The sequence below is a fragment of the Haliotis cracherodii genome, unplaced genomic scaffold, assembly GCF_022045235.1.
Source record: "Haliotis cracherodii isolate W230 unplaced genomic scaffold, xgHalCrac1.p SCAF_2, whole genome shotgun sequence".
NCBI classification, from domain to species: Eukaryota; Metazoa; Mollusca; class Gastropoda; order Lepetellida; family Haliotidae; genus Haliotis; species Haliotis cracherodii.
Window position 1 is genome coordinate 68,311,606 of NW_027266275.1, and position 72,089 is coordinate 68,383,694.

The following is a 72,089-nucleotide window of genomic DNA, read 5'->3' on the forward strand; positions in this document are numbered from 1 at the left end:
GCGTGTCGCTGAGTTCACATGGTGTGGCGTGTCCCTGAGTTCACATGGTGTGGCGTGTCGCTGAGTTCACATGGTGTGGCGTGTCGCTGAGTTCACATGGTGTGGCGTGTCGCTGAGTTCACATGGTGTGGCGTGTCGCTGAGTTCACATGGTGTGGCGTGTCCCTGAGTTCACATGGTGTGGCGTGTCGCTGAGTTCACATGGTGTGGCGTGTCCCTGAGTCCACATGGTGTGTCCTGGCGCTGAGTTCACATGGTGTTGTGTCGCTGAGTTCACATGGTGTGTTGTGTCGCTGAGTTCACATGGTGTGTTGTGTCGCTGAGTTCACATGGTGTGGCGTGTCCCTGATCTCACATGGTGTGTCCTGGCGCTGAGTTCACATGGTGTGGCGTGTCGCCGAGTTCACATGGTGTGGCGTGGCGCTCATTTCACATGGTGTGGCGTGGTGCTTTGTTCACATGGTGTGTCGTGGTGCTGAGTTCACATGGTGTGTCATGGCACTTTGTTCACATGGTGTGGCGTGTCGCTGAGTTCACATGGTGTGGCGTGTCGCTGAGTTCACATGGTGTGACGTGTAGCTGAGTTCACATGGTGTGGCGTGTAGCTGAGTTCACATGGTGTGGCGTGTCGCTGAGTTCACATGGTGTGGCGTGTCGCTGAGTTCACATGGTGTGGCGTGGTGCTTTGTTCACATGGTGTGGCGTGTCGCTGAGTTCACATGGTGTGGCGTGTCGCTGAGTTCACATGGTGTGGCGTGTCGCCGAGTTCACATGTTGTGGCGTGGCGCTCATTTCACATGGTGTGGCGTGGTGCTTTGTTCACATGGTGTGTCGTGGTGCTGAGTTCACTTGGTGTGTCATGGCACTTTGTTCACATGGTGTGGCGTGTCGCTGAGTTCACATGGTGTGTTGTGTTGCTCAGTTCACATGGTGTGTTGTGTCGCTGAGTTCACATGGTGTGTTGTGGCGCTGAGTTCACATGGTGTGGCGTGTCGCTGAGTTCACATGGTGTGGCGTGTCGCTGAGTTCACATGGTGTGGCGTGTCGCTGAGTTCACATGGTATGTCGTGGTGCTTTGTTCACATGGTGTGTCGTGACGCTTTGTTCACATGGTGTGTCGTGGCACTTTGTTCACATTGTGTGTCATGGCGCTGAGTTCACACGGTGTGTCGTGGCGATGATCTCACATGGCGTGTTGTAGAGATGAGTTCACATGGCGTGTTGTAGAGATAAGTTCACATGGTGTGTTGAGGCGCTTTGTTCACATGGTCTGTCATGGCGATGATCTCACATGGCGTATTTCTTCGTCCATTCTCTGACGGTCTGCTCATATTTGGCCCGGTCAGTTTTGAACAGGCAAGCTATGTGTGGGACCAAGGGGTCATCTGGGTTAATGTCATCCACCAGCATGCAGCGCACACACATTAAGACTGAAATAATCAAGTATTTAATTTATAACATCCCTGTCAATTCCTATCACAAAAGACGAGGACCACTAGACCAGCATTTTGTTACAATGTAAATCGCAACGGGCGTTGATATTACCTAATTGTTTTCCTGTTCGTTTTTTACTTTACTTGCCCAAAGCTTAAGGGCACAACGCCCATCCATAAAATTGTCATGTTGATTTAATTCCATACGATTCTATGTTGTAAAAAATATAGATAGAAGACCAACAGTTTTAATCACTGTCTCGAAAACGATTGCATCAGTTAAATACTTTTGGCTACAGTGAGTGCTGGGCTCCAGGCTTCTCTCAGAATGTCCAGGTTCAGAGATCCTGCACTGCTGATGTTCGGATGGTAGACACGAGTCTTGAAACACACCTAAAGAAAGATAAACAGTGAAACCTCGTTAAAACCGGACCTCCTCAATTGAGAAATTCCACTATCAACACTCACTCCAGCTGCTGGGGTCGGCACGACATATATGCTGTGAAAAAGGGCAGAGTGCGTGCACTGAAAATGTAAATTAACAGATAAATTATTGATACGAAAATCGATAATAGAATATTACAAATCCCGAGGGGGTCTCAATCGGTATCTTACCTTTGGGGGTTTAAATGGGTAGTCAATTGGGAATACCACTTCCAGCATGAATGTCCCACCTTCATACGATGTACCAGCCTGAAATTAGAGTACAACCTCGTTAACACGGACTCGGATTATTTCAATATATCTTAGCGTTGCTCGAACTATCAATCACTGGTTTGCCTGCTCCAGATTCGCTTATTCACAGTACGTCGTAATATAGCTGGAATGTTGCTTACTGCAGTGTAAAACAACATCGCTTCACTTCCTCCTCGATATATCGTTATTGACTATGTGAAATTATCCTCCCGCTAGAATCCTTATATGCTCCATGGCCTAATGTCTTTACACCGCTTATCTCGAACAACAGATTACTCGATATTGGCTTATTGAGTGTCCTATACTAGTGTGTCCAGAACACCTTCCCGCGGAGCGGAAGGTCGGAGGTTCAATCACCGGTCACGTCATACCAAAAGACGATAAAAGATGCAACTTGTTGTTACCATGCCTGGCACTCAGCATTAAGGGGATAGAGCCAGGATTGGTCTCGGAGTCAGCTTAATCTGTCATATTCATGTGGCACTGCGGCAAACACACACACACACACACACACACACACACAAACGAACGCACGCAAGTACACACACACGTGCATGCACGTCCCTATAAAAGTGAAATAAGCATAAACGCGATGCTAAATCCCTTTTACCCTCACCCTGCTTAAATCGGCTCGAAGTCAGTATAACGAGTCTGAGTGGGGTATCCATGCTAAACTACAGCACACACACACTCATGCATGCACGCACGCACGCACGCACGCACGCACGCACGCACGCACGCACGCACGCACGCATTACAGTGCACGTCTCTTAAAACGTGAAATAATCCTGAACGCGATACTAAACCCCATTTCACCTCCCCTACTTATATTGTTTGGGGGCATGTGGATTTGGCGTGTGGCAAGTGGATTTGTAAATATCGATATTTACTACAAAAGGATCTAAAGGACTTTAGCTTAAGAAATTGAGTTTGTTTTATGTATTAGATTCCATGTATAAACTTAAAGAAAAATTAATTTGGGGCATAAATACATACCGGGCCCAGTATAATCGCTTCCCAGTGAAAACCTGCAACAAACGAAATCCTACATGGTAACAGAAATTACAATACTATTGTTGCTTCTAATGAAATAAACTAACATATATATATACTCTTAAAAAACACAACGCAAAGCCAGATTTGTGTGAGGTAGGAAAATACATTTATACGAGAAACCGTACAAGGTATTGAGCCAAAATGTTGTGGAGAGAACACTTGGTGATTGTAGTCATCTCAGTTATCGGTACATAGGAAAAGTCCGAGGTGAAGGTCAACTACCATCAATAACGCGTATGTCCCCCGTTAGAATCGATAGCGGCCTGACATCTCAAGCCCATTGATGAGACGAGTATGCGAATCACATATTAGGGAATGGTAGCTCACTCGACCTGCAACGCAAAAGCCAACTGCTGCAATGTCTATCCAATTCATCCCACAGGTGCTCTATCGGGTTCAAATCCGGGGATCTGTAGGGCCAGGGGAGAACATCAACGTTGTTGTTATGTAGACAGTCTCTTGTGATCCGTGCTGTATGCGGTCGAGCGTTGTCCTGCTGGAATACACCGTTGCTGTTGGCTGCAATTGGGAGGACGTGTGGTAGGAGAATTTCGTTGATGTATCGTTGAGCTGTAAGAGTGCCCTGAATATGGATCAAACCTGTCCTGCCATGGTGAGAGATAGCCGCCCACATCATAACGCTACCCAAAACAAACCTGTCCACTTCCTGTACGCAGTTTCCGGCGTAACATTCTCCTCGACGTCTGTAGACCCGTGCTCTTCCATCCCCTCGACGGAGGAGAAATCTTCATTCGTCGATGAACCAGACATCTCTTCATCACAGTTGAGGCTATACCCTGTGTTGACGACACCAATGCAGTCGTTGTTGATGATGTGATGTTGTCCACTCAATATGACGCGTCGAACAGGACGTCTTGCTCGTAGACCTGCTGCTGGTCTGGTCGGAGATTATGCGCAGTCCGGGTTTTGGGGATGCGGTTGAGGTGGCTGTGGTCGTCCTTTCACGTAGGTGGCGCAATCAGATGTAGCGATCTTGGGCGGGGGTGGTTACTCTTGGTCATCCCGACCATGGCTGATCACGTGTTGACCAATGCTGTTGAAACCGATCCCATAGCCTTGTGATGGTGCTGGGCGCTACATAAAAAACCCTGGCTTCAGCTGATCGGGTTCCCCTGCCTGTCAAGCGGCCTATGACGTTGTTTCTTTGCACTTCTGTTAATCTTGGCATGTTGTTGAACTGTCACTGTTCGATTGACGCAGATGAGAGGCAATCAAAAACCCTGCACTTTAATACCGTTCATAGTGCTGCTGCAGACCTATTCTACCCCGGATTCTACCGGTGACACAGTACTGAACGGAGAGAAGTGTGAATTTGCCAGTGTATATTTTATTTTTCCCGGCAGTTCATTTATAAATATTATTAACTCGAAACAGGTAAGAAAGAACTAAATATCAACAAGCGGATGGGTGTCGTATTTTATGTGTTGGTCTCAATGGTCGCCACTTCTGGCTTTCCTTCTGCATATTGATATGACACGTGATATAACTGAAATAATGTTTAAAGCGACGTTAAACCCATCTCAATACCCCACTAGGGCGGTCGGGTAGCCTAGTGGTTAAAGCGTTCGCTCGTCACGCCGAAGACCCGGGTTCCATTCCCGACATGGGTACAATGTGTGAAGCCAATTTCTGGTGTCCCCCGCCGTGATATCGCTGGAATATTGCTAAAAGCAGCGTCAAACCACACTCACTCACTCACTCAATACCCCACTCGCTACATGATCGTGATTATGAAATGGGCGTTCGGTAAAACGAAGTTCCACAATAAGTGTTTGACAAATAGGGATAGATGTACAGTGTTTCATTTACCACCGAGAAAAAAACTCAAACCGGCGTCAGTAAATTATCTTCAGTGCAAATTTGTATTTAAAATGTTCTTTAGTAAATTATAAAATGGTTAAAAACTAAAGATGTCATCACCCACAGTTATCTCCGAAAGGCCCGACAGCGATTCCCTCCATAGGGTGTTCCAGAGAGTCTTGCCATTCCTGTATATGTGTAGTATTGATTAATACATGCTTCAATTACATCGATATTATTGTTAGATAGATAATATTATTGTTATTATTATTATAGATGACAAATTGTATAAGTGATAACGATCTTGTTAAACTCTAGAGTGATATATGCACATACACTATCCGATAGCGAGTGTATATAGTGAATATACCTACGATTTGATAACAGAAGTTCACAAGCTTTCGATGCGGAAGTGAATATCATTGTTCGGTGAAATCGCCAGCTGATTAAAACGACTAGTAATTGACCCAGTTCAGAAGCAATCAAAACAACGACTTTCTGTGAATCAGATGCTACTAATCCTACTCTCGGGGATAAGCGTACCTTGAATATTCGCTTCACAGCCATGTTTCCGTGGTGCAATTGTAGAAACTGCTTTGGTTCGTCATGTTCTATTTTTGTATCGAGGAATGTTTACCAAGTTACCTCCCCTACATCACAGAGCGTGAAAGGAAATGTATGTCGTTCTCAACGTTATACTCCGGAATGGAGAACTGTTCCAATTGAAAGCTTGTGAACTTGTGATATGACATCGTAGGTATATTCACTATATTCACTCGTTATCGGATAGTGTACGAGCATATGTCACGCCAGGTGTGAATTGAAATAAGATTATTTCTTATACAGTTTGTCATCAATGAACAGTATGGTCGATGTTAGAGAATCAGATATTATTAGACACAGAAAGTTTGTGTGTATGTGTGGCCAAAAGGCCAATAGTACATCATGCATACAATAACATTGTACAAGTTACAGCGCAAACTTGACATTGTAGTTTCAGAACATGTAGAACGGGTTCACAAACATGAATTTCATAATAGATTTATATTGGCTTCTTAGCCCTCATGAGAAATATGCGGTATGATAACACGGGAAACTTACATGACATTTTCATTTTCTAAAATACTGTTGTATGTAATCATTTCTTAAACTTGTATATTCTGGATATTAGTCCTCGTTTGGGTTGGTACAGTACGGACAAGGTGCATTTTCAATTGCCGGTTGTTGTTTTTTTTTAATCTAACTGATCTAGTCTGTTTGTTTATTGGTCGTTTAACGCCGCACTCAGCAATTTTCCAGCTATATGACGCCGGTGTGTAAATAATCGAATCTTGACCAGACAATCCCGGGATTGACATCATGAACATCGATCCACTCAACTGGGATACGATGGCATGCATCAACCAAGTCACGGGTTCTAACTGCTCTAATACTCAAAGAATGTCCATTGCATCTAAATTACGTTAAGACTCGACGGCGATGAACTGCTTTTATTGACGTAAGGTAGGTCTCAGATGCAATAGAACTTTTGAATTCAGAATAATAATGTACACAATTTGTTTCTCGCACACTCATGAACCATTCTTGGTGATGCATACCTTTAACCTTTGTTCAAAAATATTCAGAAACACTCTTTCTTATGTCGCCTACATCTTGCGCGAGCCAGACATGCCCGTATTTAAATAATAGTATTCTTACAGAAAAAAAAACCCAGTTTACGTTTCTCTGCATCATCTAGTCAGCATCAGAATATTTGTTAGATAGCACATAAAGTCACTATTCTAAAACCTATACCAGTAGGTCCCAGGGTAGCAGAGTTGTGTGTATCAGGCACATACACAGAACCATATATTGTAGGTGTTGTGACCAGGCGTTGTGTAATGACACTTATAAACAAGATACAGTCCGACCAATCATCATGTATACGGTTGAACCCTTAGGCGATGTGTTGTCGAAGGAAGATCTGAACGTCTTAAGAAATTTGTCTAGCTGCCGTCTGGTGTCTCTTACCGCCTGGGTGTAGTCGACGGAGACTCACACATCACCGGTTTTACTATTGTGTGTCTGTGGTCACTACTTCCACGAATTCTCTATCTTTGAAAGAAGAAAATGTAACAATTATCGCCGGTGGGTGCCGTTTAGTGGCAGCCTGTGTGCTCGTTCTTTCGGAATGCGATCAGCTCGGCTTTCCTCGATGTCGAGGTTATGTTTTAGGAATTCTCTGTGACATATTCTGTGACATATTACTATTGGTTACTATTTTGACGACAAGTAGTTTTTCAATAACATTTATGTAAATTTGTTCAAGCCACAATATGGCTGAAATATTGCCGACATGACCTGTTGATGGTTCACATGGCGTGTTGATGTTGAGGATTCACATAACATGCCGCGAGGCAGAGTTCACATGGTGTGGCGTGTCGATGAGTTCGCACGGTGTGTTCTAGCGATGAATTCACCCGTTGTGTCATGATGCTTTGTTCACATGGTATGTTGTGTCGCTGAGTTCACATGGCGTGTGTGGCGCTGAGTTCACATGGTGTGTTGTGGCGCTGTGTTCACATGGTGTGTAGTGGTGCTGTGTTCACATGGTGAGTCATGGTGCTTTGTTCACATTGTGTGTCATGGTGCTTTGTTCACATGGTGTGTTGTGGTGCTTTGTTCACATGGTGTGTAGTGGTGCTTTGTTCAAATGGTGTGTAGTGGCGCTGTGTTCACATGATGTGTCGTGGTGCTTTGCTCACAATGTGTGTAGTGGTGCTTTGTTCACATGGTGCGTCATGGCACTTTGTTCACATGGTGAGTCGTGGTGCTTAGTTCACATGGTGTGTCGTAATGCTTAGTTCACATGGTGTGTCGTGGCGCTTTGTTCACAAGGCGTGTTGTGGCAATGGGTTCGAATGGCGTGTTATAGTGATTAATTCACATGGCGTGTTGTAGCGATGGGATCACATGGCGTGTGTGGCGCTGAGTTCACATGGCATGTGTGGCGCTGAGTTCACATGGTGTGTCGTGGCGCTGTGTTCACATGGTGTGTAGTGGTGCTTTGCTCACATGGTGTGTCGTGGCGCTTTGTTCACATGGTGTGTCGTGGTGCTTTGCTCACATGGTGTGTCGTGGTGCTTGTTCACATGGTGTGTCGTGGTGCTTTGTTCACATGGTGTGTCGTGGTGCTTGTTCACATGGTGAGTCATGGTGCTTTGTTCACATGGTGTGTCGTGGTGCATGTTCACATGGTGAGTCGTGGTGCTTTGCTCACATGGTGCGTCATGGCACTTTGTTCACATGGTGTGTCGTGGCGCTTTGTTCACATGGTGAGTCATGGCGCTTTGTTCACATGGTGTGTCGTGGCGCTTTGTTCACAAGGCGTGTTGTGGCAATGGGTTAAAATGGCGTGTTATAGTGATGAATTCACATGGCGTGTTGTAGCGATGGGATCACATGGCGTGTGTGGCGCTGAGTTCACATGGCGTGTGTGGCGCTGAGTTCGCATGGTGTGTTGTGGCGCTGTGCTCACATGGTGTGTAGTGGTGCTTTGCTCACATGGTGAGTCATGGTGTGTTGCTCACATGGTGTGTAGTGGTGCTGAGTTCAAATGGTGAGTCATGGTGCTGAGTTCACATGGTGTGTCGTGGTGCTTTGCTCACATGGTGTGTCGTGGTGCCTTGTTCACATAGTGTGTAGTGGTGCTTTGTTCACATGGTGTGTCATGGCACTTTGTTCACATGGTGTGTCGTGGCGCTCTGTTCACATGGTGTGTCATGGCACTTTGTTCACATGGTGTGTCATGGCACTTTGTTCACATGGTGTGTCATGGCACTTTGTTCACATGGTGTGTCGTGGTGCTTGTTCACATGGTGTGTCATGGCACTTTGCTCACATGGTGTGTCGTGGTGCTGAGTTCACATGGTGAGTCATGGTGCTTTGTTCACATGGTGTGTCGTGGCGCTCTGTTCACAAGGCGTGTTGTGGCAATGGGTTCAAATGGCGTGTTATAGTGATGAATTCACATGGCGTGTTGTATCGATGGGATCACATGGCGTGTGTGGCGCTGAGTTCACATGGTTTGTTGTGGCGCTAGGTTCACATGGTGTGTTGTGGCGCTGTGTTCACATGGTGTGTTGTGGCGCTGTGTTCACATGGTGTGTAGTGGTGCTTTGCTCACATGGTGTGTAGTGGTTCTGAGTTCACATGGTGTGTCATGGTGCTTTGTTCACATGGTGTGTCATGGGGCTTTGTTCACACGGTGTGTTGTGGTGCTTTGTTCGCATGGTGTGTTGTGGTGCTTTGTTCACATGGTGAGTTGTGGTGCTTTGTTCACATGGTGAGTTGTGGTGCTTTGTTCACATGGTGAGTTGTGGCACTTTGTTCACATTGTGTGTCATGGCGCTGAGTTCACACGGTGTGTCGTGGCGATGATCTCACATGGCGTGTTGTAGAGATGAGTTCACATGGCGTGTTGTAGAGATACGTTCACATGGTGTGTTGTGGCGCTTTGTTCACATGGTCTGTCATGGCGATGATTTCACATGGCGTATTTCTTCGTCCATTCTCTGACAGTCTGCTCATATTTGGCCCGGTTAGTTTTGTACAGGCGAGCTATGTCTGGTTCCAAGGGGTCATCTGGGTTAATGTCATCCACCAGCATGCAGCGCACACACATTAAGACTGAAATAATCAAGTATTTAATTTATAACATCCCTGTCAATTCCTATCACAAAAGACGAGGATCACTAGACCAGCATTTTGTTACGATTACCTAATTGTTTTCCTATTCGTTTTTTACTTTACTTGCCCAAAGCTTAAGGGCACAACACCCATCCATAAAATTGTCATGTTGATTTAATTCCATACGATTCTATGTCGTAAAAAATATAGATAGAAGACCAACAGTTTTAATCACTGTCTCGAAAATGATTGCATCAGTTAAATACTTTTGGCTACAGTGAGTGCTGGGCTCCAGGCTTCTCTCAGAATGTCCAGGTTCAGACATCCTGCACTGCTGATATTCGGATGGTAGACACGAGTCTTGAAACACACCTAAAGAAAGATAAACAGTGAAACCTCGTTAAACCGGACCTCCTCAATTGAGAAATTCCACTATCAACACTCACTCCAGCTGCTGGGGTCGGCACGACATATATGCTGTAAAAAAGGGCAGAATTCGTGCACTGAAAATGTAAATTAACAGATAAATCATTGATACGAAAATCGATAATAGAATATTCCAAATCCCGAGGGGGTCTCAATCGGTATCTTACCTTTGGGGGTTTAAATGGGTATTTAATTGGGAATGCCACTTCCAGCATGAATGTCCCACCTTCATATGATGTACCAGCCTGAAATTAGAGTACAACCTCGTTAACACGGACTCGGATTATTTCAATATATCTTAGCGTTGCTCGAACTATCAATCACTGGTTTGCCTGCTCCAGATTGGCTTATTCACAGTACGTCGTAATATAGCTGGAATATTGCTTACTGCAGTGTAAAACAATATTCGCTCCACTTCCTCCTCGATATATCGTTATTGACTATGTGAAATTATCATCCCGCTAGAATCCTTATATGCTCCATGGCCTAATGTCTTTACACCGCTTGTCTCGAACAACAGATTACTCGATATTGGCTTATTGAGTGTCCTATACTAGTGTGTCCAGAACACCTTCCCGGGGAGCGGAAGGTCGGAGGTTCAATCACCGGTCGCGTCATACCAAAAGACGATAAAAGATGCAACTTGTTGTTACCATGCCTGGCACTCAGCATTAAGGGGATAGAGCCAGGATTGGTCTCGGAGTCAGCTTAAACTGTCTGAAGGTATTCATGTGGCACTGCGGCAAACACACACACCCACAAACGAACGCACGCACGTACACACACACGTGCATGCACGTCCCTATAAAAGTGAAATAAGCATAAACGCGATGCTAAATCCCTTTTACCCTCACCCTACTTACATCGGCTCGAAGTCAGTATAACGAGTCTGAGTGGGGTATCCATGCTAAACTACAGCACACACACATGCATGCACGCACGCACGCATCACAGTGCACGTCGCTAAATACGTGAAATAATCCTGAACGCGATGCTAAACCCCATTTCACCTCCCCTACTTATATCGTTTGGGGGCATGTGGATTTGGCGTGTGGCATGCGGATTTGGCGTGTGGCAAGTGGATTTGTAAATATCGATATTTACTACAAAAGGATCTAAAGGACTTTAGCTTAAGAAATTGAGTTTGTTTTATGTATTAGATTCCATGTATAAACTTACAGAAAAATTAATTTGGGGCATAAATACATACCGGGCCCAGTATAATCGCTTCCCAGTGAAAACCTGCAACAAACGAAATCCTACATGGTAACAGCAATTACAATACCATTGTTGCTTCTAATGAAATAACCTAACACATATATATATATATATATATATATATATATATATATATATATATATATATATATATATATATATATATATATATATATATATATATATATATATATATATATATATACTCTTAAAAAACACAACGCAAAGCCAGATTTGTGTGAGGTAAGAAAATACATTTATACGAGGAACCGTACGAGGTATTGAGCCAAAATGTTGCGGAGAGAACACTTGGTGATTGTAGTCATCTCAGTTATCGGTACATAGTTTAAGTCCAAGGTGAAGGTCAACTACCATCAATAACGCGTATGTCCCCCGTTAGAATCGATAGCGGCCTGACATCTCAAGCCCATGGATGAGACGAGTATGCGAATCACATATTAGGGAATGGTAGCTCACTCGACCTGCAACGCAAAAGCCAACTGCTGCAATGTCTGGGGTTGTGGTTGACGACGGCGTAGCCGTCTATCCAATTCATCCCACAGGTGCTCTATCGGGTTCAAATCCGGGGATCTGTAGGGCCAGGGGAGAACATCAACGTTGTTGTTATGTAGACAGTCTCTTGTGATCCGTGCTGTATGCGGTCGAGCGTTGTCCTACTGGAATACACCGTTGCCGTTGGCTGCAATTGGGAGGATGTGTGGTAGGAGAATTTCGTTGATGTATCGTTGAGCCGTAAGAGTGCCCTGAATATGGATCAAACCTGTCCTGCCATGGTGAGAGATAGCCGCCCACATCATAACGCTACCCCGACAAAACCTGTCCACTTACTGTACGCAGTTTCCGGCGTAACGTTCTCCTCGACGTCTGTAGACCCGTGCTCTTCCATCCCCTCGACGGAGGAGAAATCTTCATTCGTCGCTGAACCAGACATCTCTTCATCACAGTTGAGGCCATACCCTGTGTTGACGACACCAACGCAGTCGTTGTTGATGATGTGATGTTGTCCACTCAATATGACGCGTCGAACAGGACGTCTTGCTCGTAGACCTGCTGCTGGTCTGGTCGGAGATTATGCGCAGTCCGGGTATTTGGGATGCGGTTGAGGTGGCTGTGGTCGTCCTTTCACGTAGGTGGCGCAATCAGATGTAGCGATCTTGGGCGGGGGTGGCTACTCTTGGTTGTCCCGACCTAGGCCGATCACGTGTTGACCAATGCTGTTGAAACAGATCCCATAGCCTTGTGATGGTGCTGGGCGCTACATAGAAAACCCTGGCCTCAGCTGATCGGGATCACCCTGCCTGCAAGCGGCCTATGACGTTGTTTCTTTGCACTTCTGTTAATCTTGGCATGTTGTTGAACTGCCACTGTTCGATTGACGCAGATGCATTTCCTTGTTGCGATCATTTTGATCCGGGACATTTGTCACTGACACTATAACACATTAAACCTCTTCATTTTGCACCTCTTGGTCCGCTAATTTTGCTTTTATGACCAAAAATATCCGTATTGCGTTTCTTTCTTTTTTAAGAGTATAGTTCGGTCGCTTAAAGGAAAGGATGCATTCTAGTTTATTGGTGGCTAAAAATGAAACAAACAAGAAATGGCAATTCGATGATGATGTATATAATACGGGCATCATGGGCGATATTACATGCATCATATCAATGAGTGTCTCACAACGGGTGACGTACAAGACGTCTCAAGGAACTTGGAGGGTCGCAATTCCACAGTACACAGCAATGATTTGTTTATTTGTTTGTGGGTTGTTTAACGCCGCACTCAGCAATATTCCAGCTATATGACGGCGGTCTGTAAATAATCAAGTCTGGACCAGACAATCCAGTGATTGACATCATGAGCATCGATCTATGCAATTGAGATACGGTGACATGCATCAACCAAGTCAGCGATCCTGACCACCCGATCCCGTTAGTCGCCTCTTACGACAAGCAATGTCGCCTTTTACGGCAAACATGGTTTGCTGAAGACCTATTCTACCCCGGATTCTACCGGTGACACAGTAATGAACGGAGAGAAGTGTGAATTTGCCAGTGTATATTTTCTTTTTCCCGGCAGTTCATTTATAAATATCATTAACTCGAAACAGGTAAGAAAGAACTAAATATCAACAAGCGGATGGGTGTCGTATTTTATGTGTTGGTCTCAATGGTCGCCACTTCGGGCTTTCCTTCTGCATATTGATATGACACGTGATATAACTGAAATAATGTTTAAACCGACGTTAAACCCATCTCAATACCCCACTAGGGCGGTCGGGTAGCCTAGTGGTTAAAGCGTTCGCTCGTCACGCCGAAGACCCGGGTTCCATTCCCGACATGGGTACAATGTGTAAAACCCATTTCTGGTGTCCCCCGCCGTGATATCGCTGGAATATTGCTAAAAGCAGCATAAAACCACACTCACTCACTCACTCAATACCCCACTCGCTACATGATCGTGATTAAGAAATGGGCGTTCGGTAAAACGAAGTTCCACAATAAGTGTTTGACAAATAGGGATAGATGTACAGTGTTTCATTTACCACAGAGAAAAAACCTCAAACCGGCGTCAGTAAATTATCTTCAGTGCAAATTTGTATTTAAAATGTTCTTTAGTAAATGATAAAATGGTTAAAAACTAAAGATGTCATCACCCACAGTTATCTCCGAAAGGCCCGACAGCGATTCCCTCCATAGGGTGTTCCAGAGAGTCTTGCCATTCCTGTATATGTGTAGTATTGATTAATACATGCTTCAATTACATCGATAATATTATTGTTATTATTATAGATGATAAATTGTATAAGTGATAACAATATTGTTAAACTCCAGCGTGATATATGCACGTACACTATCCGATAGCGAGTGTATATAGTGGACATACCTACGATTTTATAACAGAAGTTCACAAGCTTTCGATGCGGAAGTGAATATCATTGTTCGGTGAAATCGCCAGCTGATTAAAACGACCAGTAATTGGCCCAGTTTAGAAGCAATCGAAACAACGAATTTCTGTGAATCAGATGCTACTAATGCTACTCTCGGGGATAAGCGTACCTTGAATATTCGCTTCACAGCCATGTTTCCGTGGTGCAATTGTAGAAACTGCTTTGGTTCGTCATGTTCTGTTTTTGTATCGAGGAATGTTTACCAAGTTACCTCCCCTACATCACAGAGCGTGAAAGGAAATGTATGAAGCGGGCGTAACCTGTAGCTGACTTGACGTTTGTAAACAGTTTTCTGATGGGGTGTGACCACTAACATATTAATACAATGTCAGGTTGATTTTTTTTCTCAGATAAATTAAGTGTGAACAATCTTACAGAGAGTGCAGTAACTGTTCCGTTCCTGGAGTATTTTTAAAAAGTATATACTTTCTATGTAGTTGTGCAATATTATTCACCGTTCCAATTTCAATAGACTGTCCAATACGGTGGCCCATAAGGAACGTACGTGGAGTCTGTTTTTCAATATTTTGATGTTTCACTTACTTTTATCGTAACTTTTTGCAAATTAACATAATTTGTCATACAAATATGTGATAAATCATGTATAAAAACAACCGAAAACATGGAAAATGTACTTTCAAGTAGCTATTGAGTCGCTGAAATGTGAAGCGAAAATGTCAAAAACTAAAATGGAAATGTCAAAAACCAAAACGAAATGTCAAAAACAAAAGCGAAAATGTCAAAAACTAAAATGAAACCACAGAAAACTATTTCCACTGCGGTGATAATAGTATCACCGCGGTGGAAATAGTTTTCTGTATTTTCATTTTAGTTTTTGAAATATCGTTTTTTGTTTTTTTACATTTTCATTTTAGTTTTTGACATTTTCATTTCACTTTTCAGCGATTCAGTATCTTCTTTACACATCATTTATCACATATTTGTAAGACAAATCTTGTTAATTTGCAAAAGGTAACGCTAAAAGTAAGTGAAATATCAAAATATGGAATACGGGCCACCGTAGTCCAAGGCTGCCATTTTTGTAAGCAATGAATAATGAATTTTATGCAATGAACGTTGTAATTTATACAGTACAGATCACCGGTTAATACAGAACGTGTCGTTCTCCATGAAATACTCTGGAATGAAGAACTGTCCCATTGTGTGTGTAGACGTTCCGAACTCTAACATCCCTGACAGATAGGTTCCATACTCTGTGCGTGTGTGTGTGTGTGTGTGTGTGTGTGTGTGTGTGTGTATGTATGTTTGTTTTGTTTGTTTGTTTGTTTGTTTGTGTGTTGTTTAACGCCGCACTCAGAAACATTCCAGCTATATGACGGTGGTCTGTAAATAATCGAGTCTGGACCAGACAATCCAGTGATTGACATCATAAGCATCGATCCACGCAATTGAGATACGATGACATGCATCAACCAAGTCAGCGATCCTGACCACCCGATCCCGTTAGTCGCCTCTGGATTGTCTGGTCCATACTCGGATTATTTACAGACCGGCGTCATATAACTGGGATATTGCTGAGTGCAGCGTTAAACAACACACATAAGTATTTAGGGATTTAAGTTGTTCCTGTATTTGCTGGAGAATTGGTCCGAATCGTGTGCTGCTATCGTCCCATGCTTGTCAATCTCTCTCCAGGCCCACACCTGGCGCGGACAGTGACTCTTGACTCTGACTTGTCCGGGGTTAAGTCCGACATTACTACTCAATAAAAGTAGGTGTGCCGTAATCAATACAATTTGAACCCGTTGAGTTAATTAAATCCCACAAACTATGATCCCATGTATCGTGCCACTTTTAGACTTGTTTGGTTGGATGAGACTCCCAATACGTGCCCGCCAGCCTTCACTTGCACGCAATCTGATCTATGCCCGAGGGCGACACGCTGTCGTTTGGTCTTGCTCAGGTTTCCCTATGTGTCCTAACAATCTATGTGAAATGTTCACATCGTATGAACACAAGGACAAAAAATCAGATGACATGCTACGACACAGGAATTGTAAATAGACGTCAACAATCTTGAGCAACTGTTTGATGAGCTTTACAAACTGGTGATTTCTGGTGATAACCCAGGCTTGAACGCCACTTGTACGTCTTCCCAGATGGACGTGAGTTTTAAGGTGCTATTCATTTTCTGCATTTCTGTCTTTTGTAGGTATTTACACAGTGGATACTTTGACAAAACATAATATTTTGCAGTTATCGTAAGTGCTGACTTAGCTTTCAGCGGTAAAGGGGGAATTTCGCCATCACGCGCATCTTCCTAAGTACTCATAACGGGACGACCGCTGATAGCCATCTGTAATATAAATTAATTTTGTGCTTAAAAGTAATTTAAATGATGAAATTAAACGTGATATTTCTATCGATTTGGGGGAATTCAAAAGTGCTGCGTTTTTTTCGGTTGGTTTCTCTTGGGGGGTGTTAATTATAAACATACTCATGTCATAGTACTGTTCACTTTAATATTAATTGTTCTGATAACAGTTTACAGGTCGAAATATGACAGTACAGATACCAAAACAGGACAACCGAATTCAGATGCACGTTTTTCAGTTTCCTTTAGTAATATGAATCTGTAATTCAAACAAGATGTGTGCTGGTGTTTTGCATTCAGTATACCTGAATGAGTGAGTGATTTGGGTTTAACGCCGCTTTTAACAGTATTCCAGTTGTATCGCTTCGTGACAGCTTAATGTGGGAGGAAAGCCCGAAGTGATGCAGGTCTCAGACGGTTACCACTTCGGTGAATCCCGAAGCACGGGTACGGTGCTGACAAACCTAGAAACATAATTGGGGCGAACCGTGGATTCGAACCCACAATCATAGGTTTCTGGCATGCCCAGGGGACGCAACTCTGCACAGCGAATCGCGGCGCCTTAGACGACTGGGCCACCTGTGCCCCCCTGTATACCTGAAATAGTCCCTTTGATTAATAATGTCGACAGTATACTTTTCCAGTTGACCGACAAAAAACGAAATTGTTCAACTTGAGATTCACAAATATAGATGTAATAATTATGCAAAATGTTTACACAAATTTAATATGGTCCCTCCCCTTTGTATAAATCAATTTAAATTATTTTAATTGCTCTCTCAAGAAAAATTGCCGACTTACTCCAATACCTAGGTGAACCTTTCAGTGCGTACAAAGATGAGACGGGGTGAAATGTGTTTTTGAAATTGGACCGAATTTAGTTCATTACGATTTATGTTAGGTCATATTTATCACATTTGTTTCACTGACATCTCTTACTCCAGAATTATAACTTCTTGAACGACATATATTTTGTATTAAATTGTACAAAGTATATTTATAAAATGTCAATCATAAAACATGATCTCTGATAAAACCTACTACACTAAATAAGCCTATATGGCAATACGTGTCTATCTTTATTCGGTTCTCCAAACGGCACGAGAAAGAGAGTAAAATCCAGATTCTCATTGTCAATCCAACCGAAAAATTGTGTGGAAAGTTTTCTCTGATTTCACTACTATGTCTGATTCGTTTTTATTTTGATTCGTCTTTTAACTACATAGGCAAACTATATTGGAGTGGTCTCCCTTTGTTGATAAAGTCGAGTGCGTTATTTGTTGAGAAAATTGGGAGAGATGACGTACCAGTTGACTTGTCTCGCACTTTTTGCGGTTTCTCTTTATACGATTACATGTGCCAATAAATATACCAAGGAAGTGAATAAGAATTGGCACGAAGATGAGAACAATCCGTTCAAAAGTATGAAAGTTAACCAACTTTGGGAGAAGGCCAAGAAGGTGAGTGTTGGAAATGTAAGCTCGAGGCCCATAGGTCCGGGTCATTGCCAAGATATGGATTGTTCTACAAGTTCTGGTTCTTATCTATATAGTATAAGAGACTATAGTGTACAACGTTACACGCAGTAGATATAAATGTTTCTCAAGTATGTACATGTACCTAGTAGTAAATTGACTTTGACATCACTGTGCTTTTTAAAGATAATAACTTTTTTGATGTTTGCATGGTTAGGCCTGTGGCTTTCTTAGATGATGTCGGATTTCAGTGTCTGTTTTGCCCAGTTTTACTGGTAACTTTACACAGAATGGATCTATATAGTTATAGTAAGCAGCATGTACAGTAAAGAATATATTTTAGGTTCTGTGTAAGAAATAATAAACATTACATACTTGTGGGTTTCATTGTGCTCGTTTGTAATTCAAATTTACCATTCAGCGATTCCATGCCGTGTACATTCAGCCCACACCAGCCCATGCCATTTAGATAGTGGTCAAATGTAACAAATGATTTATTTGGGATAACACTTTCTTAGTAAAGTACAGATTCTCATACTTTTTGGGGGTTGAGCCCCTAAATAAGTTACTTCAGGAATGACGTCTCTGAAATTGTCAGCAATGAAAGTACACTCCATTGAAATTGAAGTTGAAAGAATTAAAACCAGGTAAATTTTATATGATTTTTATATGTTCAAAGTTGGGACTGGCAAAAATTGGGTGGGACTGGTCATTTTTAGGTCACTATGCGACGCTAATCTCTATTCATCTTACTTCATGTTCAGTGGTACCAAGTTTAGTTCATTAGAACCAAGTTTAGTTCATTAGAAGCAAGTTAAGTTCATTAGAACCAATCTTAGTTCATTAGAACCAAGTTAAGTTCATTAGAACCAAGCTTAGTTTATTAGAACCAAGTTTAGTTCATTAGCATGATTAGTACCAAGCTTAGTTCATTAGAACCAAGTTTAGTACATAAGTACCAAGTTAAGTTCATTAGCGTCCATGTTGTTTTAGCGGCTGTCGGGACCCCGTCTAGCTGACATGTACGCAGATCTGCGTCTCCAGGACAAATACGAGATGGAGTTGAAGAAGTACCTGCTGGATGATCTGGACAAGGATGGGATGAAGGAGGCGGAGACCAGGCTCCGATTCAGGAGTGAGTACTCAGGACATTAGCCCACAATAAGCCAGCCTGATTTCACAAGGTTAACTTAAACATGTTAAATATTTAAATAAACACATCATTTAACATGTTTAAGATTTACGTTTTAGTTCTTCAAAATGTTTTTGTGACTATGTGTTAGTTAACATGATGTTTGGGTGAGTGAGTGAGATTTTACACCGCTTTTAGCAATATCATGGTGGGGAACACCAGAAATGGTCTTCACACATTGTATCCAAGTTGGAATTGAACCCAGGCCTTCGGCATGTTAGACGAACACTTTGACCATTGCCGTATATTTTATCATATACAATTTAGGGATATAACAAACAGGTTTAAACAAAATGACGGACATAGCTAAAACACTTTGTGGTCCCATGTTTACTCTGTCAACGATAGTGTTTATGTTTGTTACGAACTGTTAATCTCTGAGTGGCTCACACGTCACTCATCAGCCAATCAAAACATCCGCAGCCGCACATGTCTGTTCAAAGCGGCAGTAAACAATTGAGGGCAAGTGTTTAATTAACTGGATTAAAAACTGACACCTTGTCCTTAATTTACACCGTCGGTTACTAGAAACAGTGATTAGGCTATAGTCTTTAGTGGATATACTCTCTCAATAAAATGCGACGACAAGTGTGAGAAAATTCAGTGATACCACGGTAGACACAGTCGAAATGCTTCTAACAAACTAAAATAAGTGGTCTCTTTGAGTTTGTTATACCGTAGTTCACTGTAGTATGTGTACATATGAAAAGGTAATATTGATTATATGTCTGGACTTAACAATCTGCTGGATTTGCCAAGAAATGAGGTATATGTATGAATCAATAAAGTATGCTGTCGTTAATATTTATGTCAGGAAATGCACAGTCACTGATCATGTGTTGCACTGATGGATTGTTTTTGCACTACCGTGACTATGACTTGGAAGTCTCATCCTTTGAAAGAATTACAGTGTAAACAGCTGAAAGTGGCCACACTCCCAATAGGCTCCTTTGTTTGTTGTTTCAAGTAAATTTAAGATACCGTATTCGACATAAGCGCCCAGGGCGCTCTCAAAAATAGAGATAGGGGGGGTCTTTTTAAAATATTGTTTTGGTGGACAAAAACAGAGTTGAAAGATAAATTTCGTGGTTTATGCTTACAGCCTGAAATGTTTATATACGACAGATATATTTTTCCAGAAGGGTGCATATAACACATGAGTGAGTATAATATGCGAATAAATGTCTTGTGTACATTGATCAATCGGAAGGGGTGCTAATTGGGATTATTCACGAGCCAATATAGTAGCAAATATCGCTGTGGGCGCTTATTATAGCAGGGCGCTTATTACGTCGAATACGGTATTTAAGAACAGATATGACAACTGCAGTGATTATGTTTGAGTGCAAGCTGATGCACTCTGAGCTGGTTAGTATCTTAGATTGTATCTACAATGTGCTCATTGCTTCCCACAGCTATTGTGAAGAATTATGGCTTGCTGGAGCAGTTCAAGCATGTTGATCCTGAGATGTCCAATGACATTCCCACTGGGGGTGACTTAGACAAGACAATGGAGTTGGGTGACAAGAAGCTGCAGAAGATCTGGAAGAAAGCCTTGCTGTCCGGGTTCAGTGGTATGTCTGTGCTAGATTGTAGTAGGCAGGGATAGACTGTGGTGGGCAGGGATAGACTGTGGTGGGCAGGGATAGACTGTGGTGGGCAGGGATGGACTGTGGTGGGCGGGGATGGACTGTGGTGGGCAGGGATAGACTGTGGTGGGCAGGGATAGACTGTGATGGGCGGGGATGGACTGTGGTGAGCAGGGAGAGACTGTGGTGGGCAGGGATGGACTGTGGTGGGCAGGGATGGACTGTGATGGGCAGGGATGGACTGTGATGGGCAGGGATGGACTGTGGGGGGCAGGGATGGACTGTGGTGGGCAGGGATGGACTGTGGGGGTCAGGGATAGAGTGGTGGGCAGGGATGGACTGTGGTGGGCAGGGATGGACTGTGCTGGGCAGGGATGGACTGTGGGGGGCAGGGATAGAGTGTGGTGGGCAGGGATGGACTGTGGTGGGGAGGGATGGACTGTGCTGGGCAGGGATGGACTGTGGGGGGCAGGGATAGAGTGTGGTGGGCAGGGATGGACTGTGGTGGGCAGGGATGGACTGTGATGGGCAGGGATAGAGTGTGGTGGGCAGGGATAGAGTGTGGTGGGCAGGGATAGAATGTGGTGGGCAGGGATGAACTGTGGTGGGCAGGGATGGACTGTGGTGGGCAGTGAAACCGCATGTCTAATACAGCTTGTGAGAGGCAGTATTTGCAATCTCAGCTGATTTGTGGCTCAGCATTATTGTGTCTGCTTCTTTAAATAGATACTTCCAAAATGCATCAAGATTGTATTTGCAGTATTTTAATGTAAGAGTATATTCATTATGTTAATGAAACACAGATGACATACATGTCATAATATAATATTCTCAGCAGAACAACTAGAATGTGTATACCATGCTTCCTCCATAGGTATTACCTATATATTGCATTGGGAAATATGTTCATGTTTTCCCTGATTTATGACTGTTGTTCAGATGAAGAGCTGGACAAATTAAAGATGGAGTTTTGGCACCAACAGATGAAGATCGATGAATACAATTCAGTGAGAGATGAAATGACTGGTGTGGATGGTAGGTGTTTCTCTCCCTTGATTACACTCCATGCAGGAGTTACTCCCCTTCCCTCTCTGTTCAGCAAGCTCCTCACAGCACGTTCGCAGAGCTCTCTACACTGTTGCTGCCACTAGTGAAACCTCTCCACTGTGATAGGTGGCCACAACCATGCTTGGAGTTGAAATCCTGAACTCCGATATGTTTACAAACAAGTGATGACTGTCATGATGCCGTATACTCTTACCACAGCTAATTTTCTTTGTTTGTCAATTTGAATTTCTAGTTCTTTTTAACTATCATATCATATCATGTAATATTGGTATAGTGAAAATGTAAGGGGGAAGTTGGTTGATTTTATGTTCGTCTGCAATCTCAAACCAATCTGATCAAACTAACAAAAACTAAAATTCATCTGGGAAATATGGTAAGTTGTATACTTTTTCAAAACTTTAGTATGTTGGCATTCCCAAAGACACAAACAAAAGTATAAACATTAAAATATTTGAAGTTAGAGGGCAAATTTCATGATTCTTGTAATGGCCGCTCCCACACTGATGGCAGCGATATTAAAAAGACTGTAACGAAGGTGTCACACCTTGTCTGTTCAGAAGCTTGCTTTAAAAGAAAATTAATGGGTCAACATTGTTTTGGAACTACCCATTTCTATTTTGAGGTTACACATGGTCGCTGGGTGAGAACAGGTCCATCAGGGTTACCATGGTTACAAGGATGAGTTCAGGAGGACAATCTATTCGAAAGCAATTGGGAATAAACATGTATTCTTTTACTACTTTGTTTTTCATGTTTGTTGCTTCAATGCTTGGTAATACAGATTTATGTATGAAAAGACTGAGTCATGGCTGAGGGCCGTTCAGGTATAGAAATAGTTCCTATCATACGCATCAAAAATTGGATCGGATCATTGGATTCGGTGACTTGTTTGATTATTTGCGAGCCTAGCCCCATGGCATGGCATGTGGCTCATTGTCTCAAGCACATGTTTGTGTGACCTAGACTAGGCTCTGTACAGGCTGCCTTGATGCAGCGTGAGTAATTCTGACTGTGGCGTAAAATAACAACCAAGTATTCAAACATAAGAAACCTATTCGTTGAACTTGTTGAAAGAATTGTAAATTTGGCAAAACGGAAATTATTATGTTGGGTAGACAATTCCGTAAAGGAAAATAAAATTTAATTCTCAAGTGTCTCCTTCTCTGCAAATAGGAAGATTAAGATGTGTGTGTACCTCTCCACCTCATGCACACAGACACATGATAAACTATATGCATTCCCTGCCCTGCACACAGACACATGATTCCCTGTATGTCCCTCCCTGGTCTGCACACAGACACATGATTCCCTGTATGTTCCTCTCCACCTCATGTACACAGACACATGATTCCCTGTATGTCCCTCCCTGACCTGCACACAGACACATGATTCCCTGTATGTTCCTCTCCACCTCATGCACACAGACACATGATTCCATGTATGTCCCTCCCTGGCCTGAACACAGACACATGATTCTCTGTATGTCACTCCCTGGCCTGAACACAGACACATGATTCTCTGTATGTTCCTCTCCACCTCATGCACACAGACACATGATTCCATGTATGTCCCTCCCTGGCCTGAACATACACATGATTTCCTGTATGTTCCTCTCCACCTCATGCACACAGACACATGATTCCCTGTATGTCCCTCCCTGGCCTGAACACAGACACATGATAAACTATATGCATTCCCTGCCCTGCACACAGACACATGATTCCCTGTATGTCACTCCCTGGCCTGAACACAGACACATGATTCCCTGTATGTTCCTTTCCACCTCATGCACACAGACACATGATTCCCTGTATGTCCCTCCCTGGCCTGAACACAGACACATGATAAACTATATGCATTCCCTGCCATGCACACAGACACATGATTCCCTGTATGTCACTCCCTGGCCTGAACACAGACACATGATTCCCTGTATGTTCCTTTCCACCTCATGCACACAGACACATGATTCCCTGTATGTCCCTCCCTGGCCTGAACACAGACACATGATTCCCTGTATGTTCCTCTCCACCTCATGCACACAGACACATGATTCCATGTATGTCCCTCCCTGGTCTGCACACAGACACATGATTCCCTGTACGTTCCTCTCCACCTCATGTACACAGACACATGATTCCCTGTATGTCCCTCCCTGACCTGCACACAGACACATGATTCCCTGTACGTTCCTCTCCACCTCATGTACACAGACACATGATTCCCTGTATGTCCCTCCCTGACCTGCACACAGACACATGATTCCCTGTATGTTCCTCTCCACCTCATGCACACAGACACATGATTCCCTGTATGTCCCTCCCTGTCCTGAACACAGACACATGATTCCCTGTATGTCCCTCCCTGGCCTGCACACAGACACATGATTCCCTGTATGTCCCTCCCTGGCCTGAACACAGACACATGATTCCCTGTATGTTCCTCTCCACCTCATGCACACAGACACATGATTCCCTGTATGTCCCTCCCTTGCAGACATAGACAGCAACACCCTGGGGCGCGTGAAGACTGATGGCTTGGACTCCAAAGAGAAACACAAGGACCTGAAGATGAGACACAAGCAGATAAAGGACGGCTACTTAAAGCTGGAGAGTTTGTCCACCAATAAGGATCTGGAGTTTGAGGACCCACGGGTCTACCAGCTCTGGGCAGTGGCCAAGAAAGCCAACATGTCTGAGGACGAACTCACATCTTTCAAGGTAAGGGATGAGCACAACGGTAATGAGGATGTTGTTGGTATAGTTTGATAATCAGTTGTTATATTAGTTAATAAAATAGAGGAAAATAAAACTGATCTGATCTGAAGAATTGGATAAAAAATTGTGTCATATGATATGAGAGAGTGAGTATTGTTTTGTGCCGTTTTTAGCAATATTACAGCATGGAACACCAGAAATTGGCTTCACACATTGTACCCATGTTGGGAATGGAACCCAGGCCTTCTGTATGATGAGTGGAGACTTTAACCACTAGACTACCGCACCGCCTATTGGATAATTAATTGGTTTATTAACAGTATTGTTTTGAGTAAGGTTATTAAAGTAATAAATTCCATTCTAAGCATATGTGAAATAATATTTTCACCAACTCTATGACTGTAGACATCATGACACTGTAGAAGACAAGACTTCTTCACTGCCTGTGGACATCGGACAGATTATAAGAGTCATGTTATGTCATGGTAACCGGTGATGTCACAATGGTCAGCAAAGGCTTGTGATGCAATTTCATTGCAGTGATGTCTCCCAATTGATATATCCTGTGGAAGCCAGTTTTTTATGATAAATTAATGTCGGTATCCGCCAGAATCCTTATCAGCACGACTCTGTTTTGGGCAGATCCGACTGTATTTTAATTGTATAGTATTGTATAGGGCTTCATCGCCTGCTTGGCCTCATAACCTGCTTGGCTTGATCTTTTCTTGTAATTCTTTGTTTCAGAGTGAATTGAAACATTTTGAACATAGAATCAGCAAGCATGAATATATGAAAGACCAAGTATTGATGTCAAAATATGAACTGCGTGGGGAGGTAAAAGATGGGCAATATCCCGATAAACATAAAAAGTTGGAAGAGAAGGCTCAGGACTATGGCAGAAAGGTAGGTCCTCGTTGAACACAACATCTCATAACGATCCTTGTCATTGCTGCGGCATCCGGCAGGTACATACTGAGAACTGTGGGGGGTGTTTTTATCCTTGGTGTGAGAATGTTTCAGCAACAAGTTTTCAAAAATATTCAAAATTAATTGCATGTGGTTGAATGTTTGTCCTAAAATGTAATAATACTTAAGTTGATAAATGACTGTTTTCTCAGGAACTTTTACATGTTTTGTGATGTGACCAATCTCATTAAAATCAGACCTGAGTTCTCGCTACCGCTAAACAAAGATCTGTGGACATCCCATTAGGGGTCACTTCAGAACGACCTTTCATCCAACCAATCAGAGCATCGCTTACCAGATTATGAAAGTGACAGTCAGAATGTGATTTCTAATCACCCAACCTTGAAAACTTTAACACAGGGTATTCCGAACGATAGTTACGGGTTTAATCACTGGATCCATACAATCTAGACCATCTATTAGCCATTCCAGAATGTTCTTTTGTTCAGGTTTCAAATTTGTAATCGAGAATTTGTCAAAATATTCATTCTGATTGGTCATTTCATTGGTCGGTCAAAGTTTGCACAAGGTGGTTCTGGGATGGGATGTCGCTACCGCTAAACAAAGATCTGATTTTAATGAGATTGTGATGTGACAAGCCCATGAAGATACTTGGTAGAATAGGTTCCAGAGTCACATTCCACAAAGCTCTCTCAGTGCTGTTATTATCGTAAGTTTATGTTAAAGTATGTTGTTACGATCATCTTAGCGCTAAGACCATTTGTGAAATAAGGGGCCCTATACACGATGCTTTTAAGGGCCAGCGAGTGCAGGTGGGATGTTTCCAAGGTCTGGCTGTTCCAGTCATTGTGACCTGATGCTATCAACCATTAGTTTTCCTGCTCAGTTTTGATAATTTACTGGCTGCAGCATTGACATATCAGTAGTTGTAATTTTAGGTAGCATAGGCAAAACCAGATACCTTCCATCTTATTGTTAGAAAATATGCACGAGCTCCTTGAAAGAAATGCTGTCATAAATGTCATTTCCAGATTGCAGATTTATTGACAAAATGTTGAAATGTGTCCAGGTAGAAACACTGATGATTTACTGCACACCATCATGGAACTTCTATTTTCAAAATCGCCACGATATGGCTGAAAATGTGAAATATTGCCGATGTGATGTAAAGCATAAACTCACTCACTCACTCACTATTTTCAAATAATATTCATATGTTGATATCCGATTTTATGATGTTTATGAATTGCCTTGATATTCAATTTTGAGGTTTAATCATATTAAACAAACAAGCAGTTATTTTATTTCCATAGTTTGTGCTTCATTTTCCTATTTAAAAAATAAGCTTTCTATCTCATGCTGCTATATTAGAGGCATCAAAGAAGCATGGTGGATGGTAGCCAATATTCTGTAGATGTACCGTAATTTTAGATAGACTTGAAACAATATCATTGTCTCACTTATGCTGTGAAAAAACTGTGATTACCACTGTGTTTGTAAGACGTTTTCATCACTTTTATTTTCAGGTGAAGAAAATCCATGCCGATTTGAAAAAACAAGTTGATAAAGCTTTTGCCCGACATACAGAGTTATAGTGAATCCAAGTAAAGAAATCATAGTTTCAATATTATGAATAGTTCTGTAGGTCTGAATGTGAAATCTCTTTCTTCAAGTCTTTTGTTGATAACCATGATAACAGGCATTTAGTTCATGGAGGGTAGAAACAGCTCGGATGTAAGAATCTTCTCAATTTTATGTGTTGTCAAACTTATTTGGTCATCAAGGTATAATTCCTATTGTTGATTGGTAGATCTGATTGACTTTTATACATATCTTCATATAAAAGTTGATTTTAGGACAAATTAAATTTCGGCTATCAGATATTGAAGTATTCAATTTTGTCATTTTGTTAAATGACAAGGTTGGATAAGGGACATTTGGGGCCGACTTGAAATGTTTAAAGTTGTTGAAAACTTTGAAGTATTGGTTGAGAGTAATCAGACATGTTCAAATAGCTGCAATCTAGTCTTTTATAGATGAAATAGATAAATATGGCTGATATATAAGTCATAAGTATGAGCGAGCGAATTTTTTTATCCTATGTTATGAACTGTTTTAATTTTCATCTCCCATGAAAATCAGCTTGGGTCAAGTACTTGCACACATTCATATATTCGAAAATGCTTCTTGAAAAAATCTTTTGACTCATTTTTTGCTTATCTCTTTACTGTTGTCCTAAGACCCATATAAGGGCGGTCTGGTAGCCTAGTGGTTAAAGCGTTTCGCTCGTCACGCCAAAGACCCAGGTTCGATTCCCATGGGAAGCCCATTTCTGGTGTCCCCCACCATGATGTTGCTGGAAAATTGCTTAAAGCATCGCAAAACCATACTCACTCCCTTACCCTAAGACCCATACATACAGTTGTTAAAATGATCAAAGACTAGATCTCATTCACGTGAAAACATCTGATTACTTTCATACTAATTTCTAAGCTTTTGCTCATTTTTTTAATGATGCTGATGACAAACCTCCTATTTTTCAAGTCAACAGGCTTCCAAGTCTTGACATGGGGGAGATAACTCCTGTCAGCTTATAGACTTCAGCTGGAATTCAGTTGACCCAAATGAGTGGCAGTTCCCGTGGACCTTTATTTAATCTTATAGCAGATGTTATGTCATTGTTCATTTTCTTTAATATTCTTTCCTTGATATTGGAAATATTTTCTGGCAGATATTCCCTCTTCTTCAAATAATATACTTCATATCACCTCACTATTCACCAGCATAACCATAAGCATGATAAGTGTTGGGCTCAAATAGTCCTCGGTGTGGACCAAGCTCGCCCCATATTCAAATACATGTACAACATTTCAGTTAAAAATCTTTAACATTTTGTTGTTTAGATAGATAGCAGAAATATTTGGCTTGCAGAAATATTTGGCTTACATCAAGCGATAGCTTGGCGTTATACTGATTTATACAAGGATTTACACATGTGGTGATATATGATGACACAGCCCCACTTCACTGCTGTGTAACTGTCTCTAGGAGTATATAGATCACAACAACCTTTGATGTGTGTCTGTCAGTGTGGTTGTGTGTGGCTATGTCATATATGCAATATATATAACTCCTGTTGTCAAGAACAAAGCTTGTTTGAGTAGATAGCCATTTCTTAGCTAGGGAGATTTCTTAGCCGAGAATCCGACAGGTTGTTAAGTCCTAATTTATGCATTCTTCACAATGTTCACTGTTGATTTGCCTGAGGCTGTCCTTGGCTGTCATGGGTCGTCGGGCAAGCACACTGACAGATTGTTTTGTGTTGTGTGTACACACATGAGATGGGAATCAATGAGGATGGTGTACATCTCATAGGTTGTTGAATGTGGAGGTGAGTTAAGTGTGATGTTCAAGTGTGATGTGTACTTGTCATGGTGATAGACACAGTGAGACTTAATCATGTGTCTGAATGAAATCACATATTAACCTTGTTAACATGATTAATCAAGAGTGTCGTCATGATTATGTCATTTCACGAAACTGATGTAATAGAATAGAGATAGTTACATAACGGGATGGAGCCATTGATATCTGAAAAATGTTTTTATTCTGCTGAAAAGGAATACCATGTTTCATGGTATGCATGTCTGATTCATGTTTATAGTGCACACCCCAAGTTTTCAGAACCTTCACACATACACTCATGCGCACTAGGGTTGGCAAAAGAGATAGCGGATGGGTAGAAATATTTACGCTAATTGATGTGAACATTGTGTCAGTGATCATATCTTACATAAACTATTGTGATGAAATAAGTTTCAGATTTACCAAAACTTGCTTCTTGGTGTCAATAATGTCAATTGCTGAAGATGGAAAGTAACTGTTCTTGTTATATCTTAAATGTGCACAAAGTTATCTCTGCATAAATGTGCCACCACTCACAAGGGGAGTGAAATATGTTGATTTCTTTCGGATAATTTATGTATTTGCTCAAAGTTAATTCTCCGATATTTATCGATAATTAATTAATATTTAGTTAACGATTATTGATCTCTATGATCTGTATTAATAGCTAGCCGTAATTCTATCTCTCTCTCGCGCGCGAGCGCACGCACGCACGAACACACACACACACACACACCATGATTATATTATCTATTCAGAATTAGACATTGTCACTTACATTATCCCTGGGGCATGGGTGGCCCAGTCGTCTAAGGCGCCGCGATTCGCTGTGCAGAGCTGCGTCCCTTGGTTACGCCAGAAATCTATGATTGTGGGTTCGGATCCCGGTTAGCCCCGATTATGTTTCTAGGTTTGTCAGCACCATAGGGTGCTCGTGGGTTTCACCGAAGTGGTAAACGTCTGAGACCTGCATCACTTCGGGCTTTCCTCCAACATTAAGCTGACACGCCGTGATATAACTGGAATACTGTTAAAGCGGCTTTTAACCCAACTCACTCACTCACTCAAGAATCAGGGTGTCAAGATTAACAATGTCCAAACAAATGGGGCTTCACTATATATCGTTCTCACCAACTGGTCATGCTTGTGGTAAGAGGCGACTAATGGGATCGGGTGGTTCGGCCTCCATCACCCTCCAACAAGCGGCGGGTTGAACCAGCGTACAGCACAATGTGTCAGGTAGAAGATTTAAATATATTCGTGACCAAAGCGCATGCAACAGGGTGGTTGAAATATTAAGTTCCAAGGAGCCGTTGTACAAAGCGATCTCAGCGCTAAGGTGATCGTAACTTCCATACCTTAACACAGACTTACGACAGTCGAGGCGCTAAGGTTGTTTTGAACAAGGGCACTCAGGTCTCTAAATAACCAGGTTTAGAATCTTGTTCAAAGAAAATGCTTCGGGTGCTTATTAGAGGATATACGTGTATAGGAAGTTAATATTGGTGCTGTTGGAGAGAGAAATGCTTAGAGTGGAGTGTGTTCCGCGTATTTAGTCCAGCCTAGATGATGATGATGATGATGATGATGATGATGATGATGATCTAGCTAAGGCTGATGAGTTTGTATGCGTGGTAGTGTAGACTGTTCCGTGCAATATGTAGGTAGGTTTCTTACATTCCATATATTTGACAAGGCATGACGTTCCTGAAATAAAACCTGAAAAATGATGTTACTTATTTCTTTTTCATGTATTTTAGAAATACTTTAGTTCACAAGGGACAGTGTTGGTATAGTGAAAAGAACACATGTACCATGATCGAAAACAGGTTGATACAGAGTGAGTTGGGTTTTACCTGGCTTTTGATAATAATCCAGCAATATCACAGCAGGGGACACCAGAATCTGTCACACATTGTACGCATGTGGGGAATCGAACCCGGGCCTTGGCGTGATGAGTGAACGCTTTAACCACAAGGCTCCCCCAACTCTCTGTTGGTATAGAAAATATAAAGAAAACACACAGCTCAAAAGATTCATGTTTTATTACAATTGTGTTAAGGTACTTCCATTTTAATAACTGATTCATATAAAGCAATGAGCACTGTACAGTGAGTTAGGACTAAACATGTTTGTAACAGGAGTTATCCTTTCCATACATACATTAAAACAGAGTAAGGCGTCATAATGCAGTAGCAGTTGCGAGCACTAATTTAAGATCTGATTTTAATGAATTGGGATATGTTTATATGCAACATGATCTACTTCCTTTTTCGTTAATAGATAGAAATCTCAGATACTTAACTGTACATCTAAGCTCAGGTCGGTAGGAGCTTTTGTCGATGAGACTGACTACAGTAATGTTAGAATGATCGTGGTATTCTAGCTGACGCCCCCAACTGGTGTCATCTCAGTACCCACACTGTAACATCAAGGTTTCATCTTCTGATGAATGACCGCCTCCGTGGTCAAGTGGATAGAGACTCTGCCCGGAGAAAGGAAAGTCGGTTGTCTCATCGTACCAAAATACGTTAAAAGATGGTACTTGGCATCAGGGTGCTGAAACAAGGACTGGCAGACCGGAGTCGGTAAATGCTGTGTTTGAGTAGGGTATCCATGTTAAATTGCGGCATGGTCTCTCCATGGGGGAGCACTATAAAGTCCGGATTAGTACAAGCGCCCGCCCGCCTGCCCACGCACGCACACACGCACACACAGAGGAAGTAAAAATATTCAGAAAATTATTTATGCTGACATTCCCGAAAAGTTCTTTATTGCTTTTATACTGACATTCCCGAATAGTCCTTTATAACATTTACACTGACATTCGCGATTATCCTCAAATACTAAAATACAAAAGCATTTTAATCGCATGAGAGGGTTGTGTTTTGCGCCGCCCACTGTTTCGGTTATATCAGGGCTTAATGGCAGCCGAAGTGATGCAAGTCTAATACCCCGCTCACATAAACAGTAATACATATACGTGTATATTTGCTGTGGGGTAAAGCGATTCATGTATGTAAAAGTAGAGATACTTCGCATTCGCTTGTTATATTAGTGTCATGAGCAACTTCTTGTTTTGCTCCCCTTAAAACAAGAGAACCGATCATGTTTTCACGCAGGATGCTGCTGCACTTAAACATGGCGTAATACACTGCTATAGTTGGATCGGATGCCGTCACTTTACACGCTCAGCAAACATCATGGCTGTTCACCTGGCCAAATTTGCACACCATGTAAAGTTACTTATGTGTAAATACAGTTAACTACGGTTATAACGAACTCAAAGGGACCTCCAATTTTAGTTCGTTATAACCGTAGTTCGTTATAAGCATATATACAGCATAACTACAGCAAATAGTTGGGACAAAAAAGTACGTGCGTTATATCCGTCAGTTCGTTATAAGCGTGTTCGTTATAAACGTAGTTTACTGTATACTTTTTCATTACCTCTTTTGCTAATGTAAATATTCTCTTTGGGCCACGTTACACACGTGCGTAAATGTGTTCACGTGACTCATTTGCTTACTGTAAGTAAATTTACTTTTGTGTGTATAAATACTCGTGTACGCATCAGTGTCCACGTGAACAGGGTAGACACGTTGATCACTTGGTAACTATCTAACCAATGATTATTAAGACGAATCTGGGAATCAAACTCACGATCACACGGGACGTAACTCACCACCGAGAATGTGTAGTACTTTGGACAACATAGCCACCCCTGCTACCCTTTATTTACGTTTATTTCGTAACTTGTACTGATCAAATCCCGTTTTAGGCACAATCAATACAGATGTGTGATTCATGTGTGCATTCCAGTAGAAATCTTATCTCTGCCAAGAGACCAGGGCTATAAATAAGACATTGGTACTGCTACTTTCCAACTATTCCTCGTTAACTCGTTGCTGAAGGTATGTCCCAAGACTGGAAGCTATTATGATAAGGTTCTACTCCGAGGTGTGTAATGTTTTGTAGATGCTGTATCTGGTGACGAGCACCACCGGTACATCTTGGTGACAGATGCTGAAGCAATTCTAGCTCGTCTGAGTCATTGCCCTCAGGAGAACGTCGAGACAGGCCCAACAATCGACGTGTGATACTTCCAGCTGCTTGCATAGTGCCATACAAACATGGAGACTGCAGTTGTCGTCTTCGGTTCCATCTCGCTGGTAAACACGTAAGCTGTAAGCCCGGAGTAGCTTACGAATCTGATATCCGCAGGGCGAGGACTCGAGCTGAGAGAATGAATGTTGCAGCCGTCTGGCCCAGGTATGGTCTCTGGGATGCCGTTCCGCCAAGCAACCGCTGCGGTATGACAGTTATTGGCGTTACATAGATAACCATATCTAAAACATAACATTTTTTTTTACCCTCCCAAGCTGAAGGTGGTGAGCTACAACTGTACCAGAACCCGCAGTGCAACCAGCTGGGAACATTCACCAGAACCCTCAGTGCAACTAGCCGGGAACACTGTACCAGAACACTCAGTGCAACCAGCTGGGAACATTCACCAGAACCCTCAGTGCAACTAGCCGGGAACACTGTACCAGAACCGTCAGTGCAACCAGCTGAGAACATTCACCAGAACCCTCAGTGCAACTAGCCGGGAACACTGTACCGAAACCCTCAGTACAACTAGCCGGGAACACTGTACCGGAACCCTCAGTACAACTAGCCGGGAACACTGTACCGAAACCCTCAGTACAACTAGCCGGGAACACTATGCTAGAACCCACAGTACAACTAGCCGGGAACACTGTACCGGAACCCTCAGTACAACTAGCCGGGAACACTGTACCGAAACCCACAGTACAACTAGCCGGGAACACTGTACCGGAACCCTCAGTACAACTAGCCGGGAACACTATGCCAGAACCCCAAGTGCATCTGTGTAGTGACCTGTGCCCTGTGTTGGAATCAAAAGATAAACCCAGACACCTCCTTCATCGTCACCATGGTAACCCCGTGTTGACACAGTTCCTCATATCTTGTATTTTGAATATTTAATTTCTTCACATTTCTCGTCTTGCACATTTCTATAGTAAAGAGATTGTGCCCTTTTACATTCAATATCAGCCTTTACATTTCTTCACATTTCTCGTCTAGAGTATTTCTATAGTAAAGAAATTGTGCCCAAATACATTTTATTTCTACCTTTACAGTTTGTATTGTTAGACTGTGTGAGCCGTTGAAGCCACACTTCAACAAGCTGTTCCTATATATTGCTACGTTGTTCAAATACTTCTACAACGTACTGAGGACACATGAACACACACTAATCCACAGCATGAGGATCAGAGTCTTGTAGACACAGAGGTCCCACCCTCCTCTCCGAGGCTGGTGTCTGCGCCGGGGTTAGCCGCGCCCTTGTCTACCACCTGGCCATCGACGGACCAACCCAGCGCTCCCGCCTCCTTCTCTTTCTCGTCCTGTAGGTGGGGGTTCACTTCAGATCTAGTGGACGGTCGTCTGGTAATGTCTGCCTCTCCCTGGAATGGACATTAGGAATCAGACCTGACTTCCGGTGATCATTACAGACAGACGGGAGGATTAACACCTGACTTCCGGTGATCATTACAGACAGACGGGAGGATAAACACCTGACTTCCGGTGATCATTACAGACTGACGGGAGGATAAACACCTGACTTCCGGTGATCATTACAGACAGACGGGAGGATTAAGACCTGACTACCGGTGATCATTACAGACAGACGGGAGGATTAAGACCTAACTTCCGGTGATCATTACAGACAAACGGGAGGATTAAGACCTGACTTCCGGTGATCATTACAGACAGCCGGGAGGATTAACACCTGACTACCGGTGATCATTACAGACAGACGGGAGGATTAACACCTGACTACCGGTGATCATTACAGACAGACGGGAGGATTAACACCTGACTACCGGTGATCATTACAGACAGACGGGAGGATTAACACCTGACTACCGGTGATCATTACAGACAGACGGGAGGATTAAGACCTGACTACCGGTGATCATTACAGACAGGCGTCAGGATTAACACCTGACTTCCGGTGAAAAGTACTGGCAGATTAAAGGATTAAGACCTGACTTCCGGTGATCATTACAGACAGACGGGAGGATTAAGACCTGACTACCGGTGATCATTACAGACAGACGGGAAGGTTAACACCTGACTTCCGGTGAAAAGTACTGACAGATTAAAGGATTAAGACCTGACTTCCGGTGAACATTACAGACAGGCGGGAGGATTAAGAACTGACTTCCAGTGAAAATTACAGACAGAATACAGACATGAGGATTAAAGAGAAGCTGAATCTGAACGAGCTTGTGCATACAGTCGGCAACATATTAAAGCATAGTGAGGTCAAGAGGTTTCGTTCTCTAGAATCCTTTCTCAAAGAAATCACATTTGTTTATGTATACCTTCATTTTGAAACTGGTGTTGTGCTATTTGCAGATATTTGTCAGGATTTAGGTAAGGGTTTGTCGCTATATTGAACTTAAAGTACACTGCAAAATACGTGTTAAATTCAAAATGTTAGGCTTTCGGATATATCTGCCCAAAAAATTATTTATTTTTTTAAATTATCGAGTAGGTTGAAGAAATAGAAATAAAAACTAAAATTACTTACTTTCGTATTTTTTAAAACAGATTTGGCAAGAATATAAATTCTGACGTAATCAAAATACGGAATTGCTTATTAGTAAAACAAGTAATGAAAACAGTTACTCAACTTACCAATTTATCATATCGGACTCCAAATCTGAGCGGTTTGAGGATCTTCTCTGGGAGGTAGGGGCACACTATATCGAAGAATGGGCACATCAACCGTGGATCTAAAGTTTCTGGTTTCGTTGCGCCTGAAAGAGAGGTGCATATACACATTATTCATAACAGCTATAGTGGAAACAGCAGGGTATCCATGTTGTCATATTGTTATGATGTTTCGTATGTGGTCAGTGTAAGTGTGTGAAAGGTGTGCATTAAGTAACAAACAAGAAATCACATCCATGTCACGTTGGCAGCAGCACGTGTGGCCCTTGTACAGGGTCCGTGGTGAACAGAACATATAGAGGTTATCGCGCGAGTGTGTTTGGGGATGGTAAATATCCTGCATTAGGAATAAACATTGTATTTAGCGAGCCGTGGCCAAATCCAACCATTTTAATTTGTGGAATAGGTTTCAAGCCGCAGAGGTCGACAAGCAGAGATATGGCTACTGATCCCGCTTGGCTAGGCCTGGTGCCTCTCCAAAGTTGCCAAAAGTTATAAAATGCCTTAGCTACATCACAGTTAGACACTGATTTTCAGTATATCAGACTGTTCTTTTGATAATGATAGCAATTATCCCTTTAGTTTATCCAGGTTCCCGATGGTTAATTCTGACTCGATTGCCGAATGACAAGGGCGACGCTGTTTGTAAACACTGAAAGTAGTCCCTACTTGACCTTTGATATTTGCATCTCTATCCGCCTATGACCCCAACGGATATCGTTTTTATCCGTTGGCTTTATCCTGCCGAGAAACCTACCCATTAAATGATAAGCTCGGATATCCTTCACAGATCAAATGTATAAATTCTGATCTTATATCTGTGTTGTGTACTGCAACACACCAGTGAAGCATTGGCATTACAAGACATCAGTATTAGTGCACTATTGTAACTAACTGCATCAGATCAACCGTGCATTGTTATAAGCTGCAATATATCAACGGTGCATTTTTATCAAATGCAACATATCAACATGTATTGTTATACTGACTCCGAGCCGACCAGTCCTTGTTTTAGCCTCTTATTGCCGAGCGCCAGACAGGGTAACAACAAGTACCATCTTTTAACGTCTTTTGGTATGACGCGGTCGGGGATCGAACCCCGGACCTTCCGCTCTCCGGGCGGACGCTCTGCCGCTAGACCACGGAGGCGGTCGCATTGTTATGGAATGCAACAGATCAAAAGTGCATTGTTATGAAATGCAACAGATCAACATGTATTGTTATAAAAGAATGCAACAGATCAACGGTATATTATTATAAAATGCAACAGATCAACGGTACAACATTAAATGCAACAGATCAACTTTACATTATTATAAAATGCAACAGATCAACGGTACAATATTATAAAATGCAAAAGATCAACGGTACATTATTATAAAATGCAACAGATCAACGGTACATCATTATTAAATGCAACGGATCAACTTTACATTATTATAAAATGCAACAGATCAACGGTACAATATCATAAAATGCAACAGATCAACGGTACAATATTACAAAATGCAACAGATCAACTTTACATTATTATAAAATGCAACAGATCAACGATACATTATTATAAAATGCAACAGATCAACTTTACATTATTAAAAAATGGAACAGATCAACGGTACATCATTATTAAATGAAACAGATCAACGGTACAATATTATGAAATGCAACAGATCAACTTTACATTATTATAAAATGCAACAGATCAACGGTACATTATTATAAAATGCAACAGATCAACGGCACATTGTTATGAAATGCAACAGAATAATGGGGTATTGCTATAAACGGCAACAGATTAAAGGTGATTGTCATGACATGCACCAGGTTAAAGGTGAATTGTTATGAAATGAAACAGATCAACGGTGCATTGTTATGAAATGCAACATGACAATGTTTTATTGGTGTTTAAACCGCACACACATTGTCACAAACTGCAGCGCAAATCTCAAAACAATTCCTCATAATATTCATTTGTCAGTACACGTGTGGCCCAGGGGTGTAAGGTCCCGCCATTTCTTAGCCGGACCAGGATCTGCATGTTATGGGTTCGAATCCAGACCTGACTATGACACTTGGCTTGTCTGTATCTTAGTGTGTCAGCGGGTTTCAGTACAATGGAAAACATCTGCTTCCCACGTCACACATGACCCCTCCAGCTTTGAGGAGAAATCTGTTGACTACTAACACTGTGATGCGACCAGGCTGTTACCTGCCACCCGACGTGTTCTAACAGAACAAACTACCCTCGTCCCAGGGACCACGTTACGTCACAAGTGACATATGTCAATCTGAACGACAATCGTGTATTTATGTATGCGGTAAATGTGTCTGATAAAAGTCACAAACAACAAACTCAAGGACAAACCGTCTGCATATGTGAGCGATGAGTGCGTAATCATCACGCCTTTCACGCGTTCCGACACAAAATCGTTCAGGCAACAACAAATTAATTATTTTTTTCCTCGAAATTTAATCTTTTTCTACAAGAACATGAGAACAAAATGTCTAATGTTTCACTTTTCTAGGTGCTTAATTACCTACGTACCAAAGCAATGACTCACTAAACAAGGCGTCGGTTGAGAGTGGGTGAGTGAGCTTGATTTTACGCCGCTTTTAGCAATATTTCAGCAATATCACGACGGGGGACACCAGAAATGGGCTTCACACATTGTACCCATGTCGGGAATCGCGTCGGTTGAGAATAAACTCTCCGTTAAGACTCATTAGTTGGTAGTCCATCAGGTTTACAAAAACATAACATTTGTTTAGAGAAAATCATTGTCTTTTTCCACGTTGTAAAAGCAACAAATGTTCCCCCAAAAGACTCAACGTGTTCTCAAGGAAAGGAAATATACGAAAAACAAATAACTTATTTGTTGTGAATTTGAATCAAAACGCCAACACCAGAATCATAGGCGTAAAAAGCAGCCTGCATATTCTTGTTATATGGTTATTCACATGTCGTATTGCAACTTGTGCAGTTTATAGTGTTAAAATATTTTGCAACAGTGTTATTCAAATGTATGTACTTAAATGAATTATATACAGTGAGACGCCTGCTCAATACCTCGTACCTGTTATGAAGCTGACAATGAGCCCGACAATGACGACGGTGGCTACGGCAGTGGCTGTATACCACATGTACGACAACGTGTAGAGGCCCATCAGGGGAGTGCTGTAACAGTAATAGGGAGGGAAAACCTTACAAAAAGGGCGTAGTTTATCATATATACTGTGGACTATTATTATGGGCCATTGCATAATGAAAATACTTGACGCTACATGTGGCAGACAGTATGTTTAAGACCATGATTTATTTCTAGATTAACACAGGAACAACGCCCAGTTGATATTTTTGTCCCGTCGTACCTTTTATGAATAGACGTCTTTCACCGGTTGAAAATCAAAATCAAACTTTATAATTCAGCGACGCAACAACGAGTGAGAAGGAAATACGGATTATCTGCCCTGACTGAATGCGTTATGTAAGCCCCGAGCCATTGGAACTGCATCCAGTTGGATGTCAATGAGCAGATCATCCGTATTTCCAAGTCCTCTCCTCCGTGGTCGGGTGGTAGAGCATCTGCCCGGAGAGCGGAATGTTGGTGGTTCGATCCCTGGCCGCCTCATACCACAAGACCATAAAATATGGTATTTGTTGTTACCCTGCCTACCTGGCGTTCGATATTAAGATGATAACTAATGGTCTGGTCGGTTGGAGCCAGAATACCGTGTGTGAGAAGGGTATCCGTGTTAAACTGTGACATGGTACGATCTTAGCGGACTAGCACTATAAACCCGGCATACGTCCGGACAAATACAAGCAGCCACACCCGTGCATGCACTTGGCCATAGAAATGTCATAATTTTGAACGCAAAGTCAAACCCCATTTAGTTGTCTGATGCTGTTATTAAGAACGAAATTGAAGAACGTATAAATGTCAAATCTTAACCAATATGATTAATAAATGTTTATCTATTATTCATGATTTAATGTTAACAACTTACGACTTCATGAAGATTGGATGACGTCGTATGGTTTTGTTCTAAGCAATTGATCAATGTGATATATCGCTTCAACTGACGCATTAGTATGACGACGCGCTAAAATACACATGTGAAAATATCGGATAGTTATTACTCTCGATTCATCTTACATATGAATTATTTGTCTCAACTGTCTGATGGCTGAGAAATTACCTTTCGGGCGCTGCAGTAGCGTTGGAAAGAACTGACGATGCATTTCCGGTGAATGTCGTCATAGTTGTTGTTGCAGTCGCTGCAATTGTAGTGATGTTCCAGTTGCAGTCCACCGTGCTGATCGGAGCCAACGCTGCTACCTCAGGTCTGTAGATCTGGAAGCCGACGCTGATCCAGAACATGAACACAAGACTTGTGACGATCCCTACCACGGCACCCTGACGGAGAAACGGAGAGAGAGTGGTCAAAACTCTCCTGACAGAGAAGCAGAGAGAGTAGTCAAGATTCCCCCGACGGAGTAGCAGAGAGAGTGGTCAATACTCTCCTGACGGAGTAGCAGAGAGAGTGGTCAATACTCTCCTGGTGGAGAAACAGAGAGAGTGGTCAATACTCTTCTGTCGGAGAAACAGAGAGAGTAGTCAATTTTCTCCTGAGAGAGCAGCAGAGAGAGTGGTCAATACTCCATCTGAGGTCAGTCCGGAACAGACAAACCAGTGGTCGATGGGGTGAGAACTGTCTTTGCTTGCAAGGACTGCAAGGAAACCTTCTCTGTCCTGCATTTTTCCATTAACCAAAATAATTAACGACCGTGTCCATACAACAAACACCACAGAGGAGTTTTCATAAAGAGATACATTGATACCTGACAATGGAGAAGCCCCCAAATTACACATGAATAATGACTGTCATGGCACTATTGCCAACTATAGCGGGAAAGTTGGATTTTCCTCAAAATATCACAATATTCGGCCAAATATACTACTCAAAGAAAGTTAAACAACATCCCCCTTTTTTATGTGACGATTGGTTATCTGGCATGACCATGGCAGATTTACAAGCGTCCTTACCCTCATGGTTTCTAAGATATAGAGAAGATAACAGTTTACGACGGACGGACAACGTGCCACGACTGATGCTTTCTTGATTTTTAGTCTGGTAAGTTATAAATGTTTCTATGAACTCATCGTTCTTTACTTTCTTAACGTTTTTAGGCGTACTTCTTTTTGAAGAGTAATATCAAGATTTCAACTTAGTTTTAAGTAAATCACAATACTTTTCTTACATAAAAGCTGAATAAAATAAGGAAAGGCGAACATGAAATATACCCTGGGATATTTTTAACGTTTATTTAGATGAAATTTATACAATTTAATCTCAGGACAATGTGTTTATCTTTTCTGTTGATAAAGGTCTGATACTGTAATACGTGGCGAAGTCCGACTCACGATCTGATTGGCCCACGGGAAGAGCATCCCCAAAGTGAATGCCCCAAGTAGAGGTCCTCCCAGGATTCCGTACAACGCCAGGGCGGCCTGTAACACAAGTCACAGTGAATGAGTGAGTGAGTGGGTGGGTGGGTGGGTGTTTGGGTGAGTGAGTGAGTGAGTGAGTGAGTGAGTGAAAGAGTGAGTGAGTGAAAGAGTGAGTGGGGTGGATGGGTTTGGGGGTTAGGTAGTGTCCTCAGAATTGAGCCATATGTTCCAGCCATATCAAGGCCGAGGCCACCCGAAATGGACTTTTACATTGTGCCCGTGTGAGGAATGGCACCCAGGTCTTCGATGAGCCAAAGCTACCCCACCTCCAACACCCAAAAGGTATGTTGATTTATTACTAGGTTACCTTACTTTTCTCTAATAAAACAAAACCTAACTAGGAAATATAGAATCCTACAATCTATTGGTGTGCGAACTTTGATAAATCTCTGTACACAGAAAACTATGACGTTAACATTGGTAGTATGCGTCAACGAATGAGGGTACACCTAGTCTAGACAAAATATTTGTTTATAAAACGAGCAAGAAAAACAATGTGAAAGTCCAATCTTGCATCTTTGAACTTCCAGAATTTAATCCTTGTCTGCTTGTTTGTTGTTTAACGCCGCACTCAGCAATATTTACAGCTATATGACGGCGGTCTGTAAATAATCCGTTCTGGGCCAGACAATCCGGTGATTGACATAATGAGCATCGATCCACGCAATTGGGATACAATGACATGCATTAACCAAGTCAGCAAGCCTGACTCCCCGATCCCCTCAGTCGCCTTTTACGTCAAGCATGGGTTGCTGAACTAACCCGGGTCTTGACGGGCCTTTAAAGGGGCTCTCACACTTTGCCGAGTTGCGGAGTACTCGTATGGAGCTCGTAGCGAGATCGTACTAAACTCGGGGTAACTCGGGATACCTCGTACTGATCTACGAGAGTTTTAGTACCACTAAAAACACTCGGGCCGCCAGCCAACTCCTAACAAACTCGTAACACACCCGTCCTACTCGTAGTACCTTCATGGTGTTCGTACAGAACTCGTATAAGGATCGTCTGCAAAATTTATTGCCGAGTTGACTAGTCTAATAAGAGCTATACGAGCCTCCATGTTAAATCATGTGACAAATTCCCGCCGAATTATTTAGCAGCTCGTAGCAACCTCGTACCAACGTCGTACCAACGTCGTACCAAACTCGTACAGCTCGTATCGAGATCGTTGTGCTCGTATGCAACTCTTAATAGACTCCCACTGGACTCCTACTGGACTCCTATGGGGCTCGAAACACACTCGCAGCGTACTCGTATAATACTCGTATGTAGTCTCTTCCCGAGTCCCTACCGAGTTTGGCTCGGGAGAGCTCGGCAACCACCCCGGCAAAGTGTGAGAGCTGCTTAAGCCTCGTAACAGAACACAAAGTGAAACTTCAAGTTAAGATGCCGTCTTTTGATTTACCCGCATGGCGTTTTGAGTTGATCGTGATTGAGTTGTGCTGCATTGTTTAAAGGGTGGGAATGTAATATGGTTGATTCTACACACATATTTCCGGCTCCAGATATCATACTTTTCATTGCATTATTCCACTTGAAGGGCTCTTAACTGCATAGTGGGCACTATTCATGATCGAGATGGTAGGCGATAAACATGGCTCGAAAATGCATGCATTTCACTTTCCTTTAACATCGCAGCCAATGCACGGCCTAGTTGTATTGTTATAAATGTGGAGTAGTTCTATAGTACCTACCTCTAGAATGCCACCAAGCATTGCGGCCACGTATGTCAGGCCGATAGCAGCAAACCCGATCACCACGGCTGAAAGGGAGATCATTAAATTTCAAGCTTCAGCTGGCTATTGTTCAGTCAGTTTTGTTTATTCATGGCAAACCGAGAGGCCATAGGCCCATAGTTCAACATATTTACAAGTTATGCGTGTTTCTTCTACAAATGCATTATGTATGGACAATGCACTATTTTGTAATAATGTAACAAGTTGCCCAATTATTTGTATTGCGTGAGTGACTGGCATTTTGATTGAGATAAAATACCATGTAATAGGCTTTGGCTGGATATCGCGTGGACTCAAAGAAACCACGAAGTATTTTTGTGTTCTATAGATAGTATCACACGAAGTGTTCAATGTACATGTATATAACATATTGTTATATTGTTGTACACGATAAGCGTTTAGTGTATATAATATATGGATATATGCACTGTAAAAATGAGTTTAGAATTTGAAGACATACAAGACATTTAAATCCTAAACGGAATACAAATTTGGTGTGTTCTATCTCAACACGTTTAGGGTCTAAACACATGAAATGAGTTTTTGTACTACCACCTGAACACAAGATCCCCGCACTAAACATGTTTAGATAATGTTATATCACTGGGTATTATATGGATAAGATGCACAAAATGTATTGCAATTAGATGTGCAATCAGATTTGTATAACGCATTTGTATAACACATTTGTATAACACATTTCCCACCAGAACTTGGTATAACATTTACATGATAGTGTATAAGAAAACCAAGATTAGACAATGGTTACTAGATGAATTGACATTTGTGTGTGAGGGTGGTGGGGTGGGGTGTGTTGGTGTTGGTTGGGGGTGGGGGTGGAAATACGGGTTTTTACCACATCTAGATCCTAAACACGTTTAGCTGTTAAACACAGATCCTAAACATGTTTAGACCCGAAAGTCGTCATAATTATGGGACAAGGAACGCGCTAAATACATATTTAACAGACCGTGAAGTAATAATAAGTATATAATTTCCAACTGATTCCATGGAATTTGATCGGCTTACCAAGCAATTTTGCTTTTGCGTTTATGTTTCCAGAAACCGACAAGAATAGGCCACGCCCACAAGCGGATTACTCTTCCCTGATTGGTTGATAATAGGGTGGGCGGGACTTGGGTTGCGATATTGCACTGAACGACGTCACTGATTTCGTATTGTTGTCATTTTTTGTGATAATGATTGAATACTTATTTATCTATTTATTTATTTATTTTAAAAAAAATTGTTTGTTTGTTTGTTTGTTTCTTATTTTATTTATTTTTTATTTATATTTTATTATTATTAAAAAAAAATTAAGAATTGACTTTACTACGACGAGATTTCTCGCGTTTATGGACTTATAAATGTAAAAACCGGTGTTCACACTGTAAAGATTCGCGGATGTCAATTCTTAATTGTTAAATGAAGGACTGACCGAGAATCTTGGAGATGATGGTTGCTTTCTTCTCACTGATCCTAGTGCAGCAGTACTTCCTGACCAAGTCCGTCAGGATGACTGCGGAGATGGAATTGAGTCCCGACGAGATGGTGCTGTGGATCAAGTTACTTTTTTGGTTTACGTATTCGACCGATCAAGGTCCAAAGCATTCATAAAATGACAAACAAATGATTTGCATTTGTTTAATGTACCTGAGCCTCTATCTATGATTGATAAGAAAAATAAAACGTATGTAAAGTATTGGGTTACGATCATCTTAGCACTACGCCTATGTAAAGTATTGGGTTACGATCATCTTAGCACTACGCCTATGTAAAGTATTGGGTTACGATCATCTTAGCACTACGCCTATCGTTAGCCTATGTAAAGTATTGGGCTACGATCATCTAAGCACTACGCCTATCGTTAGCCTATGTAAAGTATGGGGTTACGATCATCAAAGCACTACGCCTATGTAAAGTATGGGGTTACGATCATCTAAGCACTACGCCTATCGTAAGCCTATGTAAAGTATGGGGTTACGATCATCTAAGCACTACGCTTATCGTTAGCCTATGTAAAGTATGGGGTTACGATCATCTAAGCACTACGCCTATCGTTAGCCTATGTAAAGTATGGGGTTACGATCATCTAAGCACTACGCCTATGTAAAGTATGGGGTTACGATCATCTAAGCACTACGCCTATCGTTAGCCTATGTAAAGTATGGGGTTACGATCATCTAAGCACTACGCCTATCGTTAGCCTATGTAAAGTATGGGGTTACGATCATCTAAGCACTACGCCTATGTAAAGTATGGGGTTACGATCATCTAAGCACTACGCCTATCGTTAGCCTATGTAAAGTATGGGGTTACGATCATCTAAGCACTACGCCTATCGTTAGCCTATGTAAAGTATGGGGTTACGATCATCTAAGCACTACGCCTATGTAAAGTATGGGGTTACGATCATCTAAGCACTACGCCTATCGTTAGCCTGAGTAACACGAATAAACAAATGTTCTACTTATTACGTATTGTCTTAGTGATCTTCGTGATCTTACTCTGAAAACCATTGTGTCATTTCATACTTAACTCGAGTGAGGTATGGATTAAATATATTCAGATATATACAATATTTCATCACTGTACATATAAACAGATGCTCGCAACGCCTTAGGGGTGGGGCTGAAAAGTCATAGGTGCAAATGAAATACTATTTCGAGACAGATAGAATCGCATACAATCAAGATTATAAAAATCCTCACCACCAGTAGCAGTAAGAGTGCTGCTACTACTACTAGTAGTAGTTTGTCTGTTTGTTGTTTAACGCCGTATTCCAGTTTGGTCCAGGCTATCCAGTGATTGACATCATGAGCATCAATCGACGCAATTGGGATGCTATGACATGCATCAACCAAGTCAGCAAGCCTGACCACCCGATCCCGTTAGTCGCCTTTTACGGCAAGCATGGGTAGTAGTAGTAGTAGTAGTAGTAGTAGTAGTAGTAGTAGTGGTAGTAGTAGTAGTAGTAGTAGTAGCAGTAGTAGTAGTAGTAGTAGTAGTAGTAGTAGTAATAGTAGTAGTAGTGGTGGTGGTGGTAGTAGAAGTAGCGGTAGTAGATAGAGAATAGAGAAGCAGAAGTATTGGGAGTAGTGTTGTTATCATTACGTTCATTAGTAGTAGTAGTGGTAGTAGTAGTAGTAGTAGTAGTCGTAGTAGTAGTCGTAGTAGTAGTAGTAGTAGTGGTAGTGGTAGTAGTAGTAGTAGTAGTAGTAGTCGTAGTAGTCGTAGTAGTAGTAGTAGTAGTAGTAGTAGTAGTAGTAGTGTATAACTGCGTGTCTTACCTCAGCGCTCCACTGAACATACAGGCGAGAAACAAGCCTGGTATTCCGGGTATCCGGCCCAGGACGTCCATCACAAACAGCGGCAGGAGCTGCGATACAAAGTTACCGTCAGGAAAAAAATATTTTAATTACTTGGATTTCGATTTTTCCTCAAAGCCCTAGGATCGATGGTTGAAATAAAAAAAAACATTTCTAAAAATGAAATTAACCTAATTTGACCCAAGATTTACCGAAGTAAACTTTGGTTGATCAATGTCAGCACTTGTCAACTGATTGATGTCACACTTCCGATGACCAGAGTCACCTATGTTTAACATGCATTATATGGACAAAGTACAATGAAAGTTTTGTCCGGTAATAAAACACTAGTTTTCATTTATCATATTAATTTATAAGGCTATGATGCGTCTCCTCCTAACACTATAGTTTGCATTTAGCCGTTCTATGTCAGGCTCTTTCCCAACTTGTCCTTGATGAAACCAGGTTGCATCTAGACATCCCTGTTTGCCCGAAATGCGGTAACCTCAAAAGTAGTGTGATGGTTGTTGTCACCTGATCGCCGGCAGATATGAGTCCAAGTTCCAGCGGGTCACACTTGCTGTAGAAGCCGTAGATGACGATGCCGATCATTGCGGTGAGGTAGAGGATGATGGCGAGGCCAGGACAGTTGATCCAGTAGGCGCTGAAGAAGACCACATGACTTATCTATTGACGGTGCGTAAACACTGAAGGGCGCGCCCTCAACAAACAAGTCGATTGACAATGCGCCAGATTTCATTCATGAAGTAAATACTCATGGCGTTATCTCTTTATATTTATCCCTGTCAACGGGTCAGTGTGCACTTGATTTCCATTCTCAGCTCCCTGGGGAGTATACCAGCCAAACTACCTTTGAGGTATGAGAAGGTTAACAGTTACATTACCATCTCATCCTACCGGGTACCCATTCACTGCTGACTACTCATTGGGATAATTAGTTTTCAAAGAATGAAAATCAGTCATCGGAAGATTACATATCAATATTGCTTCTACTGAACTGATTCTCCTACTCCAACTAAAATTGATCCCTATTTGAATTTGCTTAATCAGCAAATTAAGCCAAGGGAGCATTAAGCCAAGGGAACATCTTCGGGGTCACACTAAGTTAGGTTTTGTGCATGTCTATGAGCTCTTTTGACCCTAGGAGAAGACAAGGACTCTCTGACCACACGGGGGGAGACAAGGACTCTCTGGCCACACGGGGGAGACAAGGACTCTCTGACCACACGGGGGGGGGGGGGGGGGGGGGGGGGGGACAAGGACTCTCTGACCACACGGGGTAGACAAGGACTCTCTGACCACACGGGGGAGAAAAGGACTCTCTGACCACAAGGGGGAGACAAGGACTCTCTGACCACACGGGGAGTCAAGGACTCTCTGGCCATACAGGGGGGGAGACAAGGACTCTCTGACCACACTGGGGAGACAAGGACTCTCTGACCACACGTGGGAGACAAGGACTCTCTGACCACACGGGGAGTCAAGGACTCTCTGGCCATACAGGGGGGGAGACAAGGACTCTCTGACCACACTGGGGAGACAAGGACTCTCTGACCACACGGGGAGACAAGGACTCTCTGAACACACGGGGGAGACAAGGACACTCTGGCCACATGGGGAGACAAGGACTCTCTGACCACACGGGGGAGACAAGGACTCTCTGACTACAAGGGGAGACAAGGACTCCCTGTCCACACGGGGGAGACAAGGACTCTCTGACCACACGGGGGAGACAAGGACTCTCTGACCACACGGGGAGACGAGGGCTCTCTGACCACACGGGGGAGACAAGGACTCTCTGACCACACGGGGGAGACAAGGACTCTCTGACCACAAGGGGAGACAAGGACTCTCTGACCACACGGGGAGTCAAGGACTCTCTGACCACACGGGGAGACAAGGACTCTCTGACCACACGGGGGAGACAAGGACTCTCTGACCACAAGGGGGAGACAAGGACTCTCTGACCATACGGGGAGACAAGGACTCTCTGACCACAAGGGGAGACAAGGACTCTCTGACCACACGGGGAGACAAGGACTCTCTGACCACACGGGGAGTCAAGGACTCTCTGACCACACGGGGAGACAAGGACTCTCTGACCACACGGGGAAGACAAGGACTCTCTGACCACACGGGAGAGACAAGGACTCTCTGACCACACGGGGAGACAAGGACTCTCTGACCACACGGGGGAGACAAGGACTCTCTGACCACACGGGGAGACAAGGACTCTCTGACCATACGGGGAGACAAGGACTCTCTGACCACAAGGGGAGACAAGGACTCTCTGACCACACGGGGAGACAAGGACTCTCTGACCACACGGGGGAGACAAGGACTCTCTGACCACACGGAGGAGACAAGGACTCTCTGTCCACACGGGGGGGACAAGGACTCTCTGGCCACACGGGGGAGACAAGGACTCTCTGACCACACGGGGGGGGGGGGGGGGGGGGGGGGGACAAGGACCCTCTGACCACACGGGGTAGACAAGGACTCTCTGACCACACGGGGGAGAAAAGGACTCTCTGACCACACGGGGGAGACAAGGACTCTCTGACCACACGGGGGAGACAAGGACTCTCCTCATTAAGCCGTCATTAAGACGTTGCATGCACATGACACAGGGGTGGGGTGCTTTCTTACAGTTGCGCCTTCTTGAGGGTGGGGCAGGCAACTGCTCTCTGCACCTGCGCCTGGTTCACGCCGTACACGAAGGTCCACAGGAAGGTGCCGCCGATGACCAAGGACCAAACGCTGTGCCGGACGGTGGGGTCAGGGCTGAACCTGGGGGTCAAAGGTTTCAACGCTGATCATTGAAAGAATTGGGTTGTATCATTTCTTGACACACCTAATTACCATGCTTTTGTTTGTTCTGTAGACGATGTGTGTACATCAGATAACTGTTCTATGTAAATCGTTGAATCTTACTTGCAAAGTTGACTATTGAACATTACCATTTTAATAAAATGTAAACCAACAAAAATAACAGAATATCAAAATTGTACATAAATTTCCACATTTCATTATAGAGAGTCGGCGGATCAAGTCTGGCCCAAGGGTAATATCAATTTAATCATACATATTATGTATACAGAATCTCGACTCTCCAGAAGGGGTCTTCCCTTTTGTCAGACAATGGAAAAGACAGTTGAGTGACTTACAGCACATTGACGTTGATGTGGAAGTAAATATTACCATATTACCTCAACCATAAAAGTCGCTGTTTTTAGCTGTCTGACAAATGGGGTGTCTGACAAATGGGTGCTCGACCGGAAGATGTTTTTTCGGACTAACGGGATTTCACTGTACACCTGTTACCCGAGACACTTACTCAAGAAACTCTATCCTGGAATTATTGTAGGCGATGTCCCACGCCCGCTGGAACCCGCCAATCTCTATGGAGCCCTGAATGAGCACTGCTAGAAGCCCCACAAGCATCATGAACGTCTGAAACGTGTCCGTCCACAGCACCGCCTTCATGCCACCCTACAGCCGACATGGAACACTTCATTTAACGTTATAGATCATAGTCGGGTTTTTTTCATTCTCTATGAAATATATAATTTTTAAATAATTTATAACTTGGTTCCATATCGACCCCATGCACTCTCAACTAAAGTCGGGGTATAGTTAGATTATCCTCAAAACAGAATCTTATACCAGCACTGTGTCTCAGTTTTGACTATTTGGCTACGTGCATGTCCACTACAGACGCAGATATGTCGGGCCCCCGTACTTACAATGGAGGTGTAGAAGGTGCAGACAAGCCCCACAGCCCAGATAGAACCCCACAGATTGAAGTCTGTCACTGCAAATATATTCAAGAAAGAAATGTGTATTCCTGGAATACGTATACCTGTGTTCATAAAAATTAGGCAAAGTGTATATATCCCGGTATATGTACCTGCGTTCAGAAAAGAAGAGGTAAAGAGTATAAATCCCAGGAATACGTATACCTGCGTTCAGACAAATGAGGCAAAGAGTATATATCCCGGTATACATACCTGCGTTCAGACAAATGAGGTAAAGAGTATATATCCTGGGAATACGTACCTGCGTTCAGGGAAAAGAGGTAAAGAGTATATATCCTGGGAATACGTACCTGCGTTCAGGGAAAAAGAGGTAAAGAGAATGTATCCCGGAATACGTACCTGCGTTCGGGGAAAAAGAGGTAAAGAGAATGTATCCCGGTATACGTACCTGCATTCAGGGAAAAAGAGGTAAAGAGTATATATCCTGGGAATACGTACCTGCGTTCAGGGAAAAAGAGGTAAAGAGAATGTATCCCGGAAATACGTACCTGCGTTCAGGGAAAAGGAGGTAAAGAGTAAATATCCTGGGAATATGTGCCTGCGTTTAGGGAAAAAGAAGTGAAGAGTATATATCCTGGGAATACGTACCTGCATTCAGGGTAAAGAGAGGTGAAGAGTATATATCCTGGGAATACGTACCTGCGTTCAGGGAAATTGAGGTAAAGAGTATATATCCTGGGAATACGTACCTGCGTTCGGGGAAAAAGAGGTAAAGAGAATGTATCCCGGTATACGTACCTGCATTCAGGGAAAAAGAGGTAAAGAGTATATATCCTGGGAATACGTACCTGCGTTCAGGGAAAAAGAGGTAAAGAGAATGTATCCCGGAATACGTACCTGCGTTCGGGGAAAAAGAGGTAAAGAGAATGTATCCCGGTATACGTACCTGCATTCAGGGAAAAAGAGGTAAAGAGTATATATCCTGGGAATACGTACCTGCGTTCAGGGAAAAAGAGGTAAAGAGAATGTATCCCGGTATACGTACCTGCATTCAGGGAAATTGAGGTAAAGAGCATATATCCCAGTATACGTACCTGCATTCAGGGAAAAGAAGTAAAGAGTATATATCCTGGGAATACGCACCTGCGTTCAGGGCCAGTGAGGGGGCGTAAAGTACGCAGGCCATGTAGATTGTCTGGAATAATCGCAGATGAAATATTTATCAGCGAGTGTGCAATGAGGTGGCGGATGGGTATATTTCATTTCATGTAGGGTTGGCTCATGGACCGCTAGTCGAGGTAAATAAAACAGCCGTCAAAACGAAGATAACATATATAAACCTCGATCAACATAGATTGTGTTGAAAGAGTGTGGCATATTTTATAGCTGTTTTATGATTTGGTTTAAATATTTCTACTACACATACAGACGCCTGGTTACTTCTCACACAGCATGTCGGTGTGTTGTGTGTGGTGATCTGAATGTCGTTGAAACATCCATCACTTACCATTTGTACAATGTACGTTAGGGCTCCGGCCAATCTGGCCGCTTGACCAAACCTGAATTCCAGATACTGAAAAAACAGGGAGAAATAGCATTTATCGAGTTATTGCGTAATAAAGTTATACGATTTCCAGTGACAAGGTCATCTTCGCAGTAATCGCAATGTAGACAGAAAATACTAAAGCAGGTTTAGGAATGTGTGCCAATGTTGAGAGTCGAACACAGACTATAGGTATAACTACAGAACTGTCGGGTCAAGTTATCACCATGAGGTAAGGTATCTTGAAAATCGATTTTAAGAAATATTTCTTTCTTTTTCAAGCCATCATTTATGTAACTTCTTTCAGTGGCGTTTGGAAGTGGTTTTTCAAAGATATCTATTTTAAATACATAGGTTATTAACTAGGGCAAGTTATTATAGATAAACAACTTTATTGCAATTGAGGCGACGTTTCGGTGTGGATTTCAATGTTTTAGTGTGTACGGAGTTAACACGTTTACACTTTACGCGGGTTTTTACAGAGAGCACATCTGGTTTTACTTTTACAGCTCCATAAACGCAGAAAATATTAAAGTCAATTCCTAATTAAACGTCTCATATAATACGCTCACGAACGCACCGTGAAGACTTTAAATCTGAATCAACCACTAACATTCCAGTTAAATCACGGAGGCATAAATATAGTCGAATCGGGAACAGGGAATCCGGTGATACAATGCAATGAATATCACGGAAACCAGAGACAAGAGAGAGTGAGTGAGTGAGTGAGTAAGTGAGTGAGTGAGAGAGTGACTGACTGACTGACTGAGATTTAACGCCGCTTTGAGCAGTGTTCCAGTTACATCACGGCGTGTCTGCTTAATGTGGAAGGAAAGCCTGAAAAGATGCAGGTCTCAGATGTTTACCACTTTGATGAAACCCTAGAGCATCACGGCGTGTCTGCTTAATGTGGAAGGAAAGCCTGAAAAGATGCAGGTCTCAGATGTTTACCACTTTGATGAAACCCTAGAGCACGGGTAAGTGATTAAAAAGAACCATGGCTCGTTCTGTTCAGCTTAACTGATAAATAAATATCATGGCGAATAACTATGAGTAGCAACTTATTCCATCAAAACGAAAATATCAAGCAGTATTTAAAAAACTATTTACACAGCAGCTGCCAATATTTTCCTCGTAAACACAAACCCGGATTTTATGTCCTGTGAGCCACGCAGAAAACATGTACCGACCTGACACTCAGTATATCTCGACCATGGTTCGTTTCAATGAATATATATCACTCGCACGACGAGTATATTAACTTTCAGTCAGTCATTCTGAACAGGTATGACACCACAGTCAATAATGATACATCCATATGATAGTCCGGTTTCTGATACGTGAAGATCCGGGTTATAATAGGTCTTCAGTAACCCATGCTGGCCGAGGAGGCGACTATGCTTGTCGTCAAAGGTGAAATATGCTTGTCGTAAAAGGCGACTATGCTTGTCGTCAAAGGTGAAATATGCTTGTCGTAAAAGGCGACTATGCTTGTCGTAAAAGGCGACTGTGCTTGTCGTAAGAGGCGACTATGCTTGGCGTAAAAGGCGACTATGCTTGGCGTAAAAGGCGACTATGCTTGGCGTAAGAGGCGACTAACGAGACCTGGTGGTCAGGCTTGCTGACTTGGTTGATGTATGTCATCGTATCCCATTTGCGTGGATCGATGATCATGATGTCAATCACTGGATTGTCTGGTCAAGACTCGATTATTTACAGACCGCCGTCATATAGCTGGAATATTGCTGAGTGCGGCGTTAAACAACAAACAGACAAACACACTCCGTGAGATTATTATTTAGGGTTGTGGCGTAAAACTATTCCCTCACCCACTTACTAACATCGGCCCATATACAGCTAATGTATTTTTGCACCTTAGCTGTATATGGGCCTGTGGCCTTCATACGAATAAAACACGTGACTTGACAAGAATAGTGGTAGTCCATTGAGATACCATGCCGCAGTTAAGCATGGATATACCACGCACTTGTATGTTATATTGGTCCGTTGATATACTGACTCCGAGACGATCAGTTCTTGTTTTATCTACTTAATGCCGAGTGCCGGGCAACAACAAATAGCATATTTTAACGAGTGAGTGAGTGAGTTGGGTTTACACCGCTTTTAACAGTATTCCAGTTATGTCACGGCGTGTCAGCTTAATGTGGGAGGAAAGCCCGAAGTGATGCAGGTCTCAGACGTTTACCACTTCGGTGAAACCCACGAGCACGGGTATGGTGCTGACAAACCTAGAAACATAATCGGGGCGAACCGGGATTTGAACCAACAATTATAGGTTTCTGACATGTCCAAGGGACGCAACTCTGCACAGCGAATCGCGGCGCCTTTGACGACTGGGCCACCCGTGCCCCCTATTTTAACGAAATAAAGGAGAGCAGACTATGAAATATGTTATCACCCCACAAGGTTTTCTCATCTTATGCATGAGAATTATAACCCGCTAGACTTGTCTATTTTTGTCATCTAGACTTATTGTGATTAAACTGGATGAAGATATTCTGCAGTTATAATGAAGGCCCAGTAGGGTTGATGCTGAACTCTCGTTTTTCAGGTTTGTTCGGAAAAGTTGATACATCCATATTACGAATTAGAGCTGGTGAAACGTGTATGTCTGTCAGCTGTCCCAGTGCCTATAAACATGTTGAGAAATGCTTTATCTGAAACTGTCGTCGCGACGCGGTATCTGCTAGTGGGTTTAGACTGCAGGCATTGTTATGCTGTGTTTATGTGATAAGAATACATTGTGACCCCAATTAACTTCTGACATCAATCAGATAAACGTACTTCAGCCGGCTCGGGTCCGATGCACATACACGTATTTCATGAGGGCCGAAGAGAATTTGTATAATGAATTACAAGGCTCCATGCGGAGAGTAGTAAGTAAAAATCTAACAATCTGAAACCCGATACACTCGCAAGTATTCGTTTCTCTTGTTTCTGGCGTGTTTTTCTTGTTATCACAATAATTAAAAGAACTGGAGGACCATTTCAGTTTCAACGATCACTGCGAATGTGCACAGAGCGTGACCTATATCTCAGCGTCTGTCCCAGTCTGCCCGCGACCGCACCCCCACGACATGCCTTCTTATGTTTCTTCCGGAAACGGGCAACTATATAAGTGCAATAATCTTGAGCGCGGCGTTAAACCCCATTTCACCTCACCTCACCGATGTTTTGGTTTAGTTTATTGTTGTTGTTTTTAACGCCGACCTCTGCAATTTTCAAGTATTTGACAACGACCTATAATCAATCGAATCTGGACCAGACAATCCAGTGATTGACATAATCAGCACCGACATACCCAATTGGGATAGATAAAATGCATCAAACAAGTCAGCTAACGTGACCAACAGAGATTTTATTGCCGATATCTACAGTTATCTATATTTAAGATATCTTATTCCATTCAAGATACCTTCAATTCAATAACATATCAATAATTCCGAAATAAACGTGTGTGTGTGTGTGTGTGTGTGTGTGTGTGTGTGTGTGTGTGTGTGTGTGTGTGTGTGTGTGTGTGTGTGTGTGTGCAGGTAATGTAGTATTGTGTGTGTTTTGTTTGTTTGTTTGTTTGTTGTTGTTTTTTGTGTGTGTGCAGGTATTGTAGTAGTGTTTGTGTGTGTGTGTGTGTGTGTGTGTGTGTGTGTGTGTGTGTGTGTGTGTGTGTGTGTGTGTGTGTGTGTGCAGGTAATGTAGTATTGTGTGTGTTTTGTTTGTTTGTTTGTTGTTTTTTTTATGTGTGTGCAGGTAATGTAGTAGTGTGTGTGTGTGTGTGTGTGTGTGTGTGTGTGTGTGTGTGTGTGTGTGTGTGTGTGTGTGTGTGTGTGTGTGTGTGTGTGTGTGTGCAGGTAATGTAGTATTGTGTGTGTTTTGTTTGTTTGTTTGTTGGTTGTTTTTTTTGTGTGTGTGCAGGTAATGTAGTAGTGTGTGTGTGTGTGATGTAGTATTGTGTGATTTTTATGGAAGTTTAAGCTGTTGCAATAATAGACACGTGTGTATAAACATATTCACGAATTCTTTTCTTGGCAAAGTTGGCCTGTATGCACTACGCTGGTCCATCTTAACTGATGCATTGACGTTGAAAACACCGACAGCCGGGGTTGTACTTATCACGTAGTTATATAATACCTCACGGCGCAACGTGGCCTTGACATTGCACCACACGCAATAGATTCACGTAGAGTTAAAGCGAGTTCTGTTAAAACAGCGATTAGAGATGATGGTGTTTGGTATTCTTCCACGTAGGAAGAGATTTACAGTTTCGATTCGATTGTCAACGTCATTCAAAAGTGTCAACCTAATTTCTGTTTCTTTGGCAACTCTACTCGAGAATAATCCCCATAATGTATTCGAACCACTGTGGTTAACGATGTAACGTCGCCCGCGCGCTCGTATTTGTTTCAGATTTATTCATATCTTTGAACAAATACTCTGACAAACACCCAGATTACATTCAGCACTATGTTCAACAGCCCTGCTTCATTAACGTTCAAGATTCCAAATTCTAGTCCAACCCAGCTATCAGCTGGATACCATGCACCAATAGTCTGAAATGTTTGTTCAAATGTGTTCCTGATAAACCAAGCACAGCTGGAACCTCTTGCCCAATGAGATATGGCCTTCTTAACACGCGGAGTTCATTTATATCACGTTTAATGCACGACAGACCCTAAATATAACGGATAGTGTGCAGCAGGTGTATTCCATGCGGGACGTGATATTTATTATCATTTGTACAAAGTAAATTAATGTAGATAACTTGTAACAACAGGTCATAAAGGTACGACTGCACGCAATAAATGCTCGGCTTCATTAAAGAGACTGAACCCCTGTTATACCGTTCAAGTATTGCCACTTCACTTCGTATACACGGGTAGCAGAGTATGCCCTTATGCATTAAGGGTCGTCAGCACCTTATCTTTGTTCATGAGTTTCAACAGAGGTAAACGCCTAAGACCTGCATCACTTCGGTCTTTCCTCATATATCAAGCTGACGCGCCGTGATATAACTGAGATACTGTTCAAATCGACGTTAAATCGAACTCGCTCGTTCACCGTGTGTTTTTTTTACATGGAACTGAAGGAAATACGCGTGTCTCCTGCAAGTTACTGACAATACAGTTCATTTTTACGTTCACAGGGTATTTGTTTCAAATGTTGACAGTCGTGCATATAATTCTAAGTGAGCTATACCATTTAGAAAAATTAAGCACGGCAGGCAATTATCTTTGAACATACAGTAGACTACGTTTATAACGAACACGCTTATAACGAACTGACGGATATAACGAACTGTTCCGTCCATTTTCTGTATATATATGCTGTCTATGTTCTTATAACGAACTACGATTATTACGGACTAAATTAAGTAGTCCCTTTCAGTTCGTTATAACCGTAGTTTACAGTATTGAATATCCTCTTATAAGGCGTTTGTAACCGCAGGGTCTCATTCCACAGAGCGGCCAGGGCACTGCGATTACTTTCAGCCGTGTTGCAACATAGCTCTGCGTTAATCGTTCATCTAATTTCGTTTCGTGAAAGGAGGTTCAACGTGCAAAATGATTTCTAGAGATTTCATTATTTTGGTGGTTTCACATTTGATTTGTTTGTTTGTTTCCTGTTTAACACCGCACACAGCAATATTCTAGCCATATGACAGCGGTGTGTACATAATCGTGTCTGAACCAGACAATCCAGTGATTAACATTACGAGTGTCGATTTACGCAATTGGGATACGATGACATGCATCAACCAAGTCAGCAGGCCTGACCATCCGATCCCGTAAGTCACCTCTTACGACAAGCTAGCATAGTCGCCTTTTATGGCAAGCATGGGTTGCTGAAGACATATTCTTTCCCGGATCTTCACGGATGGTTTCACATTTGAACGTTTGACTATTCACATGGCAAAGTGATACAATAATTAACAAAACTGGGGGATAAGAAGAAGAGTTATTGCTATGAGGCACCCACACAGGGGTCTGAAGTAACTAATGAGTGAGTATGGTTTTACGCCGCTTTTTGCAATATTCCAGCAATGTCACGGCAGGGGACACCAGAAAGGGGCTTCAAATATTCTAGCCATGTCGGGAAACGAACCCGGGTCTTCGGCGCGTCGAGCGAACGCTTTAACCACTAGGCTACCCGACCGCCTCGAAGTAACTTATGTCACGTGCTTATGTCATTGGGTGTTTGTAACAACTGGCATTCTCCTGTTGCGTGTGTCGCTTGTTTTCCTTCCACGATATTTAATTATTTAAATATTTAGAAATAAGTGTCCTTATCATTTTTAAAATTTTAAGATCAATAAATGGTGAAATATTTATATCGATATGGTTGTAGTCATATGTTGATTGAAAAATAAGGTTTGCTCTACCCCATGTGTAGTCTAATAAAGTATATTTTCATGAACTCTATAGTTAAAGCACGAGGATGCTCGCGTTTGATAAAGTAGTGTCATCGCCCTTAATCTTTTAGCGAAGCATCTTAGAATTAGGCATACATAATAAAATTGTTGCTCTGTCGGCTTTTTTATACAGGTACTGCTGACTTTCCAAGATGTGCGTTATGTTGATTTAACTTTTTTTTCTTTGCATATATGATAAAACAGATGGTTGCGAAGTACCAAAATAGTCGTTAGACATGCATCTTATCAACTACCAGTACTTGTACATAGTTCGCATTTCGAAAGCATGTGCGTCAGTCTATCACTACCATAGCGTCCCAATAACTGGTAGGCATATATCGGTACGCAAATACCTCAATTATCTATCATAAAACCTGTCTCGTGTTACCTCATAGGAACTTGTGATGCCAATTCTGTAAAAGATAGGGATGTAGATGTGAGCTGACAGAAAGACGGCAAAGAAGTAGGACAGGCCTATCCAGCAGTACATGGTGCCGTACTTGTACATCTCGGATGGGGTCCCGAGGATGGTGATGGCGGACATGAAGCTGGCTAACAGTGACAAGGCAACTGGCACAACGTGCATGTTCCCGCCGGCAAGGAGGAAGTCTTTCGTTGTATGTTTATTCCTGTCCTTGATGGCATAAAACAAACCGATACTTGCTGAAACCATCAATAATCCTCCGAACAACACATAGTCAATGGTACCGAATGTACTTTTCTCGCCAGTTTGATAGCTGTATTTTCTCTCCATGTCCATGTTGTATGTCTTCTGTAGACAGTCAGTTATACACGCGGAATGCTTTAATGGACACTGTCCTTGCTTCAGTGTCAAGGGTCAAATGAGAATTAAACTTGTTGAGCGTGTTGAACCTCACAAGGGGTTCAAGGGCACTTGTCTTCAAACGCTGTGGTCAAGAGATTTCGCATGTATAATGAGTTCTCCTGATGTGGCAGCGGTCAAATGGTCATCGTGGTCACTGGCGGCGTTTATATAAACTCCTGTGAAAGAAACATAAAGAACGTTGACCGTAACACACAATCACCGTCCGAAAATGAACCAGCTTGTTAAGTGTAATTTACTCGCGGTTTTTACATAAGCTCGTATGAAAGAAACACAAAGCACGATAACCGTAACACACAATGCACGGTCTGAAAATGAATTTCAAGGTTTGTCAAGTTAAATGTACTGTGTATAATCTGTCATGACCATTCGTTGGCACAATGGCTACATGTATGTACACCCACAGCTTCGCTTTCATCAGGCGTGTTGCAAAAAAATAACCACCTGCTTCGGTTAATACGTATCACTACTTGATTATGTTAAAACAACATTTTCAGATCGACGCTCACTACACACAATGAATTTCGACCTAATCACTGAAACAATATGTTAGCATAAAGTCGGATTATGGAAACATGGATTTTTGAACGAAAGGGTTCCGTTCGTTAAGAGCTCTACTTGTCACAACAGTATGCATGGTTAAACAGTGAGATAGAAACATGTTGATACTCACAGTGGTCCGTTAAAGTGTGCACTCCGCTTCGTGTTGCATATCCAATATATTCACAAACCCTCTGACAATTGTACATGCACGTGGTTCGTGCACCCCAATAAATAATGTCGCTTGTACACATGAACCTGATCCAGCGCTCTCCGTTCGTGACCTCATTTTTAGGGTTGTTTGGCTCCCCTGTCTAATTATAGACATACGTTCCAGTGACGGTTTCAGGGGAACACGCTGAGAACTGTCGGAGCCACTGGGCCCATGGTATCGAATTCACCACTTGATACCATGCGGACAGCTGTTTGTATTAAATCACTTCATGTGCATGTTTTCGACAATTTCATGTTAGTTTGCTCTTGTTATGTCGGCATCGCTTGTCTCGAATTGTTGCTATACTTGTAGGTTTCTCCTCATTCACCCTTCACGTGACATATTCACCACTTTTAAATAAGCTGCGAGTATATATTTGCTGAGTTCGCAGCGGGCTCTTAAAAATAATTCATATTTTCCACACCATAATTGAGTATGCACACATAAACATATCACCACCCCATATTTACTCGGGGTCTGAGGCAGCTGATGTGAGTATGCATTTACAGCCAATGATGATGGGAAGAGAGGAAGCCACCGTTTGCATACAGAAACCACTGGGCCAATATATAACGCCATATCAAAGGGTTTTTTATTTATTTTATTTTACCAAAATTAGATGCAGCGGCCGTTTGGAATTTTTCAAAGTTTAAAGTTTATTTTGTTGCAGGTAGGGAATGTAGAACCATGTTATGTTAAAACATATTATATGTTCTTAGCGAATTACAAGATTACAAGAGCCACAGTACATTTACCCTAAAGGCACTCGACCTATCACCTCGCCGTCTATGTGTCTGTGGACACATGGGGGAGTGGGTACGACAGTTCTTAAGGAAACTATATGTCATTCATAGTGTTGTCATTATAGCGCAGTAAACTATATGTCATTTGCAGTGATTGAACTATATGTCATTCATAGTGTCGTAAACTATATGTCAATCTAGCGATGTAAACTACATATCGTTTGCAGTGATTGAACTATATGTCATTTATAATGTTGTCATTATAGCTCAGTAAACTACATGTCATTTGCAGTGATTGAACTATATGTCATTTATAGTGTTGTCATTATAGAGCAGTAAACTGTATGTCATTTGCAGTGATTTAACTATATGTCATTTATAGTGTCATAAACTATATGTCAATCTAGCGCAGTAAACTATATGTCATTTTTGGTGATTGAACTATATGTCATTTATGTCATAAACTATCTAGCGCAGTAAACTATATGTCATTTGTGGTGATTGAACTATATGTCATTTATAGTGTTGTCATTATAGCGCAGTGAACTATATGTCATTTGAAGTGATTGAACTATATGGCATTTATAGTGTCGTAAACTATATGTCAATCTATCGCAGTAAACTACATGGCATTTGCAGTGATTGAACTATATGGCATTTATAGTGTCGTAAACTATATGTCAATCTATCTCAGTAAACTGCATGGCATTTGCAGTGATTGAACTATATGGCATTTACAGTGTCGTCAACTATATGTCAATCTATCGCAGTAAACTATATGTCATTTGCGGTGATTGAACTATATGTCATTTATAGTGAAAGTGAAAAAGGGGTAACTAGCCGCATCGTAAATATCCTTGTAAAATTAGAATTGTGTTATGCGAGCCATATATATATATAGCATTTTACAATAAAATGTACACTAATATTTACCATACTTATCCTATCTCACATTATGCATTTCTTCCTTCTTCTTTCGATCCTGGAAACGTGCTTGAACAAAGTGTCCAGCTTCTAAAACAAATTCACCCGAACACATACCAGAATCACCATGGTTACCACCCAAACATATGGGTCGGCCACTGTAATCCCTAGCATAAGGACGTACACGATACGATCACGTGACTGCCTCTGCCACATCATTCTCTTTCGCAGAGCTAACAGGCTCGAGAGGGGGGAGGGGGGGGGGGGGGGGGGGGGGGGTTCGGGAGGGCACATAGCGTGTGAGATAGGATAGGTATTATATCCCGGTTGGGGGAAAAGGCACAGGCGTCGAAGCCTTCTGCTTGAGCATCGTGTTCCCAGAGGATCTGGGATGAGAGAGACGAACCCGGATAGCTGAGTGTTGAACCGGTCAATGTCTGGGCATTGGTAAAGTTGGCAGATCTACCGGAAGTTCTACGAGTGGAGGCGCCGTTCTGGTGGAGGCGGGTCTGTCTGAATGGAATAGGGAGTCGGCCATTACGTTGGAATTCCCGGGAATGTGTCTCGCCAGAAACTAAATGTTGAGGAAGTCAATTAGCCAGAAGAAGTCTATCGAGAGCAACAGGAGCGACATAGACTTGGTTAACCACATCTGATAAACCAGACGACCGAGATGTTGTCTGACTGGATCATGAGATGCGATGTACGAAGGAGCTCTGCCCAATGGGACACCATCGGAATAACCGCTTTGAACTCGAGGTTGTTGACATGGAGTTGCTTGTCTCGAACAGACCAAAGCCCTGCCACCGTTTACGTACGCGTGTGCTTCTCAACCCACGAACCGTTTGTCGATAAAGAGATGTAAGGTGGTGTCGAACGTCCGCAAAGAGACCCCGGCGCAAACATTCGATGTTACTAGCCATCAGTAAGAAGTGGATGCAGATGGATCAGCAGGGAGATTGGGAACTTGGAAATCATCGCTCTGTATGTAGGGACGGGGGAAGCACTGAAGCGTCCGAAGGTGAAGTTGACACTTCATTGAGGGCTTGCGCCGATGTCAGAAGGCCAAGGAGCTGTTGCCACTGACGTAGGAGGAGCGGCTGTCTGAGTCCAAATGACACGATACGCTGTATGTTCAACCACCAGCCAACTTGCCAGGGCAGGTTTCGAAGAGGGCATCGATGAGCCACCCGTGTTGATGGACAAGCCTTTGCGTAAACTTGACACAGTGCACAAGGACGTCTGGGTCTGTATTGGCATGAATGCAGTCGTCCATATATCACCCGAACACCACCCCTCGGATGTGTAGAAACTTAAAGGACTTAGTAATGCAGTTAAAAGGCCGAGGGACCGAATAAATCAATTTCAAACGGGAGCACGTTCCATTGGTAGTGGTGGCCTTGAAAAACAAACCTAATGAAATGGCGGTGCTACCGTTGGATGAGAAATTGCAGGTGCGCATCCTGGACATTAGGACTGACTTTGAAATCAAGTGACGAAAGATCATACAAAGAACCACGATAGACGTCATACGGAAATGTAACAGATCTTCTAGACAATGCGATGAATGTCTTCATGTTGAAAATTAGGTGGAGCTTCAGGCTGTCTCTCTACAGGATCAGAAAAATCGGCGAATAAAACCCTGGAGTCTCGGGGACTGGACCTAGACACTCTGTAGGGTGTTTTGCAAGCAACATATCTATACTCTACTCAAGCACAAGAAGCTGTATGGCCGGATACAGACAGCGAAGCGACATGGACGTCCTTGGTGGAGAAGGAGCAAGATGACCGGATCTTCCAGGATAGCCCAATTCCCTACTTGTGAGTCTACAACAGACACAACTGGAGGTGAAAGGGCCCAGTCCTCCCGAAGATGAAGCAAGTCACTTGGAAGAAGAGTTGCCTGTCCTGACAGACTCACCGATGTCCTTGGACAGAGGATGAGAAGGTACGTCTGGAAGAGTATATGACCCATACTCTGAGTCAGGAGACAGGAAACACCAAAGTCCTTACAATGCCGATCTCCATATTGTCAATCTTGAGAGAGTCGATCACTGTCACGTTAATCCTATATTGGACTATCCCGAGGGCGACCAGGAGACCCAGAAAGACTTTCCTGTGACAGTCGATCCGAGGAGAGTGACCCATAGCAATCCTTTGAAGGGTGATACTTAGGAGAGCGATCCTTAGAGCGACTTTTCCAGCGTCTCTTGGAGGAAGCACAAAACATATCTTTGATTCGTCAATCTTCATTTCTGGTGTCCCCCGCCGTGATATTGCTGGAATATTGATAAAAGCGGCGTTAAACCATATTCCCTCACTCACTCATTAGAAGGTGAACGTGTTCTGTTAGTGGAAGGCTTAAGTCGAGGCATGTCCGTCAAAAGCAGCTTTTTCAAAACTTTCAAGTCAGCTGGCGGTTCCGATATACACGTTGGGACGTTATCAGTCAAAAAGCTACCATGTCACCGGCTACCGAGGTGGTGGGCATGGCGGAATCCGAAGGTGGTTTGACAGTAACAGAGGAGAGGACAGCTTGGATGATTTCCTAAGCCTCTTGGCAGACGACAATAAAGGCTTGTGAGAGTCTCTTGACTTTGAGCGCCGGTAAATCTCCCTCCTGTTGCACTCTTGTGTGAGGTGTTCTCATTCTGATCAGCTTTTTTGTAAACTACATATGCCACGGCAATCACAACAAAGTTTGTTACGTCGACATTTCCGACAGACCGGGCGACCAGAACTGTCCTTGCCCATTATCCCTCAGATTATGTATGTAATCTACATGATGTTGCAGGAAATCTCGGAAAAAAGAACTAGATTCTCTCAAATCCCAGTGCAATCTTTCTTCACAGTCACCTCTATGAGAAAGAATCATGTGGCAGAGGCAATCACGTGATCGTATCGTGTTTGTCGCTATGAACGGGATTCATTAGTTTGGGTAGTAACCATGGTGATGCTGGGATGTGTTTTGATGAATTGTTTTTCAGAAGCTAGAAACTTTTTTCAAGATTGGTTCCACATAGGAACGAAAGAAGGAAGAAATGCAATAGTGTGCAATAGGATAAGATGAACAAATTTTCTTTATCACATGTCTAAAGCTTGAGATATCTTTTCGCTTGATGAAGTAACCTTAGAACCCGTGTATGAATGTTAGGGTGAATTAATTGCAGCCATGTTTTTCCTAGGAAACACCTACCAAACCATATTGTGCGAGCCAGTGCATGCCAATAATTATTGATCAAGCAGACATTGCATCAATGTATGTGGCTTAAGAGCAATAATCTAGCCAAGACTATATTCATGTCCAGTGATTGATATTGTGAGCCACGATCCACACCATTGGTGTACCATGTCTTGCAATCACACGATCCACACCATCGGTGTACCATGTCTTGCAATCACACGATCCACACCATCGTTGTACCATGTCTTGCAATCACACGATCCACACCATCGGTGTACCATGTCTTGCAATCACACGATCCACACCATCGGTGTACCATGTCTTGCAATCACACGATCCACACCATCGGTGTACCATGTCTTGCAATCACACGATCCACAACATCGGTGTACCATGTCTTGCAATCACACGATCCACACCATCGGTGTACCATGTCTTGCAATCACACGATCCACACCATCGGTGTACCATGTCTTGCAATCAAGCAAGTCACCAAGCCTAACCAGCTGATCCTTTTAGTTGTGTCATACGACCATCATAGTTTGCTCGGGACCTATTCTAACCCAGAATTCCCCACAGTCTTCCCTTGTTAGGGACTGATCATCTACTATCAGAAAAGCGGAATAGAGTTAGCCGTGAATAGCTAATTATGCAGATCTATAGGTCTAACATGGGAATCCTTGAACATGGTAGGTTCAGGTTCCAAGTACCCAAGTGTTGATTGAAATGGTGGTCAGATGATCACAATGTCAGATTTTTTATCATACTGTTAACAACTAAACTCCCTGTTCTAGGTTTGAGCATCGGCAGCCATAGCATCAATATTTGATTTCAAGCAAGTTGCCTCAAACAAACGAGGAACAAACATCTCACTCAACAAGTTTCAGGCTTTTTTTTAGGTCTTTAAGCAGATTTGGTTTTTAAAATAAAAAATGGCACCTAGGCAACCACATTTAAATTCTAACTTTGCTGCAATGAACAAATTTATGCCCCTTATAGTAATAAACGTACACACAGAATTTCATTTGAATCCACCTAGCCATTGTCAAAAACGTAAAACATTAATGGACAGTACCGACAATAGACGATTTGGGACGACAGGCCATGTGAGCTAACAAAAGCCATAAGACAAGATAATGATGACACTCTTTATTCTCAACAAATAAATACATCTTGTATCACAATACAATACTGAGTTTCAGCAGAATTAACAGAGAGGCATTCAGTCTTTTCATATCTCATCAAGCCTTTTCAACATACCGATGACAGGCATTTCCAACAAAGCTTGTGGTTCTTGGACCATATTTCTCCCTGCAATCGAGTTATGTAAAGACTGAACTACTAGCTTACTTGGACGGAGCGATTGTAAACATTTCTCACTACAGCACAAAGACCAAAACTTGGTCGAAGTTTGTTGTCACCCAAAACAGCAGTAGATTTTAATAGAAAATTGTAAACACCTGCAAATAACATAATCATGAAATATCATTCTAGAGGTAACAAAATATACATAAATAAAATCTAAATGGTGGGACATTTTGTAATAAGGGTTCGAACACTATAACCATATTATATCAATACAGATCTATCTGGGTCTGGCCTCAACCCTCTTCACAGCATAAACAAAATATATTTACATATATTCTTTTTTCAACTTACATTTTTGTTAAACAGTCTCATAAAATAATAATCTGATATTTTGAATGAAGACAATGGCCATATGAGACGTTGCCTGACAACTGTGTTCGATGACCCTTATCAACATTATTTGAGATTCACACTTCTGTCATGTTTGGCAAAACAATTTCAATATTTATCATTTGTCATCTTCTATAACATTAATATGAACAGAACCATTATCACTCATGATTATTAAGAAATATGCTTTCATAAATGTTTGGACGGAATACAATACTTTCGGCAATATTCTACATAAATACAATTTACAAACATCAACAGCAATGTGAGAGTAAACCATTTGATTTCCAAGAACTATTTCAGAAACTCTCTTCTTTACAAATTGTTCATTTCAACTTTTGAGAAATGACTAGGAAATGTAAAACTGAAATATTAACATCAATTTCAGCAGGTGTTTCACCAACAGCAAGATTAGCATAGGAAATGTACAGCAGAATGAAACCACCTTAATCCTATTGCACATGATTAAGTACTTCAATTAAGCAAAAAGCCATAACAATTTTGGTATAATTACATGTAAATTCATGCAAATGTTATGCATCCAGCATAAGCACTGATTCAAGACATATACACTTTCTTCATTGTAGAATAATTCAATCACCCAATTAACTCATCCCTTGTTGCAAATGGATGAAGATTTGGTTTTGATATAAAATACCAGTTGTAAATGATGTTGAATTGTTAAATTGGTCCCATACAAAAAATGCAGCATTATAATACACAAAAAATACATTTTGAAAACAAAGTGATAAATTAATATAGTGAGCTACATATCAATAAATATGGCACATTGCTGCTATGGGATTTTTATAAATGGATGGATTTCAACAGAACATCACAGTTAAAACAAGTCAATACTCTTTGATTTAAAAATCGAGATATACATCAGCAGTTGGCAGCTTTACGTTGTGGATAAATTCTGAAATTATGGTCTCAAATATTTGAATGTTACCCTGATGAAAATATATTTGCCACAACTAAATTCGGATAATAAAAAAGGTTAAAAGAAGGTGTTACAGCTGACATAAAGACAAACGACACAAATAGGTGGGGACAAATAATTGTATCATCTGCTGCAAGTGCGTCGGAATGGTGACGAGAGGATGTAAATATCGTGTCAGTCCGCCAAGTTAGACGGATGAGGTGGCGATGTCTTCAGCATCATTCTGCAAAAAACAGACCACATCAGACAACAGTCACCATCAAGTGGGTAACAAATAACCAGGAAATCCAAAAAGGTCTATCTTTAAGCCAAAAATCAACTATGATCTATGAAATACCTGGAATAAAGTAACATTTCTTTCTTTGTTTGTTCTTATTTAATGCCAGACTCAGCAATATTCCAGCTATATGACAGCAGTCTGTAATAATCGAGTCTGGACCAGAAAATCAGTGACTGACATAATGAGCATCGATCCACACATTTGAGATACAATAACATGCATCAACGAAGTCAACGAGTCTGACCATTCAGTCCCGTTATTCGCGTCTTATGACAAACATTGGTTGATGAAGACCAATTAATCTGTATGGATCTTCACAGGGAATTATAAAGATAATAATAATGAAAGCATATATCTTGGAATTATGTTGTTTTCGGTAATTACCAATTACAAGAGATATTGACATTTTCAAAAATAATTTGTTATTTCAATGCACTAACATGAAAACACAACTTAAAACTAAAAAAACATGCATAATACTATGAGTTATTGCCTCATAGGTTCACAGGGTAGGTTAATCATTAAAATGCTCAAAATTATTCAACTGATAAACAAATGACTACATGAAAATGAAATAACTGATAATCAAATGACTGCAACACACTCAATACATTTGCATATGAAACAACACTTTAGATACACATCTGAAATCTTTCTTTCTAGTTCCTTTGGGTAACGAAAGTAAAGACATTTTAAAGAACAGAAAGCATGCGATATCATGACTAAAGTTTACTTGCTTCATGCAGTATACCAGCAGGTATAAACAAAATGCTAAAAAGATCTTTCCTTTCAAGATCAGACAGCTTAATTCCAAACTGACATCCATTGACTCAGTGACACATCAAAGCATGCAGAATATCAATGTGAACTACAGAGAAAAGCAGGTGTCAAGTGCACTTCATGAGTGAGTGAGTGAGTGAGTGAGTGAGTGAGTGAGTATGGCTTAACGCAATTGGCTTTTAGCAATATTCCAGCAATATCACGGTGGGGGACACCAGAAATGGGCTTCACACATTGTACCCATGTCAGGAATCGAACCCGGGTCTTCGGTATGGCGTGCGAACGCTTTAACCACTAGGTTACCCGACCGCCCCTGCACTTCATGACTGATCCTGGGTATTTCCATTTTATATGATAACCATGACTAGGCGGAAACTCAGTACAAAATACTCTCCAATTAGAGAGAGCCGAAGTCATAATAATTATTCTACTTTCCATCAAAATGAAATAGAATTAAGAACTATTACAAGTTATCATGTTAATTATTAGTGCATGGTGTTGGGAAATGAGAACAATTTTTTTATACCGAAATCTTAATATCTTGAAACTAAACTTCTTCTTTTGAACATTGACCTATCATTTTTCTCTGTACTTCTTTTAAGTCGCATCAACTGATCAAGGAGACATTGTACAGAAACTAAGCAAACATCTAAAATAGTTTGTCTTGGTAAGCATGGCATGAAGACGCTGAGGGAGTTACAACAATGAGAAAGCACAGTGGACACCTGCTTGTGGTGTGCACAAATAAATACAGACTAGCACTACAGAGACACAAAACTCAAATTACCTATTACACCTCTGAGGACTGTCAGGAGGGAAAGAAAAACAATTGTCAGAAATCAATATTGAAAATCATGAGTACAAATCTACCTGTTTCTTTAGACATTAACCATTCACCTATAAGAGGGCAAACAAATCTATGCTAATGTATATATATATATGAATTAAGAGCACTCTTGATTATTCAAGAGAGTGATCATACAATCGCATTAAAATCCGATCTTAGAGCTCGCTACCGCTACACAAAGATCTGAGGACATCCCATTACAAGTCATGTCTGAATGACCTTTCACGAACTTTGACCGACCAATGGAAGGACGGACAAGAAGTCGATTAGAGCCAAACAGAAAGCAGCTTTCTCCAGCTTTACGTCTCTAGTTTCAAACTGGCGACTTCTATTACAGACTATTAAAAAATATTTTGACAAAGTTCTGGATTCAAAATTTGAAAACTGAACGAAAAACAATTCTTGAATGTGCAATAGATGGCCAAGATTGTATGGCAGTATTTCCCAAGGGCTATGGAAAGTCTTTATCCTATTGAAGTGGGAGATAGACAATGATTTTGATGGAATCAGTCGTACAGCTCGAAACTGTCATTTGCAATACCCTGTGTTTCGATGTTGCATGACAAAAAAACACTTTCTGACTGTCACTTTACCCGACCTGATACCAAAATCTGAGTGGTCGGATGAAAGGTTGTTCTGATGGGATGTCCTCATATCTTTGTTTAGCAGTAGCATGCACTAAGATCTGATATTATGACATTGGTACCTCATTCATCTATAAAGCAACTAATCCATAACAAAGACTAAATCAAATTCTACGCAGCAAAACTAAACCCACACATGTATATCAATACAGCAACTACGTCGATTACATAAGTCAAGCAGATGCATTGCTCTAGTCATCATAAAGAAACTTGGAATCCATGGACGAAAAGTCACAAGACATTTCACAAAAAGCAAAAAGTTCTCTACCACTTCATCTACTGCTGCAGTATTGAAAGGTGAAGACTTCAACAGGGGTATATCTACGAGGCAGGGACACTTACATTCTGTCCTGACCCGGGACGAGAACGAGCTCTCATTCCTCCTCTGCCACTGCTACCGCTAGTTCCGCTGGGTGATGCGCCTCGTGCACTCCCTGCCCCCATAGAGGTCTCAGAGTCCCATCTCTCCAGCTCCTCGCGGACTAAACGTTCCATCTGCTCCCTTTTCATTTCATCACTTGTTCCATCAGACTGAAATGGAGATCCCAACTTTTATTGTAAATCATACTTATCAGGCATACAAGGCAATAGGTACAACCTGTGGAACCAGTTATAATATCAGTTAAAAAAACTGAAAAACTGACATAAGAACGAGAAAGACTTCCACCATTATTTTATCAATTAAATATATAAAATTGGACAATAAGCAGATTGGTTATTTTAATGAGCAAACAGATGTGGCAAAATTCCACTTGGCTCCTAAGACAGTTAAATTTAACTCTCTCACTCGTCACTAAGTGGTTGAAAAGAGTGAGTGTGTATGGTTTTACGCCGCTTTTAGCAATATTCCAGCAATATCATGGGGGTGGGGTGGGGCACCAGAAATGGGCTTCACATATTGTAACCATGTGCGGAATCGAACCCGGGTCTTTGGCGTGACGATCAAATGCTTTAACCACTAGGCTACCCCACCGCCCTGGTCGAAAAGAAACTGAGGGATGTCTAAGTGATGAATCAGAAGACAGTTCTTCAGTTGATAAGAAAAAGTATTGGTCAAGTGACCAATTACCTGTGAAATAGATAAACATTAACATAAATGATGGGTCAAGTAAATTTTGGAAGAGTCAATGCTCCGAGCCTAGCAATCTGAAGCACTGTGAACAAGAATGACACGTTTGGAGGTGGAGATTGCAAGGTTGTTGTATAGTCACACTTACCTCTGTGATGCTATCTAAAATTTTTCCCATTGTTTCCCTTCTCTTTAACTTGGCTTTCTCCATGGCCTCTAGTTTAACCAGCACAGCATCTATCTTTGATACAATGCTCCCAATAGAGTGTTCCATTCTGTCTACCCTCCGAGATAGGACTGTAAACTCTTCGTATGAAACCCCGCTTGATGTTCTGCCAGTTCGGGATGATTTAGTTCCACTGTCCTCGTCATCGCTGTCTTCTCCACTGTCTTCGTTGAAGCTGTTTCGGCTGCTGGAGCGGCGTGCAGTGCCTGGGCGATGGACCTTCTCCTCCAGTTCGTCATATTCTTTGTTGAGAGCATTCTACAAATATATTGTCAGATGTCTAAATAATATACAAGTTACGACAATTGTAGATCTAATTGTGTGTATTTGTTATTTGACGCCGCACTCAGCAATATTCCAGTTATATGATGGCTGCTTGTGAATAATCAAATCTGGCCTAGACAATCCAGTGATTGATATTATGAGCAAGGCGCCATGCCTTGACAACAATGACCAAATTTCATTTCTAATTTTACTTCAAAGCATTTTCGTAGTGAAGACTCAAAAGCACCTTTTGTTCTGTGAGGTCAGCATGCATGCGGCGTTGTTCATCTTCATCAAGCACACGGTCACCGTCGATGTCGTATTTGGCAAACATAGCCTCGATTTCACCATCAGCATAACCACGTCTGGAAACAGATTTGAAAACGATCTCTTAATAAACACTGGTACAACAATGACGATTCATTCATTTCGCATAAAAACACAGAATAACATCTGTAATGTCTTCATGTTTCCAATTTGCCTTTAGCATGTTGGTACTGCATTATATAATGGTCAGTAACACTCACGTCTTCAGGTCCTGTCTCCATTCATCGAAGTCGAGTCGCTTGTCGTCGTTGATGTCGGCTGACTGCAGCGCTTTCTGGATGTCCACGATCTTGTCTCTCTTCCAGTTCAGTTTGTCCATCATCTTCTGTGCTCCCTAGAAAAATACAATCAACAATGGAAGTACATGGAATAGCCCTTTTGACCAACCAGGTAAAACAGCATTCAAAATTTATCAAATTATTTTTTCAAGTCTATGGATAACTATCTATATTATTCTGATATAAGCCTTGATATATTAATCTGACCATCACACAA

General features: G+C 42.0%; 5 protein-coding genes across 6 annotated transcripts in view; 1 reads left to right on the plus strand and 4 right to left on the minus strand.

Moving 5' to 3' along the window:
• Positions 1-887: 887 nt before the first annotated feature.
• LOC139469481 (uncharacterized) lies at positions 888-5,619 on the minus strand. Its single transcript, XM_071251663.1, has 6 exons — positions 5,549-5,619; positions 5,130-5,193; positions 3,125-3,156; positions 2,048-2,125; positions 1,720-1,825; positions 888-1,429 (listed from the first exon to the last, which is right to left on the minus strand). The coding sequence occupies exons 1-6, from the start codon at positions 5,570-5,572 to the stop codon at positions 1,287-1,289; spliced, it is 447 nt and encodes a 148-aa protein (XP_071107764.1). The 5' UTR covers positions 5,573-5,619; the 3' UTR covers positions 888-1,286.
• Positions 5,620-9,357: 3,738 nt separating this feature from the next.
• LOC139469482 (ubiquitin-conjugating enzyme E2-17 kDa-like) lies at positions 9,358-14,465 on the minus strand. The gene is made up of 6 exons (XM_071251664.1): positions 14,395-14,465; positions 13,996-14,059; positions 11,310-11,341; positions 10,267-10,344; positions 9,940-10,045; positions 9,358-9,673 (listed from the first exon to the last, which is right to left on the minus strand). The coding sequence occupies exons 1-6, from the start codon at positions 14,416-14,418 to the stop codon at positions 9,531-9,533; spliced, it is 447 nt and encodes a 148-aa protein (XP_071107765.1). The 5' UTR covers positions 14,419-14,465; the 3' UTR covers positions 9,358-9,530.
• A 3,407-nt stretch (positions 14,466-17,872) lies between these two features.
• LOC139468406 (alpha-2-macroglobulin receptor-associated protein-like) lies at positions 17,873-30,247 on the plus strand. The gene is made up of 7 exons (XM_071250359.1): positions 17,873-18,080; positions 19,089-19,230; positions 20,703-20,861; positions 21,816-21,911; positions 24,441-24,664; positions 25,406-25,564; positions 27,115-30,247. The coding sequence occupies exons 1-7, from the start codon at positions 17,919-17,921 to the stop codon at positions 27,181-27,183; spliced, it is 1,011 nt and encodes a 336-aa protein (XP_071106460.1). The 5' UTR covers positions 17,873-17,918; the 3' UTR covers positions 27,184-30,247.
• Positions 30,248-32,918: 2,671 nt separating this feature from the next.
• On the minus strand, positions 32,919-59,801 carry LOC139468407 (sodium-coupled monocarboxylate transporter 1-like). Its single transcript, XM_071250360.1, has 16 exons — positions 59,585-59,801; positions 58,456-59,069; positions 51,605-51,670; positions 51,241-51,292; positions 50,086-50,153; positions 49,677-49,831; positions 48,989-49,129; positions 46,853-46,982; positions 46,301-46,389; positions 44,449-44,564; positions 42,969-43,036; positions 41,188-41,274; positions 39,962-40,179; positions 38,836-38,936; positions 35,726-35,847; positions 32,919-34,485 (listed from the first exon to the last, which is right to left on the minus strand). The coding sequence occupies exons 2-16, from the start codon at positions 58,825-58,827 to the stop codon at positions 34,291-34,293; spliced, it is 1,980 nt and encodes a 659-aa protein (XP_071106461.1). The 5' UTR covers positions 58,828-59,069; positions 59,585-59,801; the 3' UTR covers positions 32,919-34,290.
• Positions 59,802-65,650: 5,849 nt separating this feature from the next.
• LOC139468408 (polycystin-2-like) overlaps positions 65,651-72,089 on the minus strand; it is a 16,513-nt gene continuing 10,074 nt past the window's right edge. The window contains exons 10-15 of one of the 2 annotated variants that reach the window (XM_071250362.1): positions 71,795-71,928; positions 71,515-71,632; positions 70,926-71,261; positions 70,051-70,239; positions 69,005-69,022; positions 65,651-67,380 (exon numbers count right to left, since the gene is read on the minus strand). In XM_071250362.1, the coding sequence (XP_071106463.1) occupies positions 69,008-69,022; positions 70,051-70,239; positions 70,926-71,261; positions 71,515-71,632; positions 71,795-71,928 (792 nt within the window). In that variant the 3' untranslated portion in view covers positions 65,651-67,380; positions 69,005-69,007. The remainder of the gene's footprint in view (positions 67,381-69,004; positions 69,023-70,050; positions 70,240-70,925; positions 71,262-71,514; positions 71,633-71,794; positions 71,929-72,089) is intronic. The other variant, XM_071250361.1, reaches the window with a different exon arrangement.

Excerpts from the sequence above, each read along its gene's own strand:
- LOC139469481 (XM_071251663.1), bottom strand. The coding sequence starts at position 5,572 with ATGGCTGTGAAGCGAATATTCAAG. Across the intron at positions 5,194-5,548 it reads CTGTGAAGCGAATATTCAAG|GAATGGCAAGACTCTCTGGA; the intron begins GTACGCTTATCC and ends ACACATATACAG. Across the intron at positions 1,826-2,047 it reads ACCCATTTAAACCCCCAAAG|GTGTGTTTCAAGACTCGTGT; the intron begins GTAAGATACCGA and ends ATCTTTCTTTAG.
- LOC139469482 (XM_071251664.1), bottom strand. The coding sequence starts at position 14,418 with ATGGCTGTGAAGCGAATATTCAAG. Across the intron at positions 11,342-13,995 it reads CGGGCCTTTCGGAGATAACT|GTTTTCACTGGGAAGCGATT; the intron begins GTGGGTGATGAC and ends CGTTTGTTGCAG. Across the intron at positions 9,674-9,939 it reads AGCACTCACTGTAGCCAAAA|TCTTAATGTGTGTGCGCTGC; the intron begins GTATTTAACTGA and ends TGATTATTTCAG.
- LOC139468406 (XM_071250359.1), top strand. The coding sequence starts at position 17,919 with ATGACGTACCAGTTGACTTGTCTCGCACTTTTTGCGGTTTCTCTTTAT. Across the intron at positions 18,081-19,088 it reads TTTGGGAGAAGGCCAAGAAG|CGGCTGTCGGGACCCCGTCT; the intron begins GTGAGTGTTGGA and ends ATGTTGTTTTAG. Across the intron at positions 25,565-27,114 it reads CTCAGGACTATGGCAGAAAG|GTGAAGAAAATCCATGCCGA; the intron begins GTAGGTCCTCGT and ends TTTTATTTTCAG.
- LOC139468407 (XM_071250360.1), bottom strand. The coding sequence starts at position 58,827 with ATGGACATGGAGAGAAAATACAGCTATCAAACTGGCGAGAAAAGTACA. Across the intron at positions 41,275-42,968 it reads TGCTTGGTGGCATTCTAGAG|GCCGCCCTGGCGTTGTACGG; the intron begins GTAGGTACTATA and ends CTTGTGTTACAG. Across the intron at positions 40,180-41,187 it reads TCCCGTGGGCCAATCAGATC|GGTGCCGTGGTAGGGATCGT; the intron begins GTGAGTCGGACT and ends TTTCTCCGTCAG.